We start from the raw sequence: 70,838 nt of genomic DNA, 5'->3' as shown, positions 1-70,838 counted from the left end.
ATAATTGCCCGCCCTCCCTTGATTGTTCCGAGAGGGCAGGGAAAGGGTGATTGTGGCAGCGGTGGGAACAAAGCTGGAATGGGATTCATCCTCTCCGGGAAAAGGGGCTCAGCCGCGCTGGGCTGGGTGATCTCCTGAAAGGATTCTTTTTTTCTTTTCTTTTTTATTTTTTTCCTTTTTTTTTTTTTTTTTTTTTTTTTTTTTTTTTTTTTTTTTTAATAGAAATGCCAGTTAATTTGATTTATAATCCGGAGTGTTAATGGAAGAGAATCATAAAGCAGGCAGCTCGGGGAGCTCGCCGAGCGCCGTGCGGCTCCTCTTTAATTAGCCCCGAGCTGCCGGACAATTGCGAGCCCTAAAGCCCCGAAAATCCAACCCCGCTCTGCCCAGCACCCAAACCAAAGTTTTCCTCCCCGACGATCAGAACAGAAGCCTCTGTTGCGGCGGGTTTGGTTTGGTTCGGGGTGGGTTTTTTTTCAGCGGTGATTTTATTTTCTCTCCAGCACGGCGGCTGCCAGAAGCCAGCAGTGAGCAATGTTTGAAGGGGCAAAAGCGCTGGCTGTAAATGTGCACAATATTCCACATTATATACATGTCATTCCTGAGCGCTCCTGGAACGAGGCAGTGTCAAATCTGGATGACAGATTGAGGTGAAAGCTGGGAAGGGAGAGCCTGGGAAGGAGCAGCCCTGACTGAGGCAGGCACCCCATGGAATTTATCCTGCGGGCTCTGGGGAGCCGCTCCCACCGCACGAGGGACAATCCGCACCAGTTTGGGGCTGGGCAGCCGCCGGTCTCACAATGCCACCTAGTGCTGCTGCCCGGCTCCCCAGAGCCCGAGCCCAAAATGGGACCTGGTCTGGGGTCCCAAAAACCCGACCCCAAAACAGGACCTGGTCCAGGGTCCCCAAAACCCGACCCCAAAATGGGACCTGGTCTGGGGTCCCAAAAACCCGAGCCCAAAATGGGACCTGGTCTGGGGTCCCCAAAACCCGACCCCAAAATGGGATCTGGTCTGGGGTCCCCAAAACCCGACCCCAAAATGGGACCTGCCCCGGGTCCCCAAAACCCGACCCCAAAATGGGACCTGCCCCGGGTCCCCAAAACCCGACCCCAAAATGGGACCTGCCCCGGGTCCCCAAAACCCGACACCAAAATTGGATCAGGCCCCGGGTCCCCAAAGCCCGACCCCAAAACGGGACCTGGTCCAGGGTCCCCAAAACCCGACCCCAAAATGGGACCTGGTCCAGGGTCCCCAAAGCCCCACCCCAAAATTGGATCAGACCCCGGGTCCCCAAAGCCCGACCCCAAAACAGGACCTGGTCCAGGGTCCCCAGAGCTCAGCCCCGGCCCCAAAACCGGGACCTGGTCCCGGCTGCGCTTCCTGGGCTGGAACCCAGAAGTGCCCCCCAGGAAGTTGCTCCAAAGGCGCTTTTGGGGAGGCTCCCGGAGGGGAAGATGCGGCTCCCATGGGAATGTGGAGCCTTCCCGGGGTTGGGGGCTCCTCGGGGGGGACACCCTGGCTCAGGTGAGGCTGCGGTGGCCGCTCCCCTCGGCTGCACAGAGTCCTTTGGAAGGAAGGAATTGCCTCAGGAGCAGGGAAAAGCAGTCCCAGACCCAACTTCCTTTTATATTTCTAATTATTTTTTAAAATTAGCTTAAATTATGTTATTTCACCTTATTTTTTTTAACTAATTTTTTTTATTCGCTCCAATTTTCTGATAATTTTTTTTCTGATAACATTTTTCTGCTAAAACATCCAGGCTCCACAGAGCTGGAAAGCAGGAATGAGCCCCCGTGGGAGATGGAGAAGCTGCTGTGCCTCCGAGGAGGAGCATTAACACCCATCCCCGGGGCAGTAAATTCCAGAGGAATATTCCCAAAATGAACCTGCTGTGGGTGGGAGCCGGGATCTCCCACATCCCGGATTTCCAGGGCCATCCATCTCCTTCCTCCGGGCTGGATTTTGGGAGCAGAGCTCCCAGTCCAGCATTGAAACTCCGAGCTTTTGGAATTTCGGTTTTTAGCAGAAGTTGTGATACTCAAATACCATGAAAATCTGGGAAATAACAGTGGATTTGTTTGGATTTTTAGTGGGGTTTTTTTTTGTTTGTTGGTTTTTTGGGTTTTTTCCCTAAATTTGTAGCGTCTGAAGCAAATATTCCATCAGAAATAATTCCCTCGGGAAGGGTTTTACATCCCAACACTTTTCCATATGGAGGAAACAGCCAGAGTTATTTGGGATTTTTTTGGTGTTGTTTCCCTCTCCCTGCACATTTGGGGCCTGGGACACAAATCCATGGATGCTCCAGGATTTTGGGAGCAGAGCTGGATGGTTTTCCTGGGGAAATCTGCCTGGCTTTTGTCAGAAAGAGCAACAAAAAACCCGGCAGGTCCTTACGGAGCGTTTCCATCGCACTCAGCTGGCGTTTTCTCTTGGAAAAAAAAAAAAAAAATTAAAAAAAAAATAAAAAATGATCCATTTAAAAAATAATAATTAAAACCCCAATGAATCCTGGAAACAGCACCCGTTCCCGAGCTCCCGCGGAATTCCTGCTGCCGTGTGCTGCTGCCGAGCTCCGGCAGTGGAAACTCTGGGAATCCTCCCAGAAGGGAAGCGGCTGCTCCAGCCCCGCTCCCGGAGCTCTCCCGCAGGGCAGCTCCAGCCGAGGAGCCACTGAGGTTTAAAAGGATATTCCCGGCAGGAATAAATCCTGGGCTCTCCCAGCCCATGCCAGAGTGTCTGAGGGGAGGTTTGTGAGCTTGGGGGAGCTGGGAACAGCCGGGGTTTGTGTTGTTTTTATTCATTCATGGAGAATTCCAGGGGTGCTGCTTCCTTGGAGAGGGGGAGCCGGGATGGAGGGAGGATGGTGGAATCCTGGGATGGTTTGGGGTGGAAGGGACGTGGAGGATCATCCCAGCCCTGTCACCTCCCGCTGGCCCAGGCTGCTCCAGCACGGCCAGGGATCCGGGGCAGCCCCAGCTGCTCTGGGAATTCTGTGCCAGGGCCTGCCCACCCTGCCAGGGAACAATTCCTGCCCCGAATCCCATCTCTGCCTCTGGATCTGTGAACTCACTGATTCCTGGGGATCCATGAATTCTCTGATTCCTGGGGATTTGTGAATTCACTGATTCCTGGGGATTTGTGAATTCACGATTCCTGGGAATCCATAAATTCACTGATTCCTGGGGATTTGTGAATTCACACATTCCTGCAGGTTCATGAACTCACTGATTCCTGGGGATCCATGAATTCACTGATTCCTGGGGATTTGTGAATTCACTGATTCCTGGGGATCCATGAATTCTCTGATTCCTGGGGATTTGTGAATTCACTGATTCCTGGGGATTTGTGAGCTCTCTGATTCCTGGGGATCCATAAATTCACTGATTCCTGGCGATCCGTGAATTCACTGATTCCTGGGGATTTGTGAATTCACTGATTCCTGGGGATTCATAAATTCACTGATTCCTGGGGATTCATAAATTCACTGATTCCTGGGGATCTGTGAATTCTCTGATTCCTGGGGATTTGTGAATTCACTGATTCCTGGGGATTTGTGAACTCTCTGATTCCTGGGGATTTGTGAATTCACTGATTCCTGGGGATTTGTGAACTCTCTGATTCCTGGGGATTTGTGAATTCACTGATTCCTGGGGATTTGTGAATTCACTGACTCCTGGGGATCCCTGCTTTTAATGATTCCTGGGGATCCGTGAATTTGCCGATTCCTGGGATCCCTAGAGCCGCGTGTTCCCCCCTCACGCCCTCTCTGTGTTGAACACCCGCTCTCCATTTCCCGTCTGCAGTCCCAGGGCAGCAGATCCAGGGAATTCCACGATCCCAGAGCTCGGAGAGCCGGAGCTGGAGAATTCCTTCCTTTGGGATCCCAGGCACAGGGTCAGGGAGCGCTGTGGGACAGGGGAGGGCACTTCCCATGGGATGCTGCTCCTGTCCGGGGATATCCGCCCTTATCCCAGGATATCCGCCCTTATCCCGGGATATCCGCCCTTATCCCAGGATATCCGCCCTTATCCCAGGATATCCACCCTTATCCCGGGATATCCACACTTATCCTGGGATATCCACCCTTATCCCGGGATATCCGCCCTTATCCCGGGATATCCGCCCTTATCCCGGGATATCCGTCCTTATCCCAGGATATCCGCCCTTATCCCGGGATATCCGCCCTTATCCCGGGATATCCGCCCTTATCCCGGGATATCCACCCTTATCCCAGGATATCCGCCCTTATCCCGGGATATCCACCCTTATCCTGGGATATCCACCCTTATCCCAGGATATTCTCCCTTATCCCAGGATATCCACCCTTATCCCAGGATATCCGCCCTTATCCCGGGATATCCGCCCTTATCCTGGGATATCCGCCCTTATCCCAGGATATCCACACTTATCCTGGGATATCTGCCCTTATCCCGGGATATCCGCCCTTATCCCGGGATATCCGCCGCTCTCCCGGGTTCCCTTCCCGCTGTCCCTGTCCGTCCCTCTGTCCTGCCACATCCACCACACACTTCTGTGTCCCCTCTCCGTCCCCCTCCGGGAATTGTGCTTTTCCCAGGATTTTTTCCAGGCTCAGTAGGAGACCTCACGGACAATTCCCCTTGGATATTCCTCAGGTGCTGGCTGCTTTTCCCACCACAATTCCCGGCCGCATCCAAGGGCTCCTGGCCAGCTCCCAGGTTCCCATCCTCCCTCTGCCCTCCGAGCTCCAGAGCGGGATCCCGCTGGGATTTGGGGAGTTTCCAGGACAGGGAATCTCCTCACGCACGGGAATGGAGGGAAAAGCGTTCTTGGACTTTTGGGAGCAGCCCCGCTTTTCCCTCTGAGGGCATCTCTTCCCTGCCTCCATGGATTCCCAGGAAAGCCATCCTGGAGGAGCGGGGCCCTGCCTGCAGCGCATTCCTGGAGCTGCAGCTCCACCTGCCAGCGGCCCCGGGAGCGGGACTGGGATATGGGATCGGGACTGGGATATGGGATGGGGACTGGGATATGGGATCGGGACTGGGATATGGGATCGGGACTGGGATATGGGATCGGGACTGGGATATGGGATGGGGACTGGGATATGGGATCAGGACTGGGATATGGGATGGGGACTGGGATATGGGATGGGGACTGGGATATGGGATCGGGACTGGGATATGGGATCGGGACTGGGATATGGGATCGGGACTGGGATATGGGATGGGGACTGGGATATGGGATCAGGACTGGGATATGGGATGGGGACTGGGATATGGGATGGGGACTGGGATATGGGATCGGGACTGGGATATGGGATGGGGACTGGGATATGGGATGGGGACTGGGATATGGGATCGGGACTGGGATATGGGATGGGGACTGGGATATGGGATCGGGACTGGGATATGGGATCGGGACTGGGATATGGGATCAGGACTGGGATATGGGATCGGGACTGGGATATGGGATGGGGACTGGGATATGGGATCAGGACTGGGATATGGGATCAGGACTGGGATACAGGATCAGGACTGGGATATGGGATGGGGACTGGGATATGGGATCGGGACTGGGATATGGGATGGGGACTGGGATACAGGATCAGGACTGGGATATGGGATGGGGACTGGGATATGGGATGTGGGATATGTGATGTGGGGTGTGGGGTGTGGGGTGTGGGATAGAGGGTGTGGGATATGGGGTGTGGGATATGGAATGCGGGATTATGGGATCCAGGATACGGAATGTGGGATATGAGATTGGGATGTGAGCTGTGTAATATGGGATATGGGGTGTGGGATATGGAATATGGGATGTGGGATGTGGGATATGGGATATAGGATAAAGGATATGGGATATGGAATGAAGGATATGGGATGCGGGATATAGAATACGGGATATGGGACGTGGGATCCGGGATGTGGGATATGGAATATGGGGATGTGGGATCCGGGATGTGGGATATGGAATATGGGGATGTGGGATATGGAATATGGGGATGTGGGATCCGGGATGTGGGATATGGAACATGGGGATGTGGGATTCGGGATGTGGGATATGGAACACGGGGATGTGGGATCTGGGATGTGGGATATGGAATAGGGGGATGTGGGATATGGAATATGGGGATGTGGGATCCGGGATGTGGGATATGGAATATGGGGATGTGGGATCTGGGATGTGGGATATGGAATATGGGGATGTGGGATCCGGGATGTGGGATATGGAATATGGGGATGTGGGATCCGGGATGTGGGATCCAGCCAGGGCATCCCCGCTCCCTCCCCATCCCTGCGGAGCTCAGCTCTCGTTCCCCGTGCCTGCGAACACCTCTGGATTGTGCGGATCTGCTCTCCCTGCTTCTTTTCCCAGCCTTTCCCTGGATCCTGGAGCAGCAGCTGTGCTGTGCCGCCACCGAGCCCCGGGAATTTTCGGCTCCCGGCTCTGGAGAAGTTCGGAAGGATTTTCTCCTGTGGGAAAAGGCGTTAAAATCCCTTTTCCTCCCATCAGAAGCGGCAAAAAGCGCCCAAACCCTTTTCAAACCGGGCTACCTCGGAGCGGCGCAATTAACGCGCGTAATTAATTAACGCGGCTAGATACAAAACCCCTATTATTTACTTTAACAATAAAACGAATTATTTACCTAAAACCTGAAACTCGTGTATCGGGTGCTGCACTCGGGGAGCCGGGGAGGGAGATTTTGATCCAGGAGCGCTGGATCCGCCTGGAATTCCCGTTTTTCCCCCTGGGAGCAGCCCTGGGAGCCCAGGCGGGAGGCTCTGCCCTGGCTGTACACGGAATTTCACCGAAATTCCCTCTCGGAGCTGCAGCTCCCGGTGATAACAGAGCTCGGGACCGCCGGGTGTGCGGCTTTCCAGCGGCTCTGAATCCCAGGAATAGCTGGGAATATGTGGGGAAATGCCTCCCTCTAGTGCTGCCGGCCGGCTTGGTTTTCTGCCTAGAAATAGGATTGAAGAGGAATTAAATATTCCGCCTCTGCCGGAGTTTGGCTGAGGCGGATTTGGAGGGTGCCGGGGGTGGGTTTGGGGATTCCCGGGAAGGGCTGAGCCAAACCCCGGCTCCCGAGGGATGCGCCAGGGAGATTCCCGGAGATGAAGGCTCGGGATGGGGCAGATCGGGGAGGAAAGCGCTGCTCTTCCCCGGCTGAGCTGAGCTCCAGCTGCGAGGTTTTCCAAACAATCCCCGGGAATCTCAGGGATCCGGCTGGGAGGGGAGGCAGCGCTGGCCCGGAGCAGCCCGGGGGGCTCCTGCTTTTCCTGGGAGAAGATTCCAGCCAGGGGCTCCTCAGCCTCCCTCTGCTGGGACACCGGGCTCTCCCAAATTTCCACCCGATCCTGGATGGAACCAACCCCTAAAATCCCAACCTCACCCCCCTGGGCTGGGTTTAACCCGCCTGGGACTGCCCCCAAATCAGAGAAATCCTGAAATGAGTGTGGGAGTTGGGAAAACTGGGAAGGAGATGCTCATGGAAGGCTGCAGAGTGAAGCTTCCCTGCCATTAATTCCCAAAGTTATTCCTCATCCAGCATGAAAAGCTCTGCTCTGGCAGCACTCTACTGAAGTGTCTCAAATGTGCATTTAATTTGGATTTAATAACACCATTTTTCCCTCGGAAAACTCCGTCAATTATTGAAAGCATTTCTTGAGGTTTAGCAATTATTTAAGAGGTACATTTACAGCAAAGTAATTAACTCAAATGGCATCGTCGTGGAAATGGTGTATTTCAAACAAATTTCAATATTTGTTCGCCAGAGAAAATATTTTCTCCTGCTCTAATTTGATCATCTCATGGGCATTGTCTGGAAAAGTTTTTCCTCTCATCCAGCAACTTTCTGGGGAGCTTGGAGAGTCCTGGGAATGTGGGAACAGGGAATTGTTTTGAAGGTGGGAATGGCTCCAGCTGCATCCAGCCACTCATGGATTCTTCCTGAGATGCTTAGAGAAAAAAATCGATTACGGGAGGAAATCATGGATTGTCAGATTGGTTTGGGTTGGAAGGACCTTAAAGCACATCCCAGGGTTCCCATCCCATCCCATCCCATCCCATCCCATCCCATCCCATCCCAGCCATGGGCAGGGACATTCCCACCGTCCTGGGCTGCTCCAGCCCGGCCTTGGGCACTGCCAGGGATCCAGGGACAGCCACAGCTGCTCTGGGAATTCCCAATTCCCAATATCCCATCCATCCCTGCCCTCTGGCACTGGGAGCCATTCCCTGGCTCCTGTCCCTCCATCCCTTGTCCCCAGTCCCTCTCCAGCTCTCCTGGAGCCCCTTCAGGCCCTGCAAGGGGCTCTGAGCTCTCCCTGGATCCTTCCCTTCTCCAGGGGAACATTCCCAGCTCTCCCTGGATCCTTCCCTTCTCCAGGGGAACATTCCCAGCTCTCCCTGCATCCTTCCCTTCTCCAGGGGAACATTCCCAGCTCTCCCTGGATCCTTCCCTTCTCCAGGGGAACATTCCCAGCTCTCCCTGGATCCTTCCCTTCTCCAGGGGAACATTCCCAGCTCTCCCTGGATCCTTCCCTTCTCCAGGAGAACATTCCCAGCTCTCCCAGCCTGGCTCCAGCCCTGGAGCAGCTCCGTGGCTCCTCTGGGCTCTGTCCATGTCCTGCTGTTGGGTTCCCGGGTCCGGGTCCAGCTCAGTCCCTGGTGTCTCACAGATCCCCGCCCTCCATCCCATCCCATCCCATCCCATCCCATCCCATCCCATCCCATCCCATCCCATCTGTGCCGGGGCTTTGTTCTCCCGGCCCGGCTCCTCCTTTCCTTCCCTCCCTGCCCGTTCCATCATCCCGATTTCCCCGGCGCTCTCGTTCCCTCTCCCGGGGCAGCAGCGGCACGGCCCGGGGGCTCTGCTGCCAAACGAAACCTCGGATTTGTTTAATCCCAGCGGGAATCCCTTGGAGGCCCCAGGCAGGGGAGAGGGCCCTGGGTTAGCAGCCATGAGGTGACCTCTGAGGGACACTAAAATGATCCCACTCCAGCATCCCCACCTTTGGGATCAGCCCGGATATTCCTCGTTACTGCCCTGAACAAACTCTTCATTTCTCCTCCCGCTCCTGGCACCTTCTGCTGGTTGAGAAGAAACCTTTTGGCCAGAACCACAGAGGGTGTCCAAGAAATTGTCCCCAGAAGTGCCCCGAAGTGCCCCAGACTGCACGGATGGCGATGCCGAGCTCCCAGCTGGAATTTTAAGGCAAGCCCCAAGCTCCAGCTGGAATGACCGAGATCCAGAGCTCAGCGTGGGACAAGCAGGTGAGGAAACTCGGCATTCCCTCTGGAATGAGGGCTGGGATGTTCCAGGTGGCAGGAGGTGCCTGTAAAGCCCGAGGAATGTGTGCCCAGGGATCCCCAGGAGCTGTAGGATAACACAAACCAGAGGCCACAAAGAATTCCTGATCCATGGGAAGGGTGATGGATGCAGGGAAGGGGAACCAGAGGTGAGCCCACCCGGCACTTCCAGCCTGGGAATCTCCTGCCCTGGGCCAAAAAGGTGGAAAAGCTCTGGGATTGGCTTTGTCTGTGCTGGCAGCAATTCCAGAAATGTTCCTGAGGGGAATGTGGCCGGGACAGGGCACCAGGAGACACAGGCTGCTGGCTCTGGGTTCGGTTCTGCTCTTGTGCATCTGTCTGCGCCTGGTTTACAGAAAAACTCCTGTGTGGGGACATCCAGAAAGCCAGAAATCCAGAAATCCAGAGGCTGGGGAGGGGCTGGAGCACATCCAGAGGCTGGGGAGGAGCTGGAACACGAGCCCTGTGAGGAGCTGCTGAGGGAGCTGGGGTTGCTCAGCCTGGAGAAAAGGAGGTTCGGGGGTGACCTTGTCACTCCCTGCAGCTCCCTGAAGGAGCTGTGGCCAGCTGGGGTCGGGTTCTTTCCCCAGCAGCTCTGACAGAAGGAGAGGACACAGCCCCGAGCTGTGCCAGGGGAAATAGAGGCTGGATATGAGGAAGAAGCTTTTTATGGAAAGGGTGATAAAGTACTGGAATTGTCTGCCCGGGGAGGTGCTGGAGTCACCACCCCTGGGTGGGTTAAAAAAGGCTGGAGGTGGCACTCGGTGCCAGGGGCTGGTTGAGGTGTCAGGGCTGGACTCGGTGGCCTTGGAGCCTCTTCCAGCCCGGTGATTCTGCTGGATTCCATTGCTGAGTTCTGTATTCCCGCCTGGGAAGGGATGGATTTGCTCAGAGGAAACACCAGATTCCTTGTTTGAGGCTTCCTTGGAAAATGCTGCATTATAAAATCAGGGAATTGTTCAGGCTGGAAAAGACCTCCAAGGCCATCAAGTCCAGGCACCAACCACAGTGTTCACCACTGGCCCCTGTCCGCACATCTACACATTTCCCGGGTATTCCCAGGGATGGGGGCTCTCCCACTGCCTTCCAATGCTTTCCAGCCCTTTCCAGGGAAAAGCCTTTCCTCATCTCCCCCCTGAAGCCCCCAGGCACGGCTTGGGGCCGGTATTCACCCAGAGCTGAACAACTGCACCGGAGCACCCAGATTCCCAAAGGCTTTTCCCTGATTTCCTTGAACAGTGCATTGTGTGGATCTGAGCTGATTCTGCACGGATCCCAGGCTCCATTCCTGGGCTTCCAGCCCTGCTCCTGGCCTTGCTGCTGCCTCCCAGAGAGAATTCCTTCGGTGCTTCTTTACGGTATTTTTTATTATTATTATTTTATAAATAAAATAAAAATTAAATTAAATTTAAAAAAATAAAATAAAATTTTAAAAAATAAAATTAAATTTTAAAAATAAAATTAAATTAAAATTAAAAAAAATTAAATAAAATTTAAAAAATAAAATAAAATAAAAATTTAAAAAATAAAATAAAATAAAAATTAAAAAAATAAAATGAAATTAAATTTTAAAAAATAAAATGAAATTAAATTTTAAAAAATTAAATAAAATTTAAAAAATAAAATTAAAAATTAAAAAATTAATTTTTTTTTTTTACAAAAATTAACATTTTATTTTACCTTTTTTTTCCTCCCCTGAATCTTGTGTCTCCCAGCAGGAATTGGCATGGGCTTGCTCGGGATGAATTCCACAGGAGATTCCCAAGAGGAATTTCCATGGAGCAGGCACGGGAGGAAGCTGCGGCTGTGCCATCCCCGGCGGGGACTGCGGGATCCCCTCGCCACATCCCACTGAGGGGAGCTCTAATCCCAGCAATCGGCCCGAGCCGGCCGAGGGAGCCCTTCCTCCTCATCCTCCAGCAGCAGGACCAGGCTGGTGGGCTGGAGCAGAGCACAGCTCACCTGGGACTGTCACCTGGGACTGTCACCTGGGACTGTCACCTGGGACTGTCACCTCTCCTTGGGCTTGGGCTGAAGGGGACAGGCACTGAGAAAATGTCCTGTTCCTTGTGGGAATGGATTTCCCCAGCCCTTCCAGAGGCTCCGTGCAGGTGGGATGTGGGGCTGGGATCCTCTGGGGCTGGGCCAGGCAGCCACAGCTCCCAAGGAGAAACAGAGCTGGGAGTTCCAAACCTTGGAAACCTGGCCCTGCTGGGGAACCCCCTGGGACAATAAAAAGTTACAGTGGCTGTAGCTGAAAGTTAAATTTGTTCTGGTGGAACAACTTTAGAAAGGCACGTTCCTCCCTCTGGGTCTTCACTTATCCGAAAAATGGGATATTTCTTCTCCAGGGTCTCTCCAGGGAGAGCTCAGAACTCTTTGCAGGGCCTGAAGGGGCTCCAGGAGAGCTGGAGAGGGACTGGGGACAAGGGATGGAGGGACAGGAGCCAGGGAATGGCTCCCAGTGCCAGAGGGCAGGGATGGATGGGATATTGGGAACTGGGAATTCCCAGATTTGCTGTGGCTGTCCCTGGATCCCTGGCAGTGCCCCAGGCCAGGCTGGAGCAGCCCAGGACAGTGGGAGCTGTCCCTGTCACGGCAGGGCTGGATTGGGATGGGTCTGAAGGTCACTTTGAACAAAACCAATCCGTGATTCCAGGTTTTCCAAAAAGCAAGAACAGATTTTTGTTCTCTGAAAAGCACTTTTGCCTTTTATCTTCTGCTGGCTGCCAGTGGATTTGGCCCCCCCAGGTCCCTCTGTCCTCCCCAGGCCCTGTCGAGGGCTGGAGCCACCTTCAGCCCCAGGTAACACCTTCCTTCCAGGGCAGCCTTCCAGCTCCACATTCCCAGCTGTTCCTTGAAATCTGACAGAGCGTGAAAACCAACCCAGGGAACGTCTCCCCATTCCCAGAGCCGCCCGCTGACAGCCCAAGGGGGCCAAAATCATCATCCAGAGCGAATCTTCCCCAGGAAGCTCCTTGTTCCTAAGGCAGGATTCGCTCCTGGAATATTTGGCTCACCCCACGGTAAAGGGGAATTTTCCCTTCATTTTTGGGCGGGATTGCGGCAAGCTCCGTGTCTCCTGTCTGCTGGCAGCTCCCTTATCTGGGGTGCTGGAGAGCAGCTCTGGGGTGATTTGTGGCCATCACATGCCCTGTGCCGGGCTATTTCGGGATCCTTATCCGTGCACAGCCGTCCCCGCGCCGGGGGCACCGGAGCCGAGGTGGCAGCGGAGGAGCGACAGGGACGGGCACAGCAGAGGTGCCAATGGTGTCAGGATCATCCCAAAGGCCTGGCAGGGGCTCCAGCAGCGGGTTTTATGTCTTTGGGGCTGTTTCTTCCATGGGGGATCTGTTCCTGGTGTGGGAATGTCCATGGGATGGACCTCAGCCGCCGGCTGAGGAGCCTCAAACCCAGCTCCGCTTTTCCAGGTCCTTCAGGACCTTGCAGTGACTCTCCAAAGGAATTTTATGGGAAATGGAACCTCTTCCTCCGCTGTCCTCAACCCCAGCCTCCATGGGAGGCTGCTCCAGATTCCAGACCCCTTCCCTGGACATTCCAGACCCTTCCCTGAACATTCCAGACCCTTCCCTGGGCATTCCAGACCCTTCCCTGGGCAATCCAGACCCTTCCCTGGGCAATCCAGACCCTTCCCTGGTCAATCCAGAGCTGCTGGGGGCAGCACAGTCCCCTCCCCTCTCCAAGGGGCTCTCCAGCCCCTTCTCCCAAAAGCAGGAGCTTTCCCTCGGAAGCTGCTCTGGTCCCAGAGGGCATTTTGAGGTGGATCCTTTGCTGGAAGCCACTTCCATGTGTTGGTTTCCAACAGGAAAACAGGAATCTTGGGGAGCAGTGCCCAGTTCATGGCACAATCCCATCCCAAATTCCTTATCCCAGGACATCTCACTGGAATTCAGAGCAATCCATGGTTTGATGGCAGGAGCTGACAGCCAGCCCCTGGCAGGGCTGTGGGAGCTGGGAGGGAAGCAGAGCCAGCAGCTCAACCCTAAAAAAACCCCAAAACGCTGGGATCTGAGTCTGCAGTCTTGTAGCTGGCCAAATTTAGTTTTCCTACAGTGAGGAATACCGATGGATTTCATCTGACTGTGCCTGAAATAACCTCTCCAATGTGCTGAACGAGGAGTTTCTCCGTCGGTAACCGGAGCAGGGATTTCACTGAGCCCCACTTTGCGCCTGGGGAACTCAAAGCTCACCCCAACTCCACGGGCAGGGCGGCCTCCCGCCATCCCAGCCGGCTCCAAACCATCCAGCCCCGCCTGGAGCAGCCCCACGCCCCTGGGGCTGCTCCAGAAATCCCTTTGAATCCCAAGTTCTGTGGGAAGGACAAAAGGGGCGGCAGCTCCGGCTCTATTTCTGTGCCACGAGGGTGGCAGATGGTGCTGCTTTTGTGCCTCCCACTCTCCCAACGTTTAATTACAGCCCAGAAATAGCTGCCTCCATGACTTATGGTCAGCTGCTCCTCCTGCACGCTGGGACAACAAAAGAGAACAAAATCAGCTTTTATTTCCCCCTTCCCTTCAGGAAAAATCCCCAGGAATGGTGCCAGGGGCCTTCCAGAGAGGGGATTCTGTCAGGTTTGTGTTTAATCTGTTTTTTTGCCAGCCACCTGAAGGATTTGGTGATGGTGGAAGGGCTGTTCCCCAGCAGGAGCGTTAATTACACTGAAAATTCCAGATTTTCTGCCCCATCCCTGTGCCCAAGGCCAGGTTGGACGTGGTTTGGAGCAGCCTGGGATGGTGGAAGGTGTCCCTGCCCGTGGGATGGGGTTTAAGGTCCCTTCCATCCAAACCATTCCGGAATTCCAGTTTGATGAGACAATGGCTGGGCCAGTGCATCCCTGGGCCTTCCCTGAAAATCATTCCTGTGGAAAGGGAGAACAGCTGGATGTAAATGCAGCCATTCAACCTTCACTCCAGAAAAAAACAGGATCTCTCCCTCCTTCCCAGACCCTGCCAAGCCTCATTCCAATGAATCCAGCACCACCAGCTTGGCTTTGGGAGTGAAAGCTGGAACCCGAGTTTGGAGGGGCATCCTGAGAGCTCCCACATGCCCCCAGCCACGGGGAAATATGGATTTCCTCAGGGAAAAATCAGTTCCAACCCTCGGGACAGGGAAGAGCAGGGGGTGGGAGCAGATCCCAGGCAGCCCTGGAACATCCCGGGCTTGGATTCGGCTCCTCCAGCCGTGGGAAGGGAAAATCTCTGCAGCTGGGGGAATAACAGCCAGGGCTGGGCAGAGAGACCCCAGCTCCAGCGGGAATCATTCCTGGCCCTCCTGGGGAGGCTCCTTTTCCAGCAGGGAGCTGCTGGGAGTGCCGCTGGAATGGGAGCTGCCAGAGGGCTGCAGGTACAGCAGGCGCTTCCTGCCCAAAATCAGCTGCCAGGGGAAAAACAATTTTATTTGAAAAGGTGGGGAGGAAAACCTTAAATCTGAGTTCAACACAAAACCAAATATCCAGCGGGTTTAAACATGAGATTTCAGTTTTCAGGCTGTGCCAGCTGTTTATTTCTCCAGGTGATTTGGGAAGGTGGGGAGAAAGAATCCGGAATTGGAGTTAAACACGGAGCCAAATATCAAACAGGTTTAAAGCCAATGTGTTCCCAGAGGAGAGAGCAGACCCAGCCACACCTCCAGAGGAAAGCTGTCCCTCTGTGCAGGATCCCTGCTCCGACAGAACCCGTCTGGCACTGCAGGAGCGCTGCAGCCACCGCTGCCACCGCCCTGCCCTGACTCTGACGGTGCCTTTTGTACTCCTGCATTTTTATTTTCATTTTCCTGGTCCTGTTCCCATATCTTTGCCTAGGAGCCCCTTGGTTTCACGACTGCAATAATTTGGGGGGTGGGGCGTGGTTTATTTTTTCTTTTTTCCGGTTTCAAGGGAGGTTTCTGCCTTCGTTAGCAGACACCTCTCTTTCCAAACCAAGGCAGGATCCAATTCAGCACCATGAATTCACCCCAGGACAGCCAGCAAAATCCAAACAAAACAAAACAAAACAGCAAAAAAACCCAGCAGGGCTCGGTGCCACCAAAGTCTGCCCAAACCTGGCCAGGGACGTCCCAGAGGGACACTCTGGTCCCCAGCCCCGGCTCTTGATGAGACCAGAGCCCAGCCCTCATGTTCCAGGGCAAGGAGACACTGCCGAGAGCAGGGACTGCAGGGAGGGACCTTGGCAGTTTCCTGGGAATGTTCCTGAACCGGGAATCCTGACAGGTAATTGTTGGGTTTGTGTGAAATTTCGTTAAAGGACCGAAACCTGAAATGAGGATGATTTAATTACGGTGTCTGGGCAGGTTTGGATTGGTGTTCTGTGTTCAGCTGCAGGCAGGGAGTGGATGTTCACTTGTGGGAGAGGAGCAGGAGCCAGGACAGGGCTGAGAGCCCGGCGGGCGCTTCCACGGGCTGTGCAAAACCAGGGAATCCCAAAATTCCAGCATGGGCTGGGTTGGAAGGGATCCTAAATCCCACCCAGTGCCACCCAGCCGTGGCAGGGACAGCTCCCACTGTCCCAGGCTGCTCCAAACCTCATCCAGCCTGGCCTTGGGCACTGACAGGGATCCAGGGACAGCCACAGCAAATCTGGGAATTCCAGCTCAGCCCCTCCCCACCCTCCCAGACAGGAATTCCTGCCCAAAATCCCACCCAAATCTCCCCTTTTCTAGGGGGAGCCATTCCCTGGCTCCTGTCCCTCCATCCCTTGTCCCCAGTCCCTCTCCAGCTCTCCTGGAGCCCCTTCAGGCCCTGCAAGGGGCTCGGAGCTCTCCCTGGATCCTTCCCTTCTCCAGGGGAACATTCCCAGCTCTCCCTGGATCCTTCCCTTCTCCAGGGGAACATTCCCAGCTCTCCCTGGATCCTTCCCTTCTCCAGGGGAACATTCCCAGCTCTCCCTGGATCCTTCCCTTCTCCAGGGGAACATTCCCAGCTCTCCCTGGATCCTTCCCTTCTCCAGGGGAACATTCCCAGCTCTCCCTGGATCCTTCCCTTCTCCAGGGGAACATTCCCAGCTCTCCCTGGATCCTTCCCTTCTCCAGGGGAACATTCCCAGCTCTCCCTGGATCCTTCCCTTCTCCAGGGGAACATTCCCAGCTCTCCCTGCATCCTTCCCTTCTCCAGGGGAACATTCCCAGCTCTCCCAGACAGGCTCCCTTCCTGGAGTGGTTCAAATCCCCTCAGCAAAGGCACAAAGTTTTTCCATCTGGATCCGAAACTTTGCTGTTATTCAGCAGAACAGTCTCTCTTTGATTGGGATTTGATTGATTATTGCTTTTCCTTGGAGAAATCCCATTAATTGCCTCATTAGCATAAATTGGAATGCTAATTGGTGTTGTCTCCAGATTGGAAGGCACAGCCCCAACCTGTGCCTGGCTGTCAGTGCTGGCAGCGGATCCCTGTGCCTGGCAGCATTCCAGGGGTGTTCTGGTTAAAGGAACACAGCCTGGATCTGGTTTTTCCTTGGAGAGGCTTCCACTTGCTGTCCCCAGCCGTTTCTGAGCTGGGTTTAACACCAGGCCCGTTGGTGTTTGAGGTCTGGCCTTGGCTCTCTGGGATCACCAGGGATGGTCCTGCCCCTTAAACAGATCCCTCTGGCTGCAGGGAATGCAGGGAAAACATGGATTTTCCCAGCCAAGGAAAATGTGGATTCTGTGCTTTCCATGACGCCGCCGCTCCTCAAAGGGAGTCAAGGCCAGAGCTGCTGAGTGTTACTGACACAGCCACAGTGGGGCTGAAGAGGACACCTGAATGTTTAAATTACGAATAATCACTTCTGGTAGGATTTGGGAGAGCTTTGGGAAGGTTCCCCATTCCCTGGGAGTGTCCCAGGCCAGGCTGGACGGGGCTTGGAGCAGCCTGGGACAGCGGGAGGTGCCATGGCAGGGGTAGAGGGATGGATGGATGGATGATGGATGGATGATGGATGGATGGATGATGGATGAGGGATGGATGGATGGATGATGGATGGATGATGGATGATGGATGGATGATGGATGGATGATGGATGGATGGATGGATGATGGATGATGGATGGATGATGGATGGATGGATGGATGGATGGATGGATGGATGGATGATGGATGGATGGATGATGGATGGATGGATGGATGGATGATGGATGGATGGATGATGGATGGATGGATGGATGGACGGATGGATGATGGATGGATGGATGGATGGATGATGGATGGATGGATGGATGGATGGATGGATGGATGATGGATGGATGATGGATGGATGGATGATGGATGGATGGATGATGGATGGATGATGGATGGATGGATGGATGGATGGATGGATGGATGGATGGATGATGGATGGATGGATGGATGATGGATGGATGGATGATGGATGAGGGATGGATGGATGGATGGATGATGGATGATGGATGATGGATGGATGATGGATGGATGGATGATGGATGGATGGATGATGGATAGATGATGGATGGATGATGGATGGATGATGGATGGATGGATGGATGGATGGATGGATGATGGATGGATGGATGGATGGATGGATGGATGGATGATGGATGATGGATGGATGGATGATGGATGGATGGATGGATGGATGGATGGATGGATGGATGGATGATGGATGATGGATGATGGATGGATGATGGATGGATGGATGATGGATGGATGGATGGATGATGGATGGATGGATGATGGATGGATGGATGGATGGATGGATGATGGATGGATGATGGATGGATGATGGATGGATGATGGATGGATGGATGATGGATGGATGGATGGATGGATGATGGATGGATGATGGATGGATGATGGATGGATGATGGATGATGGATGGATAATGGATGGATGATGGATGGATGATGGATGGATGGATGGATGGATGGATGGATGGATGATGGATGGATGGATGGATGATGGATGATGGATGGATGGATGGACGGACGGATGATGGATGGATGATGGATGGATGGATGGATGGATGATGGATGGATGGATGGATGGATGGATGGATGGATGGATGGATGGATGGATGGGGTTTAGGTTCATTTCCCAAACCATCCCGAGGTTTCAGGATTCTATGGAATGTTCATGGCTAAATTTTCCACTGCTGTTTAAGATTCTGGTGGGACTGACCTCTAAACCCAGCTGGGAACTGGGAACAACACCTGGAACAATCTTACTTCCGTTTTCAGTCATGTTGTCTCCTAAATTTCTTGGAATCTCAGGAAACATTTCAAGAGGAGGAGGAGGAGCAGACCAGCAGCAGTTGGTTTTCTTCCTCTGGGAAAGGATGGTGAGGCTGGAGAAAAAGGAGGGAAGGCAATCCCAGGGACCTGGTGCACTGGGGATCCATTCCCTTTGGAAACCTCTTCCCTCAGCCTCTGAAATTCGGGAATCGTTTCCATGGCGAGGTCGGGAGGGATCACCTTACACGGCTCCTGGGGAAGCTGGAATTTGCAGTTCCCAGTTTTTGGAAGGAAGGGTGCTGGAGTATTACAAAGCCACACCCAGCACATCCTGGCAGGGGATGTTCCTCTTCCACAGCCCTTGGAATCAGGAATTCCAGAGAAGCCTTGGAGAGGTCCAAGGCTAACACAGAAGTGAAATATGGGATGTGTCAGGAGTTTAATTAAAGAGAGAACGATCCCAGTCCCTCAGCTCATTTAAACCACAGCTCAGGAGGGTCTTCTCTTCTCCCAGGTAATTATCCAAGCGTTCCCTGCAGTATTCCCCAGGAAAAGCCGAGTGTGCTCATCCATCACCTGCTTAATGCCAGGGCTGGCGATAAACAGGAACGAGGAGTTATCGGGGTGAAATGGGATTGGGATCTTCTCAGCTCCCTCAGCACGAGAGGAGCCTTTCCCAAACCAACCCCAGGAGGCGTTTCAAAGCAGAAATATTTTAAAATATCAAATAATTAATAATAAAATTTAATTAATTCGATAATTGATTTAATTTCATTTCCATAATTAAATGATTAAATAATCTCTTCCCAGCGCAGAGAGGAAGAACAAACCCTTCCATGGCATGGATGAAAATCCATCATTTCCCTGTGTCCATCCTCTCCAGGGGCGGGAGCTGGAGCCTCAGCCAGGCTGATCCTCCCTGGGGGTGCTGAATCCTCAGCATCCGTGCTGTGAATCCTCGGGAAAGGAGAGGGAAAGCTGGGCAGAGCACGGCTGCTGCTCCTGGCAAAGAGCACCTGGAAGCTGCGCCAGAACCTTTGGGTTCGGCCCGGAGCAGAGCCCCGAGCGCTCCAGGAGGGCACAGCTCCTGTGCTGGCAGCTTTGGTCAGACACGGCTTGCTTTGTGCCCTCTGCCTCCCGTTCTGGGGCAGAAAAACACAATTTAAGGGGCACAGAAAGCCCAAATTAAGGGGGGAGAAGCCGAATTTAAGGGGCACAGAAAGCCCAATTAAAGGGGCACAAAAAGGCCAAATTTAAGGGGAGAGAAAGCCCAATTAAAGAGGCACAAAAAGCCCAATTTAAGGGGCACAGAAAGCCCAATTTAAGGGGCACAAAAAGCCCAACTTAAGGAGCACTAAAAGCCCAAATTAAGGGGAGAGAAGGCCGAATTTAAGGGGCACAGAAAGCCCAATTTAAGGAGCACAAAAAGCCCTATTAAAGGAGCAAAAAAAGCCAAATTTAAGGTGTCTCCAAGCAGGGCTGGAAGGTTCCCTTCCCTGCCCATGGAGGGGGTGGAACCAGATGGTTCTACTGTCCCTTCCAGCGCAATCCAGTCTGGACACGATGGCCAAAAGTCTCCTCAGACCCCGCAGCTGCACCCCCGGGATGGGCTGGGAATGCAGCAGCAGGGCTGGAATGGGCTGGGACCCCCGGGCTGTCCCTCGGTCCTTCCCACGGGTGACGGGTGTCCTGCGGGAGCCCCAATGGCCCGGTCCCTGCAGGGCTGCTCTGGGGGGCTGCAGCTCCACATCCCAACCCCAGCACCCCCATCCCATCCCGGGGGGGCTGCAGCTCCACATCCCAACCCCAGCACCCCCATCCCATCCCGGGGGCTGCAGCTCCACATCCCAACCCCAGCATCCCCAGCCCATCCCGGGGGGCTGCAGCTCCACATCCCAACCCCAGCACCCCCATCCCATCCCGGGGGCTGCAGCTCCACATCCCAACCCCAGAACACCCAACCCAGCCCAGGGGGGGCTGCAGCTCCACATCCCAAACCCAGAACACCCATCCCGGGGGGCTGCAGCTCCACATCCCAACCCCAGCACCCCCATCCCATCCCGGGGGGCTGCAGCTCCACATCCCAACCCCAGCACCCCCAGCCCATCCCTGGGGGGCTGCAGCTCCACATCCCAACCCCAGCATCCCCATCCCATCCCAGGGGTGCTGCAGCTCCACATCCCAAACCCAGAACCCCCATCCCGGGGGGCTGCAGCTCCACATCCCAACCCCAGCACCCCCAGCCCATCCCGGGGGCTGCAGAGATCCCACCCTGGGGCTCTCTGATCCCAATCCCGCAGGAAGCCCCGGATGTGGCGGCTCCTGCTCGGATCCCGCTGCAGGGCTGAGCTCCTGCTCCTCGGCAGCTCCAGAGGAGCAGGGATATATTTGGAGTGGGAATCATCTGCATTATGGATGAAGGAAGGCGGCACGCCAGCCCTACACGGAAAGGCACTCGCAGCTCTCCGGCGGGCACTGGCTCTCCTGAGGGAACAGGACTTTATTCCTTTCTCCAAGGCTCATCCATATGCAAAGCCTCTCCCGGGAGGCAAAAACCTTTTATGCTCATCCATAGATAATGAGGGACAGAGTTATAAATACCCGATGGTGCTGAGATCTTTCACAATTCCTGCCTTCGCTCTTCTTCTGGCTGGAGTTTTCTCCTGCCAGCCACATCCCAGCCTGTTTTCCCTGGAGAAGGGGAGCGCACTTGGAGCCAGGAATGGATTTAATGAATAACTCTGGGCTCTCAAGGAGTGCTCAGAAGTTGTTCCAGTTGTGTATCCGCACTGAGGGGCCGGGAGGAGAGGGGTGAACAGCTGAGTCACGCAGGAATGTTCCATGGAGCAGGAAAAGGATGTCAGGAAAACTGCAAACCCCAGGAATTCAAAGGTGTAACTCATAAATATTCCCACGACAGGAGGCAGAGAGGAAAAAAGCAGGAATGGCATGGTTAAGGTTGTTCCCAGCCCAGAGCATCCCGTGATTCCCAGCCTGAGCAGCAGCGATGATTCCAGCGGGGATGATTTGTTCCAGAACATTTGGAGTGCAAAGATGTGCCCAGGCCCTCCACGTTCCCAAATGCCACAGGGGCACGGTTTGGGGACAGTCCCCTGCCACCAGGGAGGTCACACGGGCCTGGCCCTGCCCAAACCCCCCACCTTTCCCCCAGGCTGGATGGGACTCTGGGGACAGAGGGAGAACAGGGCAAAGGAAAATCACTTGGGAAAGCGCAAAACCTGCCTGGGGGGAGAGGTGTCAGTGCTGCAGTGACAGCACAACCCCAAGCTGCTCCTGCGAGGCCAGGAAAGGGTTACAGCTCGTGTGCTAATTAGCTGAAGCGCTAATTAGGAGCACCGTACTCTGTCCCGGGTCAGGCCCAGGTGGGAGCTGCCCTGGAAGGGGCAGTCTGGGATGCAGGAATTCCCTCCAGGAATTGTCCTTGCTGCTGGCCTGGGATGCAGGTGGGTGTGGGGTGTGTGGGGTCCCTGTGGGGTGTGTGGGGTCCCTGTGGGATGTGTGGGGTGCCCGTGGGATGTGTGGGGTCCCTGTGGGGTGTCTGTGGTCCCCGGGAGATCTGTGGGGTGCCGGTGGGATGTGTGGGATGTGTGGGATGCCCGTGGGATGTGTGGGATGCCCGTGGGATGTGTGGGGTCCCTGTGGGATGTGTGGGGTCCCTGTGGGATGTGTGGGGTGCCCGTGGGATGTGTGGGGTGCCCGTGGGATGTGTGGGGTGCCCGTGGGATGTGTGGGGTCCCTGTGGGATGTGTGGGGTGCCCGTGGGATGTGTGGGATGCAGGGATGTGTGGGATGCAGGGATGTGTGGGGTGCCCGTGGGATGTGTGGGGTCCCTGTGGGATGTGTGGGGTGCCCGTGGGATGTGTGGGGTCCCTGTGGGATGTGTGGGGTCCGTGTGGGATGCAGGGATGTGTGGGATGCAGGGATGTGTGGGATGCAGGGATGTGTGGGGTCCCTGTGGGATGTGTGGGGTCCCTGTGGGATGTGTGGGGTCCCTGTGGGATGTGTGGGGTGCCCGTGGGATGTGTGGGGTGCCCGTGGGATGTGTGGGGTGCCCGTGGGATGTGTGGGGTCCCTGTGGGATGTGTGGGATGCAGGGATGTGTGGGGTGCCCGTGGGACACAGGGATGTGTCAGTGGGGTTTTGGGAAGGGCTTTGGGTGCCTGGGGTGGGTTGGGGCTGGGCTCAGGGTGGTCCCTGCCCTTCCCGCAGCTCCAGGAGTGCCTGGGGAGGGTTTGTGCTCCTGTTTGTGCTCCCGCTTTTCCCGCTGCCCCTCTCTCCCGGGGGCCGCGGGATGCGGTTCGGTGGTGTCGGCTCCTGCCTGGAGTGGTGCAGCCACAGAAATCCCCTGGAAGCTCCACGGATCTTCCCCTCTTGCCTGGCTGGATTCCAGCAGCTCTGCCCATTTCCCACCCCTTTGGACGGAGGGTGCCGCTGCCAGGCTCCCGGATCCCTGGCCTGGGATGGGGCTCCCAGCGGCTCTGGACAGACGGGGAGAGCCAGGGGTGTGAAGATCGGGATCATTCCAAAGCCCTGAGCATTTCCGACATCTGGGACCAGATCCATGTGCCTGTCCCTGTCCATTCCCCAGCCCGTGCTGGTGACTGGCTCAACCTGCGCCCGCAAGCTCCTAAACCCGGCACAGCCTCGTTATTCTGCAGCACACGGATCCGTCCCGAGCCAGCACAGCTCCTAAACCCGGCACAGCCTCGTTATTCTGCAGCACACGGATCCGTCCCGAGCCAGCACAGCTCCTAAACCCGGCACAGCCTCGTTATTCTGCAGCACACGGATCCGTCCCGAGCCAGCACAGCTCCTAAACCCGGCACAGCCTCGTTATTCTGCAGCACACGGATCCGTCCCGAGCCAGCACAGCTCCTAAACCCGGCACAGCCTCGTTATTCTGCAGCACACGGGTCCGTCCCGAGCCAGCACAGCTCCTCTGGGATGCTCGCTGCCATTCCCAGCTGGAAGAGGCAGCCAGGGCTGTGAGAGAGCTCCTCGGGCTGGAGGAGCCCCGAGCTGCCCCAGGAGGCTCCGGTCCCATGGGGCGCTCCCGGCTCCTGCAGCCGCAGCTGGATTTGCATCCCGAGCTGGCCGCTGGCTGCTCGGCCTCTGGGATGGCCTCTGGATGCTCCTGGATGCCGTGATCCCACCCCGGCCCGCAGCACCCCAGAGCTCCCCGGGGCTCTGGTGGCTCCCCAGCTCCGTCCTGCTCCCATCCCAAACCCGCGGCCAGGGCAGCGGGGAGCGGGAGCTGGCGCTGCCTGGAGCTCATTTCCATGGAGCTGAGGTGCCCTGGGAGTGGGGATAAAAGTCCTCAGGACGGGCTGCAGGCTTGGAAAACAAAGAGCAGAGCACTCCTCCTCCATCTCCATGGAAATCCGAAGCTTTCCAGGCTGTGCTTCACCGTTTGGGATTTCTAAGAGTCCCCGCTGTATTTGGGCTCTGATTGCTTTAACCCTGAAGGATTTAACCCTTTGCTGCTCCTGAGAGATCACTACACGCCGGGAATGGTTTTCCTGAAGATAAAATGGGAATTAGGGAGAGATTTTTCTTTTTCTGGAGGGGGATTTACTCCCTGGATCTTCAAGTGCCCTTCCAGGGACAGTCTTTGTGTTTGGATAAGGAAGAAACTGGGCAGGAATTGTTCCCTGGGAGGGAGGTGAGGCCCTGGAACAGATCCCAGAGCAGCTGTGGCTGTCCCTGGATCCTGGCAGTGCCCCAGGCCAGGCTGGACACTGAGGCTGGGAGCAGCCTGGGACAGTGGGATGTGGAATGGGATGGGATTTCAGGTCCCTTCCACCCAAACCATTTTCTATTTCTTTTCTCTTCACCTCCAGACCCCCTGGACGCAGTGCCTGGAATGAGAATTTCCCCCCAGTGATTAAACCTGGGCAGGGAATGTCGGTTCTGAGCTCCTGGAGCAGCAGGCTGGCTCCTGGATGTTTTCCTGGATCTGGACGGATCCCAGACTTCCGAGGAAGGACGTGGCACGTGGGCACCCAGCTCAGGCTGGCCATGCAGGCAGAGCTTCGTTAGCAGCTCCCTAATCAAAGGGCTCTCGTGAGAGCAGCCCCTTGATCCCCTCCTGGTGAGAGGCTCAGCACAACCGGGAGCCAACAGGATCCTTCCTGAAGGGGATCATTCCCAACGGGATCCTTCCTGAAGGGGATCATTCCCAACGGGATCCTTCCTGAAGGGGATCATTCCCAATGGGATCCTTCCTGAAGGGGATCATTCCCAACGGGATCCTTCCTGAAGGGGATCATTCCCAACGGGATCCTTCCTGAAGGGGATCATTCCCAACGGGATCCTTCCTGAAGGGGATCATTCCCAACGGGATCCTTCCCAAAGGCGATCCTTCCTAAAGGGAATCCTTCCCAATGGGATCCCTCCCAACAGGGATCCTTCCCAATGGGATCCCTCCCAAAAGGGATAATTCCCAATGGGATCCCTCCCAACAGGGATAATTCCCAATGGGATCCCTCCCAAAAGGGAATCCATCCAAAGAGATCCCTCCTGATGGGATCACTCGGTTTGGAAGGGATTAGCGCAAGGGCCGGGGTTAATTGCGGGGCCGGGGTTAATTGTGGGGCTGCAGTTAATTGTGGTGTGAATCCCGTGTGGAGGGAGCTCCAGCACCAGCGAGAGGATCTCCAGGAGCTCCTGAAGAGATCTGGTGAGAGCTGCCTCTGGAACCCAGCGCTGGAATCAGCCGTGCCCGTAGATGTCCCTCTCCATTCCTGGGACGATCCATGGGTTGGATCCAGGCACGGGAACAAGTGTGGAACGCCTTTTCCAGCTGCACTGGCTGTCCTGTCACCTCTGCCCCGCCGCAGCTGTTCCTCTGGGATGAGTGACTGGATGAGCTCTAAGGCCCCTTCCCACCCAGACCCTCCTGGGATTTCGGGAGTGCTCGGGGCCCGGAGCTGGGGCTGTGCCAGCAGAACCTCGGAGCCCCAAACCCTAACCCTAACCTGTGCCAAACCCCGCTGCAAAAACCAAATCCCTGCTCCCATCCCCTGCTCCCTCCTGCCCCCCTCGCTCCCAGCTTCCCGCTGGACAAACCCCAAATCCTGGAGAGGCTGCACGGGCAGCTCAAACCCTCAGCTCGTGTTTACCCCGGGCACAGCCGCTCTGCTGGGGAAATGCAGCTCAAGGGTGCTGGAGAGGAAATTGGGGTTTTTTTCTGGGTGTACAGGGCTGTTATCCTTTAAATTCAGACCAGCTAATGAGCTCCAGCCCACCCCTGTGCAAGATGAACTCTCGCTAGACAGAGAGCTGTGCTTAATCTTGTAATTAGCAAATGAATAAAATGATTCCTAACAGCCTGTAATTTCGTGGTCAAGCAGATAATTGCCACCCCTGCCTAAGGAAGGGAAAATCTGCCTCGGTGGAAATGTCTGGAGGTGACCCCCAGGGCTGAGCTGTGCAGAGCCCCTGAGCTCCTTTGCTCCAGCCTCAGCCCCTTCCCAGCTCCCTCAGGAATTCTCCAGACCCTTCCCAGCTCCCTCAGGAATTCTCCAGACCCTTCCCAGCTCCCTCAGGAATTCTCCAGACCCTTCCCAGCTCCCTCAGGAATTCTCCAGACCCTTCCCAGCTCCCTCAGCAGATCCAGGTATTTCTGTTTCCAGAGGAGGAAAAAATTCCTTCGATTTGGTCACTGCTAAAACCACATTTCCCTCCAAATTTTGACAGCTGGAAATAGAAAACCAACAAAAATCTGTTTGAGGGAGGAGTCACCTGGTGCTCCGGGCTGGGGAGGGGGCACAGGATGGATTTGATACCCTGGAAGGGGCACAGGATGGATTTGATACCCTGGAAGGGGCACAGGATGGATTTGATGACCCTGGAAGGGGCACAGGATGGATTTGATGACCCTGGAAGGGGCACAGGATGGATTTGATACCCTGGAAGGGGCACAGGATGGATTTGGTGACCCTGGATGGGGAACAGGATGGATTTGATACCCTGGAAGGGGCACAGGATGGATTTGATGATCCTGGAAGGGGCACAGGATGGATTTGATGACCCTGGAAGGGGCACAGGATGGATTTGATGACCCTGGAAGGGGCACAGGATGGATTTGGTGACCCTGGAAGTGGCACAGGATGGATTTGATGACCCTGGAAGGGGCACAGGATGGATTTGATACCCTGGAAGTGGCACAGGATGGATTTGATGACCCTGGAAGGGGCACAGGATGGATTTGATGACCCTGGAAGGGGCACAGGATGGATTTGATACCCTGGAAGTGGCACAGGATGGATTTGATGATCCTGGAGGGCTTTTCCAGCCTCAGGGATCCTGGAATTTTGCGGTGTCAGAGCTGCTGGGTGTGAGCTCAGCCGAGGCTCCAGCCTGGCTCTCCCAGCCGATCCCAGCCCCTCCTGGGGTGGACATCTCACCTTTCCAAGCTTTTCCTCCTCCTTCTCTTCATTCCCAGCCAAATTTGAAATCCCTGCTGCTCAGGAGCTGCTGGAGTTTCATTTTTCCTTGCTCTCTGTGCTTTGACCCGACTGCTTTGGCTTTCATTAAACAACTGCTGACTTTCCCCTTATTAACATTTGCTGCTGCTTATAAATAAGAAATGAGGTTCTAATAATAACAATCGCTTTCTTTGCTTAATTAAGGCGCTTTCATTTGAGGACTGCTGAGTGTTTTTCTGCTTCCCACTTTGTTTCTTAGCACCGTGCCTCGATGGTCCCGGAGCTGCAGGGATGGCCCTCAGCAGGGGGAACTTTCCTGGACAAATTAGGGGCTCTCTGGGGACCCAGCCAGGAGTGGTGACACTCAGGTGTGAGCCAGGGCTCCTCCATTAATGACTTCCAGATGGCTCCAGTGAGGATTTCAGGGAATATCCCGGGAGAGGCAGGTGATGACAGCAAATACCAAACCCAAGGGCAGCTCCTTGTTCCTCACCGCCATCCTGGGAAAGGACGGAGCAGGAATAAATGGATCCATCCAAGGGGAGCTGAGGAATGTGAGCAGTGAAACGCTGGAGCTTCCCCAGCCCTCCCCACGTTATTTAACGTCGTTCCCTCTAAAAGCTGCTTTTAAAAACCCGGCGGCCTCGGAAGCAGAGGGAACCTGGAGGTGACGTTTTTATAAACACCCAGGGAATGACGGCACGAGTCCATATCCCGGATAAATCGGGATGTTGGGGATAAAACCTGCGAGGGAAGGGTTGTTCCCCGTGGCTGGAAGAGGAGCAGGTGCAAGGTGGAGATTCCTTTAGGGAATGCCAGCCCAGACTTTCGGGCTGTGATGGTCTCCCTGCAGGAGCCAAGAAGCTGGAAAAGGGGGACAGCAGCAGGGATTTAAACTGGGTTTAAGGGAGATTTTCACAATGAGGGTGGGGAGGCCCTGGAAGAGCTTCCCAGAGCAGCTGTGGCTGTCCCTGGCAGTGCCCAAGGCCAGGCTGGAGCAGCCCGGGGCAGTGGAAGGTGTTGGGGTTGGAATGGGATGGGGTTTAAGGTCCCTCCCAACCCAAAGCAGCTTCACGCCCCAGAACGGCCCCGAATTCCCCTCAGGGTGGGAAGAGCCGATCCCATCTCCCAGCGATTGTCCTGAGGCAGACGCTGGGGTTTGCCTGGTGATTGGGAATTGTTTGGGATCGCTGTTCTTGGAGAGCTCTGATTGCACCATGGGAATGACCAAAATATCCCCCGGCAGTCTCCCTCCCAAGGGACTCGGCTCTGGAAAACAGTTTTCCTATGGTTTTCTATTTCCAGTTGTCCAAACTTGGAGGGAAATGTGGTTTTAGGAATGACCAAATCGAAGGAATTTTTTCCCCTCCAAAAAAAAGAAATACCTGGATCTGCTGAGGGAGCTGGGAAGGGGCTGGAGAATTCCTGAGGGAGCTGGGAAGGGGCTGGAGAATTCCTGAGGGAGCTGGGAAGGGGCTGAGGCTGAAGCAAAGGAGGATCCCGAGGGATCTTTTCCCTCTCTGGAATTCCCTGGCAGGAGGGGACAGGCGGGGGGGTCGGGCTCTGCTGGCAGGGAACAGGGACAGGAGGAGAGGGAACGGCCTCAGGCTGGGCCAGGGCAGCTCAGGGGGGATTTTGGGAACATATCTTGCCCATCCCAGCAATTTCCCACTTTGTTCCTGGTGGGATTTACGTGTGAAGCCCAAGGAGTGACATTTCCTGCCCTTTTCCAGAAGGTATCCATGGAATCCAGCGGGTCCTGCCAGAGCCCCGCAGGTTCCCACCCCTCCCCGGCCTTTCCGTGCCCACCTGCTCCAAGGTGTGTGCTCGGGCTAAAAAAAGCTCCTTAATGAAACATTCCCACCTGTGCCAGATGGAGCCGAGCTTCCCGGGGCTCGCAGGGACCTGGGATCCTGGGAAGGCACAGAGGAGCTGCCAGCCCCACTCTGGAGGGATTTGGGATCCTGGGAAGGCACAGAGGAGCTGCCAGCCCCACTCTGGAGGGATTTGGGATCCTGGGAAGGCACAGAGATGCTGCCAGCCCCACTCTGGAGGGATTTGGGATCCTGGGAAGGCACAGAGATGCTGCCAGCCCCACTCTGGAGGGATTTGGGATCCTGGGAAGGCACAGAGATGCTGCCAGCCCCACTCTGGAGGGATTTGGGATCCTGGGAAGGCACAGAGATGCTGCCAGCCCTGCTCTGGAGGGATTTGGGATCCTGGGAAGGCACAGAGATGCTGCCAGCCCCGCTCTGGAGGGATTTGGGATCCTGGGAAGGCAGAGATGCTGCCAGCCCCGCTCTGCTGGGCAGGGGTGCCCAGGCTGGGGTGACAGCAGAGCCACCCCCGTGCTTTAAAGGGACATTTTAGGGGAAGGAATTTGGAATGTTGCGCTCCCCGGCTGGGCTGGTGCTGGAAGAGCGGCTCTGCAATTCCTCCTGCAGCAGGGGAATGGTGAAATGTCCTCTCCAGGCAAGGTTGTTTCCATGGCAACCGGCCGGGATGGCTGGGACCGGGAATGGCTCGGCTGCCGGTGATGGGAATTGCGCTCTGCTCCTTTCCCCACCAGCGGGCAGAGAGGGGCAAGGGCTGGGAATAATCCCGCAGCTCCAGAACTTTCCTCTCACATGCCCTGGCTCGTGAGAGAACCGCAGGGAATTTGGATGGAAAACCTGCGGCCCCTCCTGGGCTGCTGGGCAGTCAGGGGCTGGGGGAGTCTGCTGCACCTTGCCCTGGGAATTCCTGTGGGACGAGCTGGGAATGTTCTCTTGGAGAAGGGAAGGATCCAGGGAGAGCTGGGAATGTTCCCCTGGAGAAGGGAAGGATGCAGGGAGAGCTGGGAATGTTCCCCTGGAGAAGGGAAGGATCCAGGGAGAGCTGGGAATGTTCCCCTGGAGAAGGGAAGGATCCAGGGAGAGCTGGGAATGTTCCCCTGGAGAAGGGAAGGATCCAGGGAGAGCTGGGAATGTTCCCCTGGAGAAGGGAAGGATCCAGGGAGAGCTGGGAATGTTCCCCTGGAGAAGGGAAGGATGCAGGGAGAGCTGGGAATGTTCCCCTGGAGAAGGGAAGGATGCAGGGAGAGCTGGGAATGTTCCCCTGGAGAAGGGAAGGATCCAGGGAGAGCTGGGAATGTTCCCCTGGAGAAGGGAAGGATCCAGGGAGAGCTGGGAATGTTCCCCTGGAGAAGGGAAGGATCCAGGGAGAGCTGGGAATGTTCCCCTGGAGAAGGGAAGGATCCAGGGAGAGCTCCGAGCCCCTTGCAGGGCCTGAAGGGGCTCCAGGAGAGCTGGAGAGGGACTGGGGACAAGGGATGGAGGGACAGGAGCCAGGGAATGGCTCCCAGTGCCAGAGGGCAGGGATGGATGGGATGTTGGGAATTGGGAATTCCTGGCTGGCACAGGTTATTCCATGTCTGCCCCTGGATCCTGGCAGTGCCCAGGGCCGGGCTGGAGCAGCCTGGGACAGTGGGAGGTGCTGGGCTTGGAAAGGGCTGAGGTTTCAGGATCTTTTTCACCCCAGCCAGCCTGGGGGTCCGTTTTTGGTGGTATTTTATGATATTTTGGGTAAATACATTTTCAGAGCTGTAATTCCAGGGCAGTCTCCTGTTCCAGCCGGATCCCACATTCCCTCCCCGAGGCTGTGCTGCAGAGCCACCACCGGGAATTCCTGTGTCCCTGATTTGGGATGCGGGACCCAGCCGGGGTTTGGGATCCTCCTGAGCCCAAAAAACAGCAACCCCTGCCCTGCGGGACTGAGGGAACAGCAGCAGGGAAATCCTGGGATGCGGGATAGAGGGAACAGCAGCAGGGAAATCCTGGGATGCGGGATAGAGGGAACAGCAGCAGGGAAATCCTGGGATGCGGGACAGGGAAGCAGGAGGAGGGAAAAGCTGGGACACGGTGCTGGGAGAAGTGGGATTCCAAACCCTTATTCCCTAATTAGAGCCGGCTCAGTCCCACATCGCCGCGGATTCCAATTATCCAGCGAATTTAAAGCTGGGATAATGAAGCCGTGGGCCGGAGGGGACCTGCGGGACCCCTGGGTGACGCTGCCATTGTCCCGCTCCCTGTTCTCCCAAGGCTTTCCGGGATGCAGGCAGCTCTGTCTCTATAGAAACGGCCCGGGCTCGGCTGCAGGAGCGCTCGGAGAGGGAGCGGCGGGAGGGGGAGGAAGGCAGGGATTGGGAATGAGCAGCTGGAAAGGTCTCACAGGAACAGAAGTGGGGTTGGTTCGGCCTCAGAGGGAGGGGAAATGTTCCGGGTTCTGTGGCTTGCGGTGATGTTTAACAGAAATCCCATAACGGGAGGATCTGGGCTCCTTTTGACCCCAAAATGGGTTGGAAAACCGGAGCTGGATGGGAAATAACCCCAAATTCCTTCCCTTGGGAGAGATCGAGCTCCCTGCTGTTCTCCCCTCTCTGGAGACAAACCCCAAACGTTCCTTTGGTGAAATCCCGATTTTGGATGGATTTGTTGGCATTTAAGGTTGATTATCCCGTCGGGGTTTGGAGACCCATCCGTGACAGAATTCCTGCCCCATTCCCAGCAAGGGCTGCCATGGGACGGGATTCCACAGGGAATTGGATCTCCCGGGGAAACTCCTGGCTGCTCCCTCATTGATTCCCCCTTTGGAAGCAGATTCCATAGGAATTTACATTCCTTTGCTTGAAATTCCAGGGATATTATTCCGAAGGGTGACTTGCCTACACTTTGGGCCGGGTTCATCTTTTTTTAGTGCGTGATTTAGCGAGCGCTGGAAATTTCACTCCGTGCTCGTGCGGTCTGTAATTCCAAAATATCCCGTTAAAAAAGCCTGGAATGCAGCATTCCAGCTCTGCCAGGAGCAGGGCTGTGTGGGAAGCGCTGTACAGAAACAGAAGCACTCCTGAATAGCAGCAGGGAAAGGAATCAAACCCGGGAGGTTTGTACTGCTGGAAATGACTAATTAAAAAATAAAACCCAAACCACCTTTCCGAAGCCTTGTCTCCTGCTGGAAGAGGGATTTTCCATCAGATTTTTAGGATTCGGCAAGAAATGCCTAAAATAAAGCAGGATGAGTATTTCAGGTGTTCAGCTGAAGTTCACTCCGGGAAGGAATTCCAACTCCAAGTCATTCCCTTTTTATTTGGAATGATGCTCTGCGTTCTTCAGGATGGGGCAGGTCCCTTCCCAAATATCCCACGGGAGCAGGAACACTTCAGAATTCCTGGGATAAAGCAGTTTGTCCTCAGCTTTGGCCATCCCAGATCCGTGAGGATCCGGTGCTGCCCTTTGAAGATTTTCAAAAGCAAACGGAGCCAAGAGGGAGCCTAGCTAATATATAAAATATAAAAATATATATAAAATATAAAATATATATAAAAATATAAATATAAAATATATATCTCTATAAAAGATATAAATATATATAAAATATATAAAAATATATATAATATATAAATATATTAAATATATAAAATATAAATTTATATATTTAATATAAAATAGTATATATAATATATAAAATATATAAATATATATAAAATATATAAATACATACAGAATATGTTTATATATATTTATATATTTATATTATATAGATATTTATATATTTATATATTTATATATTTCTTTCTTTTTATTTATTTATATATTTATTTATTTATATTCATTTATATATTTATAAATATATAATATAATATATTATATATAATATATATTTATAAATAAATATAATATGTTGTATATATTTATATATTTATTTTTATATATACATTTATATTTATATATAAAATATATAAAATAAACCCAAATTCTAAATATATATAAATATATAAATACATAAATACATATAAAATATATATATATATATATATTTCTCACCCCAGGGTGAGATCCCCTCATCCCTCACAATGCCCAGCCCCTGGAAGAGGCTGATCCCAAAATCCCAATGGGGAAAGAGGGATCCAAACAGGAATTTGGGATATTCAAGTTTTAGGAGAGGAGAGATGAGACCCCAGCTCAGCTGGGATGTGAATCACGGCAGGATAAGAGGATAATTGGGATTTTATTCCAGCAGAAGTTGTATTCCAGGATTTTGGATGCTGGGAACGACTCCAGCTCCCGGCAGCGTTTCCAGGTGGAAGGGGTTGATAATATTCCCGTTTTGTCATCTCCTGACTCCAGAGCTCTCCTGGGTGGTGCAGAGCTCCCACCAGGCCCTCCCATGGATGTGGGAACCAAAGCAGAACATTCCAGAGCTAAGGATAAAAGGGGAATAATTGGGAAAAACATACTTTTAAAAATAAAACTCCCTCCCAAATAATATTCCAGCTTTGAAGCCTCCTGGCCTCCTTTACTGGCTATGCAGGGATTTGCACAATCCCTCTGGATTTTCCAGCTCCCGGCTGCTCCGGGGCAATGGGATCATTCTGGCTCCACAGACATTGGAAAACACCTTGGATTTCCTTTTTCCCCCTTTTCCTGCCACCAGGATTGGGGAATTATTCTCTGTGCTGGCACAGCCCAGAAGTTCCTCATGATGTTTCATGGATACATCCCTTGGTTTCCTGCATGGATCCCACGGATGATCCCTGGGAACTGGATCCCGGATTTTTGGTGTGGATAAGGGAGAACTGCGGGAAAGCAGCTGCTGAAGGCACCGGCACCACAACAATTCCCGGGCTTCCATCGCCATGGAAATGGAGAATCCATGCGTGGGTCATGGATACAAACCGGATTCCAGCGGGAAGAGCAGTGGGATGGCTCTGGAACAGCTCTGGGTGAGCAGCAGAGAGGAAAATGTGGGAAAAGCTGTTCCCATCTCCAGATCATCCCAGTGTTCCTGGTGCGGGAGAGCTGCGGGATGGAGCAGGAGGATTCCATTGTCCATGTGAGGCCAAGGACAAGGAAAATCCCTGGGCTAATTCCACCGAGAGAATCCCAGAATGGTTTAGGCTGGAAAATCCATCTAAGATCATGGAGTCCAAGCATTCCCAGCACTGCCCCTGTCCCAAGTGTCACATCCACAGGGATTAAATCCCTCCAGGAATGGGGACTCCACCTTTTCCTGAAGGAATTGTCCCAAAATCCCCCCCGAGCTGCCCTGGCCCAGCCTGAGGCCGTTCCCTCTCCTCCTGTCCCTGTTCCCTGCCAGCAGAGCCCGACCCCCCAGCCTGTCCCCTCCTGCCAGGGAATTCCAGAGAGGGAAAAGATCCCTCGGGATCCTCCTTTGCTCCAGCCTCAGCCCCTTCCCAGCTCCCTCAGGAATTCTCCAGCCCCTTCCCAGCTCCCTCAGGAATTCTCCAGCCCCTTCCCAGCTCCCTCAGGAATTCTCCAGCCCCTTCCCAGTTCCCTCAGGAATTCTCCAGACCCTTCCCAGCTCCCTCAGGAATTCTCCAGCCCCTTCCCAGCTCCCTCAGGAATTCTCCAGCCCCTTCCCAGCTCCCTCAGGAATTCTCCAGCCCTTTCCCAGCTCCCTCAGGTATTCTCCAGCCCATCCAGCTGGTTATGAACCAGGATTTTCCCGCCTGGATTGGAGCAGCACCTGGGAACTCCAGAAGGTCCCTCCAGGGTTGTTCTTCAGCTCCATCCCAGCTGGAATTGCGGGATTGGGATCATTCGGAGGCTCCGCCCTTCCCTTGTGGATTCTTCAGCATCCAAAAAACCGGGAATGAAGCACAAGGAAAAATATCCCGGAAAAGTCACCAGGATGCAGGGGAGGGATCGGCGTGGGGGCCTCGTGGGGAGGGAAAAATGGAGTGTGGGAAGGATTGGGATGAGAGCTTGGAAAATGGGGAAGAAATGGAAAAGAAATAAAAATAATAATAAGAAAGATGTAAAATGTAAAATGAAAACTAGAAATGACAAAATATAAAATGAAAAATATAATGAATGAAATATTAAATACAGGGTATAACATAGAGAGTATAAAATAGAAATTGAAAATAGAAACTGAAAATAGAAATTGAAAATAGAAATTTAAAATATAAAAAGAAAATACCAAATATTAAATGCAAACTATAAAGAGTAAAATGCAAATTATAAAATAAAAACTGTAAAAATATAAAATTTTTTAAAAAGCCATATATAGAATAGAAAACTCAAAATCTAAAGTTTAAAATATAAAATATGAAAAAAAAAATTAAAAAATAATTTGCAGTGTACTGAGGAAAAGATAAAGAAAACACTTTGGCTTATTTAGTTAAAAAATGAATTTAATTACAAAATGAAATGAGTTACCAAGTGTGGATTTAGCAGTGTTGCTAATTAACAGAAATTCTGTAATTCCTCCTTGGAGAGGGAAATAAGATCTCTGATAAGATTTTATATTATTTATTTTGTTATTTATTCATTATTATTATTAATTAATAACATTATTTAGTAATTCATAACAACATCATTTATATTATTAAATATTAAAAATATTATTTATTTTGTTATTTATTAATGTTATTTATTAATTAATGTTATTTATATTGCTATATATTTATATTTGCATATATTTATTATTTTATATCAGTTTATATTATAATATTATATTTTATATTTAGTTAAATGTTATATTCTTGATTTATATATGATATATATTTATTTCAAGAATAGTTTTATATGTTTATACATAATTATAATTGTGTATAATTATAACAGAATGTACAAAAATTGCACAATAAATAATATACTGACATTAGAGTTAACAGCAATATAACATTTATATTTAGCTTATATTTAAATATATTTAATAAAAATATAATGTAAAATAAATAATATATATTTAGCTTACATTTAAATGTCATTAGATATATTTATTATCTATTATATCTTTATTTTCTATTCTTGAATATTTTTAATAAATAAAATTTAAATTATTATTATTAATTAAAATTAAATTAATAAAATAAAATTTATGAAATAATATTATTTAATTGAATATCAATATTTTATTATTTCTATTTCTGTTCCTCATCCTGAGCCTCATCCTGCCCCTGGATTTTATGCCAGCCTTGGGATAATTTGGGAATTTATCCCTGGTGCTGCGGGGGCCTCCTTTTCCTGCAGGGGAACAGAGCTCGAAGCATTCCCAGGGAGATGCCAAGGGAAAAGTGTCCATGGATTGTCCCATGTCCTTGGATTGTTCCGTGTTCATGGCCTGTTCCGTGTCCTTGGATTGTTCTGTGTCCATGGATTATTCCATGTCCATGGGTTATTCCATGTCCATGGGTTATTTTGTGTCCATGGATTGTTCCGTGTCTATGGATTGTTCTGTGTTCATGGCCTGTTCCGTGTCCATGGATTGTTCCGTGTTCATGGCCTGTCCCGTGTCCTTGGATTGTTCCGTGTCCAAGGATTATTCCATATCTATGGATTATTCCGTGTCCATGGATTATTCCATGTCCATGGGTTATTCCATGTCCATGGGTTATTCCATGTCCATGGATTGTTCTGTTTCCATGGATTGCTCCCTGTCCATGGGTTATTCCATATGCATGGACTGTTCCATATCCATGGTTTATTCCGTGTCCATGGATTATTCCGTGTCCATGGATTGTTCTGTGTCCATGAATTATTCCATATCTATGGATTATTCCGTGTCCATGGATTATTCCATGTCCATGGATTATTCCGTGTCCATGGATTATTCCATGTCCATGGATTGTTCTGTGTCCATGGATTATTCCATGTCCATGGGTTATTCCATGTCCATGGGTTATTCCGTGTCCATGGATTATTCCATGTCCATGGATTATTCCATGTCCATGGATTATTCCACGTCCATGGATTGTTCTGTTTCCATGGATTGCTCCCTGTCCATGGGTTATTCCATATGCATGGACTGTTCGATATCCATGGTTTATTCCGTGTCCATGGATTGTTCCAGGCCCATCCCTGCCTTGCATCCATCTTCTCCTGCCTTTAATTGGGGCCAGGGATGCAGATCCCAAATCCCCAAAGCATCGGGAATAAATGAGAGCTGGGAATAAATGCAGGAGTTTGGGAATGGGGAGCAAACCTCGATCAGTGGGGCTTTAATACATAACATCATTACTATTATTACCATTATTATTATTACTATTATTATTATTATTAATAATAATAACAATGTTGATCTTATTAATTTTTATTACTTTATTATTACTCTACTTAGATTGTGATGTATTATTTAATAATTATCAACAAATTATATTTATATTTTATGTTTATATTATTGTTACTATGTTTATATTAATTATAATTATTAATGTATTTTAATTTTTTAATTTTTTTTTTCCTCCCCAAGTGTTGGTGCCCAGCACTAAAATTTCTCCTCAAATCCTTAATCTAAGACTAAATTCACATTAAATCCCAGGGAGACAAAACCACTTTCATTTATTTTATTTCCTCTTTTATTTTAATGGAAATATTTACAATTTCCAGGAGAATTCAAGCGGGAATTCAGCAGGAGAGAACACAGACCGGCTGTGCAATCGATCAATCAATCAATCCTCATTAATTACAGTTCTTTTTAATGAGCAGAAGCAAGGGCCGGCTGCAGATGTTCATTAATTAATTAAAATAAAATGAGCACACCAGAAAAATGAAATATGAACACGAGGAAGTTCCTAAAATAAATGAATCCAGACAGGTGCCTGTGTTCGTACCTCAATCCCGGCCACAAACCTTGGGAATTCTGCATCCAGCAGGGATGGATTTAAAACCCAACAACCCTGGCCCCTCCAGCACCCAGACTGGTTTTTACCACAGCAATAATTCCCTTAATATTTGCTTTTTTTGGCACATTTTCATTTAAAAATCAGAATTTTCCAGGTAATCCCAACTTCGGATTTTTATGGCATTAATTGGATTAAGTGAGGCTCCTTTTCCAGTTTTTGTCCCACTTCCAGGGTGGTTTTAGAGGGGTTTTTTCCCAGCTCCAGCTCTTCTCCCTGGAATGTTTTCCATTGGATTTGTGGAGATACCCCTGGGGAACCCCAAATTGCACCTGGGCTGCTGTGCCAGAGGCAGGGAATACAGTGGAATAAAATGGGACAGGATAGGATATGGAAAAGAGAAAAAGGAGAGAAAAAAGAGAGAAAAAAGGAGTTAAAAAAAGAGAAAAAAGAAGAGAAAAAAAAGGAGAAAAAAGAAGAGAAAAAATAAGGGAAAAAAGAGAAAAAAAATTAAAAGAAGAAGATAAAAAGGAGAAAAAAGAGAAAAAAAGAAGAGAAAAAAAGAAGAGAAAAAAGGATAGAAAAGATAAAAAAGAGAAAAGAGAGAAAAAATGATAGAAAAAAGAGAAAAAAGAGAAAAAAGAATAGAAAATAGAAAGGAGAGAATAGAATAGAATAGAATAGAATAGAATAGAATAGAATAGAATAGAATAGAATAGAATAATAAATTAAAATCAGAATAGAATTAAAGTTCGAATAGAATGAATATAGACTACAACAAGACAAGCTCAAGAATAAGAATAGGAAATAGAATATATTAAGAGGAGAATAAGAATAAAAATAGATCAAGACTAAGAATAGAAAATAGAGTAAGAGGTTAGAATAAAATAAAGTAGGAGAGAAAATAGAATAGAACAGAATGAGAATGGAATAGGAATAAAAAATAGACTGAAGAATAAAATAAGGGATAGAGAAGTAATGGGTTAAGAAGAATAATAGAAGAAAAATCATTAGAATAAACAAGAATAAGGAAAAGCTATAAAACAAAATAGAATAAGGAAAATAATAGAATTAGAATAGAAGAAAAGAATAAGAGTAAGATCAGGATAAACCACGGAAAGGAACTCTGGGAATTGTCCAAAGCCCTTGGGAATACGGTGACAGTCACACATTGAAACTCCCAGGGAAATGCCAGCTCCAGCAGGGCTGGATTCCCAAGCCCTTCTTCCATGTCCTCATCTATAAAATCCCAATTTTCCCTGAGAACCCGCTCCGTTATTAATTATCCAGCAATCCACGGCTGCAGGGAGGGCTGGGAGCCAGAGCCCAGCCATGGATGCTCCAGCGCTGGGAGCGGCTGGATGTGATCCCAAGGGTTTCAGGCACTCGGAGCCAGAGGTGCCCAGCCATGGATGTTCCAGCGCCGGGAGTGGCTGGATGTGATCCCAAGGGTTTCAGGCACTCGGAGCCCCGCTCTCAGCTGCTGCCGGGTGCTTTCCCTGCCCAAGCTGTGACAGTGCCACCCGTCTATCCCAAACCTCCTCCAGGAGCCTCTGGAAGGCCCCAAACACAGCCCAGGGGTTCCACGGGCACCTCAGCCCTGTGGATTTCGGGGAGGTGTTCCACCACCTGCAGGCCCTGGCACAAATCCCAATCCAGGCGGGCAAAGGGGGCCCAAACACCACCACAGAGGAATCAGCCCCAGCATTCCAACCCTCATCCAACCTCCCGCAGCACCCAGGGTGACCTTCGGCTCAAAACAAGGTCCAGCAGGGCTCCCACCACCGAAGAGCCCGGCTTGGGACCACCCTGGAGGGGAAAGGCAGGCCCAGAGGGATCGGGGGGATCGGGGCTCTGCTTTTGGGGTGCAGTTCCTCCAAGGGGACAGCCAGCTTGGCACCAGGGGCACACACAGCTTCCTTCATGGTTGGATGTTTCAGCAACAGGAGAAAGTCAGCACGTTCTGCTGATTTCCTTCCACACATGAAGACTTTATAAAAATGTTACCAATTGTACCTAAAGTGTGAACTTGAGTCATTTATTTATCACTTTGCCCAGGCTTAAGAACACAAGTTTCTTCTCTAAACAAAGCCTAATGAAATACAGATTTATTTATTTTTTTACCCCCAGTGTTTTTCCCGGTGGCTTCGACACAGGGAACAAAACCCTCCCCCCAAAAAAAAAGAAATCCCTGAAAGCAAACTAGAACCCAGCAGTGGATTTAAGGCGAGCAGCTTCAGTGTGAGGGGTGAACCAAAACACCTCCTTAGAGGGAAAAAAAAAACAAACCACATGCAGCAAACAACTCGGGTGAGCAAATCACGACCCACAGCAGGAAAAACAAAAATCCCAAACGCTTTCAACTCAAGTTCAACTTACCCTGCGAGTTCCCCGCTCCGTGTCGGCCCCATTCCCTGGGGAATACAGGGGAAGGAAGGCCCCTCTGCGTGTTTTTCGGGATACAGAGTATAAATACAGGAGGAGTCATGCCACGGACTAGATGCAGAGGTTGCACACTATTATTGCATGCGCTGGGATCGTACACGCCGAGGACGCGGCCCTGGCTCAGAATCCCGTGGGATGCTCCCGTCTCCCGGAGCACCGAGTCCATCCTGACTCCCTCGAGTCCCTCCCGGCTCCCTCGAGTCCCTCCCGGCTCCTCGGCGGCCCCGAGCCCCCGGCAGCCCCCGCTGGCCCCGCGGTCCCGGCCGCGTGGGATCCCCCGGGCCCGGCGCGTTATGTGAAGCGGTCGGAATTCATTTTGCGCAGTTTGGGCGGGAGGTTCCCCTCCATCCTCCCCCCGCCCCCCGAGAGCTTCTGCAGCTTGGGGGGCAGCTCGGCCACCGACTGGCTCATGGGATCCGACATCATCTTCGTGGTCTTAGAGCCCAGTTTCTCCTCGGAGTTGCCGGGCACCGAGCTGATGCGCTGGAGTTTCATGGGCAGATCGCCCATGCTGTAGGCCTTCTCCGAGGTGGTGGAGCTCATCCTGAGCAGTTTTTTCGGGAAGTCGTCCCTCCCGGTGATTTTCTGCAGTTTTGAGGGCAGCTTTGTGCCCACCTCGTCGAGCCCATCCAGGCACTCCACCGAGTTGTTCCTCTCCTTGCTGTTGCTGACGGCGGGCGGGATCAGGGGCGAGGACATGAGGAGCATCTCCTCCTGCTCCTTCACGCTGTAGGGCGGGGTGGGCACCTCGAAGGTGGCGTGGAACTGGGAATAATCCACTTTGAAGAAGCCTTCCTCCAAGGAGATCACCGGGAAGAAGCGATGGCCCCAGAGCACCTCGTCCTCCGTGTAGGATGTCCTGGCTTGGCACGTCATCCCTGCAAGGAGAAGGGAGGAAAAGCTTCCACCAGTTCCAGGAAATTTGGGATGCACAGAAATCCTGGAGCAATTCCATGGAATTAATTCCACGGGTTTAAATATATATTAAAAATAAAAAGCACTGGCCTGCCCTTGTTTGGAGGAAATGATGCACCAGGGCAGGTTTAGTTTGCTATGAGGGAAAGTTCCTTCATGGAAAGGGTTGTCCAGGGCTGTGGTGGAGTCCCCAGCCCTGCAGGGACTTTGAAGCCCTGTGGATGTGGCACTTGGGGATGTGGGGCAGTAGCGCTGCCCGATGGTTGGACTTGGTGGCCTCAAAGGTCTTTTCCAACCGTAAGGATTCCGTGGTTTTAGGATCCTACAGTTGTTAAATCGTCATTCCCGAGGGGAAAGGAGCCAGCATCCATGGAAGAGGTGGAACTGAGGAATTCCCACCTACATTTGCAGGCCCTTTGTGAAGGTGCTGCTGCCAAAGGGACACCGGGGCTGTCTGAGGGCCCTGGGACCGAAGCAGGAGCTGCAGGGGTGAACGGGACTTGTCAGCTCCTAAAGCATTCCTGAGTTATCCCATGTGTCCCTCACAAAACCAGCCCCTCACCAGCACATCCCAACCCAGCAGCCAGTCCTACAAATTCATTTATTCCTCCTCAAAGGCCTCCCCAGCAATCTGCTCCCACATCCATCGCTGCCGGGCCGGGATCCAGCTCCGAAACATTAACAGGGAATAAAATCCATGACTAAGGTACAACACTGCCCTTCCTCTTCCTCCCACCGTAAAGTCCCCTCAAGCACCAGACCTAGCCACCCTGGTGACCCCTGGGAATCAGAGGGAGATGATGCTCTGGAAGTTTCCAGAAGAAATCCTGCTCTTTTTTTATCCTCGTTATTATTATTACCATTATTTTTAACCACTCTCTGCAGAAATCTGTAAATAGAATTACGCTGCCACTCGCTCCTCCGAGTGGAAATGTGACATTTGGATTTCAGGAAGCTCCATCCACCTCTGCAAACACATCCCCTGCCTGGCTCACCAGGAGCCAGGAGCAAAGGGAAGGAACTTGGGAAGGCACAGGAAAAACAACAGCGGGGCTGCAGCGAGAGGGAGTGGGATGGAACGTGACACACAGCCAGGAAAATTCCAGTTTATCCCACCTCATGCTACTGCTGATGGAATTGGTGTTGGTTTTCTGCTGGTCACAAGACAGAACTCTGTTTCCCACTTTATCTCTCGGGAGGAAAATGTGAATCCAGGGATTTTAGCACTGGATGCTGCTCCCGCTGCCAGGGAGGCCTCACATCTGCAGGAGCACACCTGGAGCCATCCCACAGCCTCACCCAGGACGTGTTCTGTAGTTCCCAGGGGATTTCCACCCAGAGCCAGGTGCTCCTGTTCATGGAGTGCAGTGGAAGCAATCCCATTCTTGAAGGCTTTAGGGAAAAGCTGCGATTCTGAGGGAAAGGGCAGTTTGGGAGAGCTCCTCTTCCAGCTGTGCCCTCGCTCTGCAGCTGCTCCAGGGCTCCTCTTCCAGCTGTGCCCTCACTCTGCAGCTGCTCCAGGGCTCCTCTTCCAGCTGTGCCCTCACTCTGCAGCTGCTCAGGAGCTCCTCTTCCAGCTGTGCCCTCACTCTGCAGCTGCTCCAGGGCTCCTCTTCCAGCTGTGCCCTCACTCTGCAGCTGCTCAGGAGCTCCTCTTCCAGCTGTGCCCTCGCTCTGCAGCTGCTCCAGGGCTCCTCTTCCAGCTGTGCCCTCACTCTGCAGCTGCTCAGGAGCTCCTCTTCCAGCTGTGCCCTCACTCTGCAGCTGCTCAGGAGCTCCTCTTCCAGCTGTGCCACTCACTCTGCAGCTGCTCCAGGGCTCCTCTTCCAGCTATGCCCTCACTCTGCAGCTGCTCCAGGGCTCCTCTTCCAGCTGTGCCCTCACTCTGCAGCTGCTCCAGGGCTCCTCTTCCAGCTGTGCCCTCACTCTGCAGCTGCTCCAGGGCTCCTCTTCCAGCTGTGCCCTCACTCTGCAGCTGCTCCAGGGCTCCTCTTCCAGCTGTGCCCTCACTCTGCAGCTGCTCAGGAGCTCCTCTTCCAGCTGTGCCCTCGCTCTGCAGCTGCTCAGGAGCTCCTCTTCCAGCTGTGCCCTCACTCTGCAGCTGCTCAGGAGCTCCTCTTCCAGCTGTGCCCTCACTCTGCAGCTGCTCCAGGGCTCCTCTTCCAGCTGTGCCCTCACTCTGCAGCTGCTCAGGAGCTCCTCTTCCAGCTGTGCCCTCACTCTGCAGCTGCTCAGGAGTGGCTTCAGCAGCAGCTCCCAGAGCTTCCCCTCCTGGGCCTCAGCCCCGACTCCGACTGGCACCTCCTCAGGGACTGAATGTGGGATTCCACATCTGAATCCTCATTCACATCTGCATCCGTACCACATCTGTATACTCATCCACATCTGCATCTGCATCCCTATCCATATCTGTATCCCCATCCACATCCCCATCCACATCTGCATCCACATTGGCATCTGCATCCCCACCCACATCCCCTTCTGCATCCACATCTCCAGACCCAGATCCATCTGCATTCCCATTCCCATCCAAACTCCCATTCAAATCCCTGTCCCAATCTGCATCCACATCCACATTCCCATCCCAGCAAATCCCATGGCAATGTCCCAAGGGCTATTTCCACCTCCTGCCCCATGGTCCTGCCTCTCCCACAGGCTTTTCCAAGGAGGAATTTTGTGCCCACTATTACCATGGAAAAACGTATCAGCAGAATCTCAGGAAAATCAGCCGCAGATTCTGTTTTGTTCCCACACCAGCTCACTGGAGGGAAAAATACTTGCAGGAATATCATTTGTCCTTCAAATCCATTTCTCTCCCTCCCCAGCAAACCCAAGGGCACAAAAAGAGCCGATATTCCCAACATTTTTGGGAATATGTGTCAGCCGACGGACACTGCTGAGAGGTGCTGCCATGGCCAGGACAAGAAATCAATTCCCAGCTTTTCTTCCAGCTCTGCTGTGTTTTCCAGCTTTTCCTTTGTGTTCTGTTCTCTCAGCAACGCCTCAGCCCTGGCTCTGAGCTCCTGGTGTTGTTCTGCTGTTCCACACTTGTATTCCAGCAACACCAGGATTCCAGAATGGTTGGGATGGGAATGGATCTTAAATCCCATCCCAGCCCTGCCATGGGCAGGGACACCTCCCACTGTTCCAGGCTGCTCCAAATCCCATCCAGCCTGGCCTGGGGCATTCCAGGGATCCAGGGGCAGCCACAGCTGCTCTGGGAATTCCAGCCCAGCCCCTCCCCACCCTCCCAGCCAGGAATTCCCAATTCTCAATTTCCCATCCATCCCTGCCCTCTGGCACTGGGAGCCATTCCCTGGCTCCTGTCCCTCCATCCCTTGTCCCCAGTCCCTCTCCAGCTCTCCTGGAGCCCCTTCAGGCCCTGCAAGGGGCTCGGAGCTCTCCCTGGATCCTTCCCTTCTCCAGGGGAACATTCCCAGCTCTCCCTGCATCCTTCCCTTCTCCAGGGGAACATTCCCAGCTCTCCCTGGATCCTTCCCTTCTCCAGGGGAACATTCCCAGCTCTCCCTGGATCCTTCCCTTCTCCAGGGGAACATTCCCAGCTCTCCCTGCATCCTTCCCTTCTCCAGGGGAACATTCCCAGCTCTCCCTGGATCCTTCCCTTCTCCAGGGGAACATTCCCAGCTCTCCCTGCATCCTTCCCTTCTCCAGGGGAACATTCCCAGCTCTCCCTGGATCCTTCCCTTCTCCAGGGGAACATTCCCAGCTCTCCCTGCATCCTTCCCTTCTCCAGGGGAACATTCCCAGCTCTCCCAGCTGGGCTCCAGAGCAGAGGGGCTCCATCCCACACCAGGACCTGTGTCCCCACCACCCCTCCTGGAAAGCACCAAACCCCAAATTCCCGAGTATTTCCATGTTATCCCACAGAAACAGCGGGATCAGTTGCCCGCTCCCCACCTCTGCCAGCCCTCCTGCCAACCACCCCAGGACTATATTCCATTCATTTTGCTCATGGATATCCCTCCTGGCTCCCAATTTTCAGTTCCTACTGTCGGTATGGGTGGGTTCTCATTTTCTGAGCTTTTTTCCCCTCAGGGTTCCCCCTGAGCAGGACCCGACACCCCCACCCCCATCAGGGGCCTGCTCCCGCCTTCCCGAGTTCCCCACACGGTTTATATTCATTTCCAGGATAAATTCCCAGCTCTGGCTTAGAAGCAAACAGGCTGCCTGGAGCAGAATTATTTATTATGGAATTAAGGAGCCGTTTGTCAAAGGAAAAAGCTTTGGAGCGTTTTGTTCCCTGCTCCCAGCTCAGCCCCCCTCGCCGAGCCAGCAGAGCTCTGCCCGCACACAAACCCCACCTGAACAGGTACAGCAGCACACAGATTCCGGGAGAAATATCCCAAAATATCCAACAAAACCCCTCTCCATCGCTTCCAAACCAGGGAATGCTTGTTGTGCCTACAGGGAATCCAGAGGGGCTGTGGCTGCCCCATCCCTAAAAGTGTCCAAGGCCACTTGGATGGGGCTTGGAGCAGCCTGGGATAGTGGAAGGTGTCCCAACCATCCAATTAAGGATGATCCTTAATTTCCTTTCCATTCCAAGGCATTCCATGATCCTGTGACTCGCTGTCAGCCCAGCTCGGAGCTGCATCCCCGGATTAATGAGGGGGCAGATGGAGGCCAAAAAAAAAAAAAAGCCGTAAATAAATGCTTTGACTAATTCCAGCCTCTAATAATCCTCCAATTACTTCCAAATTTCCAAAGGACCCAGATGGAGCCGGCTGTTTCCTAGAGCTCATCATAAATTGCCTTGAAAAGAATCCCAGCCCTGTTATTTATCCCATTTGATTATTCCCGAGGTTGGCCGCTGCCTGAGGAATCACGGATCATTAATCAGATTTTTACAAACCCCCTCCCTGCTCTGGGAGAGGCCTCAGAAGCAATTTTGGCACCCAAAATTTCCCCTCTCCAAAGGAATGTTGGGAATTTCACCTTCAGAGCTGTTGGAGCGCAGTTTGCTGGACACAGGGACACCGAGTGTCCTTCCCAACAGGGAAAAGCTCATCCTCACCCGTGGGGAAAGAGGGAATTTATTGGGAATTACAGAGACTCAGCAGCACCTGCTCCCAGCAGCCACAAAAAGGGCATCTCTGTGTCCTAGGATGGGGAGGAAGAGGAATCTCCAGCAGGAATTCCTGGCCAAAATGCACAAATATCCTTCTTTTTGCCAGGTTTTTAACTTTTTCCTTCGGAAGAGCTCCTGCCCTGCAGGTTAAGACCCTGGGGCTGAGGCAGGGGCTCTTCCCTGTGCATTTTTGGGCATTGATCCACCTCAAACCTGCAGTTTATCTGTAAAAGCTCCAAAACACCAGCTAAAAATGCATCACAAGGCAAAATCCGATGGATTTCTGCTAACGGAGCTAATTGGGAATTGTGGTTTAAGGCCCAAGAAGGGAAGAGCAAAGCCCGATTAGGACTGGACACAAAACCCCACAGCGCTCACCCTCTGCTCCTGTAGGACTGAGCCAGGATCTGCTGCTGCAGGGAAAAGGATTCCCACACTCTCCTCCTCTTCCAGAGGGATTGATGGAACGCTTTGGGTCACAGGGGAAATCATGGCAGGGACACCTCCCACTGTGTCCAACCTGGCCTGGGATGCTCACAGGGATCCAGGGCCAGCGTCACTCCAAACACAGGGATAGCAGCTGGCTCATCCCACTTTTCTCAGGAAAACCGGGATATCCTGATGTGACAGAAGGCTGAGAGCTGCAACCAGCCTGGGAAAACCGGGACACAGCCAGGGGTCAGCCCCTGATCCAGGGGGGTTCCAGCTCTCAGGCTCCTCCTCTCCCCCTGCACTTCCATGTTTTCCATGGAAGTTCAGCTCCAGGCTGGCCCTGATTGAAGCCAGGATGGCTGGAATGCTCCAGAATGTCCAGTCCATGGCTGGGGAGCTGGGAATGTTCCCCTGGAGAAGGGAAGGATTCAGGGAGAGCTGGGAATGTTCCCCTGGAGAAGGGAAGGATCCAGGGAGAGCTGGGAATGTTCCCCTGGAGAAGGGAAGGATGCAGGGAGAGCTGGGAATGTTCCCCTGGAGAAGGGAAGGATGCAGGGAGAGCTCCGAGCCCCTTGCAGGGCCTGAAGGGGCTCCAGGAGAGCTGGAGAGGGACTGGGGACAAGGGATGGAGGGCCAGGAGCCAGGGAATAGCTCCCAGTGCCAGAGGGCAGGGATGGGTGGGATATTGGGAATTGGGAATTGTTCCCTGGGAGGATGCTGAGGCAATTTTTTCCATAAAAACCCATTTTGCTTAAGGAGAATAAAAATACAGCATTTCCTGACATGGAAGACACCAAATGTGTCCTAAGGGTACCAAGCATGAAAAGCCCTTTATGAATCCATGGAAACACCACAGAATCCCAGGATTGTTTGGGCTGGAAGATGATTAAAGACCCTCTAATTCCAAGCCATGGGCAGGGACACCTCCCACTATCCCAGGGTCCTCCAAGCCCCATCCAGCCCTGGCCACTTCCAGGGATCCAGGGGCAGCCACAGCTGCTCTAGGAATTTTAATGCCAGGGAATTCCAACCCACAGAGATTTAACACGTGAACTCTGTGCAAAATGATCTCCAAGATCCCTTCCAACCATCCCACGCTCCCCTGGCTCGAGATCCTGTCAGTCAGACATGGTTTTATCCCAAAAAATCCCTTTATTTCTCCTCAGCCCGAGGAGCAATCCCAGGCTCCTGCCCTGCTCCTCAATCCAGACTCGTGCTTTATTTCCATTCCAGAAATACCTCTGTGCTATTCCCGCTGTTCTCCCAGAGCATTCCTGACATTTAAACAGAGCCATGACACCAAAGGCATTTTCCTTATCAGCCAGGCCTCTTCCAGGGACACTTTTTAATCCCTCACACCCCCAGTTTCCCTGGCACCCTCAGCAGCTCATCCTGCTGTTTGCCAGGACCATCCTTAGCCCAAATCACGGCAGGTTTCCAAAATCCCATGGAAGCAGCAGCAGGAACATCCTGCTCCTGCTCCCACATCCAGGGATGCAGCTGGCAGGTGAGAAACCTCCTTTTGCTGTATCAAAAAAAAGAGGGGAAAATGAAAGTTTGGAGCCTGCAGGGCTGCCCTTCTGGGCCTGGAGCAGGGTTTTCCATCCTCTTGGAAAAGCTGAGGCAGGAGCAGTTATCTGGATCAGACATTCCATGCAACAGCACACATTCCACGCAGTAATTAATCCTGGCTCTGCTATTTTTATCCTCTCCTGATTTGTTTTTTCCCTTAATCCCAACCCCAGGCTCCGCTCCGTTCCTCTTCCCTACGGCCGGAATGCGTCAGGGCCGTCAGGATCCCAGCCCCTCCAGCTCCCTCCTCGGAGCAGGTTCCTTTCCCAGAGCCATCTGCCGCCTTCCCAGGTTTGCATCATTCCCTCCCACCCGGCTGGGGTTGACTCAGCAGCAGCAACAGAAGGGCAGGATTGCATTCCCTGCTCCAGGCAGCTCCTGCTGGGAAGCACCGGGAAGGGCAGGGGGGAAAGGGATGAGGGATGGGAATGGGAGAGGCGATGGATCCCCTCTCCTTGGATGGGGATATTCCCAGGCAGCTGGGGACATGGATGAAATAGGGTTTGGATAAAAGCTGGAATTGCCCACCCATGCCCTGGAAAATGCTGTGGGTGCTCTCCAGAGCTCCCACCGGCCTCAAGTATTCCCAGATTTTTCCTGACAGCACAGCCCTATGGAAACATTCCTTATGCTGAACAGAGAACCCCAGGCTGCCTCGGGTTGGAAAAGAAATTAAATCCCATCCCACCATCCCAGGCTGCTCCAAGACCTGTCCAGCCTGGCCTGGGTCATTTCCAGGGATCCAGGGGCACCCACAGCTTCTCTGGGAATCTGTGCCAGGGAAAAAACTCCTTCAGGGAAAGGGCTGAGCAGCCCTGGCACTTCCCATCCCTGAGGAATTCCAAAGCCCTGTGGATGTGGGGACATGGGGCAGAGGTGGCCTGGGCAGTCTGGGAATGGTTGGGAATGGTCTCAGAGGGATTTTCCTAAAAGGAAAAAGAGCTGGTTCTGCTTTTCATGGAGTTAGGGCTCCAAAGTGCAGCTGGAAATGAGGGGATTCACTTGTAGCTGGATGTTGGGAATGCTGGGGAAGAGCCAGGGGGGAAAGGAACGCTCTGTTCAATCCCAGGAGAGCAGTGGAGGTCAGAGCAACACCTGAGGGGAGTCTGGGGAGCAGGGAGGAAAGAGGAGAAAGCCCCAGAGCTATTTACAATATTTTCTGCTCTCCAAACGGGAACATTTCCATCGTGAGCCCTCCCCTCCCCTCTCCAAACACCCACCCGGCCATATGGGCTCAGCACCGAAATAGAGCTTCCCTCTGCAGCCCCACAAACACCCCGAGCCACCCAGAGCTGCCTTCCCGGCTGGAAAACCCAGCTCTCCTCACATGGAAAGGGACAATTTCCTGGGAAGGAAATTCCAGCAGGGCCACACAGGCAGAGAGAGCATTCCTGGGATCTGGGAATGCTCCCTGAGCGCTGCCAGAGGGAGAACTGCTCCTGCCTGCATCCCTGCCTGCAGGCACCGATGGAAAATGGGAGACTGATGGGAATAGAACAGTCAGCAGCCACTTTCTGAGCTGAGAATATCCTGCACCCACAGCAGGGATCATCCACTTCAGATTGGCCAGAAGAGCTCTGGAATTCCCTTCCCTGGAAGTGGCCAAGGCTGGATGGGGCTCGGAGCAACCTGGGATAGGGGAAGGTGGAGCTGGATGAGCTTCAGGGTCCCTTTCCAGCCAAACCGGGCTGGGATTCCATGATTTTACAGCAGGGAGCAGGGTTTGGGAATAACCTCTCAGGATTTAGGGATCCATTTGTTGAGTGTCTTTAAAACACCCAATGTTTGGAGTCCATCGATTCATCCCCGGAGCTGCTTCCAACAAAGCTGCTCTGCGACTCCTGCTCCTCACCTGCTGCCTCTGCCTGGCCAAGGAATTCCAGGAGAAACCCCTCCAAATGGATCCTGGCAGAGGGAAAACAGCTGGAGCTGTGCCAGAAGGGGTTGGGATGGAGATCAGGCAAGGTTCTTCCCTCCGAGGGTGCTGGCACTGCTCAGGCTCCCCAGGGAACGGGCACATTCCCGAGGCTGCCGCAGCTCCAGCAGTGTTTGGATCCAGGGATGCCCAGGCTGGGGTTTTGGGGTGTCTGTGCAGGGCCAGGGGCTGGATCCACGATCCTGTCAGTTCCTCCCAGCTCTGCTATTCCACACTTCTCTGCAAACCTCATTCAGTGTCCCCTCGTGGGATCCCATATTTCAAATTCCTGGAGAACACAGACTGCCGTGATCCCGGGAGCGTCCCGGGGCTGGATCCAGGGGGTGCCCCAGAGCCTGCAGAAGGGGATCAGCAGCCCCTGGCAATCCCAACCCTCCTGTTCTGAGGGATCCTTCTGCTCCTCTGTGCCCCACGCAGCTGCTGAGGCTGCGGTGGAGCAGCTTTTCCAGCCCCTCACCTGCATCCCTCTGGCACTGGGAACATCCCGCTTCCCATTCCCAGCATCCGGAACAGCTCCTGCTGTGGATTTCAGATCCGTGCACAGCTCTAACACCGCAGCCCTTGAGCTAAACATAGACTGTGGCACGCAGCCGGCGGGAGGAGCTGACAAACATTCCCTGCCTGGCATCAGGAGAACAGATTCCCAGGAAAGAGAGGATCAGGGCTGGCAGCTCTGTGGGAACGGCTGTCAGGCTGGATTTGCGGCTGGAAAAGGCTCTTTGGGAATCCACACACGCCTTGCTGGGCCACAGACACACAAATCCATACAAATCCCATGGAATGGCAGACTGCCGGAGTGGTTTGGGTTGGGAAGGACATGGAATCCCATCCCATTCCACCCCTGTCTCCCCCTACCCCAGGCTGCTCCAGCCTGGCCTGGAACACTCCCAGGGATGGGGCAGTTTCCCCTTCCCATGCAGCGAGCAGAGATCCCACTGGGACCTCCCCAACATGGAAAACCTAGGAAAGAATTCCCAAAGAGCATCTCCACGCCCTCAGCAATTCCATGCTGGATTTCCTCCCTTGCTGACACTCTCCCGATGCCCCCAGGTGCTCAACACCTCCGAGCTGCTCCTCCACACGCAGCACCCTCAAACCTCTCCCGGGGGAGAGCAGAACTCCTGGGATGACCATTCCCAAACCCCACAGGCCCCACATTTCCTGCAGCAGAGGCTCCTGGATGCTGCTCCCTGCCCGTGGCTCCGATCCGAGGGAGGCACAGGGAAATCATTTCCTGCAGCGTGGGAAGGGAGGGAGGCGATCCCGATCCCGCAGCCAGGGAAGGTTAATTAGGGCCTCCATCCCTGGGGATGTGCTGGAATCCAGCGGGCTCGTTATTCCCAGGAGGATCAATGGCCACATCCAGCCCGAGCTGCCCCAATCCCACATGCCTGCCAGGGGTTTCTAATTTTACACGCCAGCCCTGCCTGCCGTGCCCGCGCTGATGATTTAGCTCTCCCCAGGCCGCCTCAAAAGCCTCCCCGGCTGCAGCATTTTTGCCATTTTAGGGAAAGCGATGCCTTTTTTTTCCCTCTGAAGGTTTCAGAAGCTGCTCGGTGTTTATGACATTGGGAATTCTGGTTCTTTGCCTTTTCCCATCCCAAATGTCAGAGCACTGCTTTGCTTCCAGGAAAAATCCTGGTGGGCTGCAGAGGCGCTGCCACACCTTCCCAGGATCCCAGCCTGGTTTGGGTGGGGACCTGAAATCCCATCCCACCATCCCAGGCTGCTCCAGCCCGGCCTTGGCACTTCCAGGGATCCAGGGACATCCATGGAATAACCTGTGCCAGCCAGGAATTCCCAATTCCCAATATCCCATCCATCCCTGCCCTCTGGCACTGGGAGCCATTCCCTGGGTCCTGTCACTTCTTGTCCCAGGTCCCTCTCCAGCAATCCTGGAAGTGTCTCCTTCTCATCTCTGGAAGTGTCCAAGGCCAGGCTGGAGGGGACTTGGAGCACCCTGGGATAATGGGAATGGTCAGGGGTGGACTGGGATGGGCTCTGAGATCCCTTCCCAGCCAACCCATCCTGAAATCCTGGGATTTACATTCCCAAAGCTTTCTGGGTAGGAGCCGCTGCCTTTTCCCATCTTTTCCCACGCCGCTCTCATTCCCAGGTTCCCAGTTTGGGATGAACAGGGAGGAGCCCCAGAGCAGGAAGCCACAGGCACCCACCCATCATCCCGGCCCTTCCACACCCCAAAGGGCATTCCCGAGGGAATTCCCTTGGCAGAGCCCCCCAGACCCCGCTGCTGCCCAGCGGCACCCCGGTGCTGCCAGGGCCAGCAGCAGCCGCTGGAATGCTGGATCCCACTCCCAGAAAATCATTAATGCTTTGTTTGTGGTGCCGGGGCTCTCAGGCTGATCCGCTCAGCGCTAATGAGCCATTAACTCCCAATTAGGAGCCTCTCCCGGAGCAGAGCGCTAATTCCAGGCAGTTCTGCTGATGAATTCATTACCAGGTGAGCTCAGCCTCGGCAGCCAGGGCCTGGCATTCCCTAAACACCCTGGAGACATTCCCGTGGGAATACAGACACCAAGGTGGGATCCCGGGATGGGCCGGGTGGGAAGGGATCTTCAATTCCATCCCAACCCAGCCCTGCCATGGGCAGGGACACCTCCAGCTATCCCAGTGATCCAACCCTGCCTCGGACACTTCCAGAGATCCCGGGGCAGCCACAGCTCCTCTGGGAATTCCATTCCAGGCCTTCAGCATCCTCATAGCCAGGAATTCCTTCCCAATATCCCATCTACAGCAGAAATCTGGGATGCTTGCACAGGCATCGTGATCAAGCCACAACTCCAGGCATGTTTTCCACGCGGTTTTTAAATTCTTAACCTCTTCCAGGTGGGAAAAAAAAAGAAAAAAAGGGAAAATCCCCTTTTTTTTCCTGGCTGAGGTCCTTGGCACAAAGCACTCCAGGAATTTTTCCGAGCTTTCCAGCCCTGCCCAGGTCTGGCTGCCGAGCAGGGAAATCGTGGGGAATATTAAATATAAATCCCAGGAGCCAGCAATATTCCAGTGGGGGAAATTCCATCCCCAGCTCCGTGCCCCGGGAATTCAAAGTGTCTGCAGCATAACGTGGAGCAGGAAATGCTCCAGAGGAACACTGGGAATGTGCTCAGCACCACGGGGAAAAAGATGGGAAGAGTAACTCTATGGAATAAAAAGGGAGAGGGATGGATCATTGACAGGGATCAGAGTTTGGGGAGCTCTGGGATGTGTTTTCATCTGGGACTCGGAACATGGCTCAACCAAGCACAGTACCCAGGAACCCCCACACATCCAGAATCCCAGCATCCCGAGGCTGGAAAAGCTTTCCAAGGTCACCGAGCCCCGCCTGCACCTGATCCCCACCTTGTCACCCAGCCCAGAGTCGGATGGGATATCGGGAAGGAATTCCTGGCTGGGAGGGTGGGGAGGGGCTGGGATGGAATTCCAGCTGGGGCTGCCCCTGGATCCCTGGCTGTGTCCAAGGCCAGGTTGGGATTGGGATCTGGAGGAGACTGGGATGTGGGAGGTGTCCCTGCCACGACAGGGGTGGCCCTGGAGGGGCTTTAAGGCCCCTTCCCACCCAAACCATTCCATGATTCTGCAATTCCATGATCTTTCCTGCACTGACAACACACTTTAAATTTAAACATGTTCCATTTCTCGGTTACACCGATCCCAAAAATATCCCAGAAGCCACAAGCAGCCCCACGCCCACCTCCAGCCCACGCGAAATCCCTGGAGAAGCCAAAGCCGGGACACAGCCGGGAGCAGGGAGAGCAGGAAGATGGAGAGAGCTCTCCCTGTGGGACACGAGCCGTGCCAGGTCCTTAATCCCAATCAGTGCCGGGTTATTGATCCCGGAGCCGTGTCCCGGCGGATCCGGCTGCGGCCGCAGATCGATACCTTAACGAGGAGAGGAAATCTCGGCAGGAAAATCGCTGCTCCAAGGGGCTGCCTCGCTGCTCCGCTCCTCTCGGCACCCCCACGCGTTCCCTGGGGCTGTCCCCATGGAGCAGGAGGTGATTCCTGAGGGATTGGGGCACCTGACTCACCCCAGAGCAGCTGTAGGACCTCTCACCATCCCAAAGCCATCCCTGACACAAATCCCATGGAATGGTTTGGGTGGGAAGTGACCTTATATCCCATTCCACCCATTCCATGGGCAGGGACAGCTCCCACTGCCCCAGGCTGCTCCAGCCCTGCCTTGGACACTCCAGGGATCCAGGGGCAGCCATGGAATAACCTGTGCCAGCCAGGAATTCCCAATTCCCAATATCCCACCCATCCCTGCCCTCTGGCACTGGGAGCCATTCCCTGGCTCCTGTCCCTCCATCCCTTGTCCCCAGTCCCTCTCCAGCTCTCCTGGAGCCCCTCCAGGCCCTGCAAGGGGCTCGGAGCTCTCCCTGGATCCTTCCCTTCTCCAGGGGAACATTCCCAGCTCTCCCTGGATCCTTCCCTTCTCCAGGGGAACATTCCCAGCTCTCCCTGGATCCTTCCCTTCTCCAGGGGAACATTCCCAGCTCTCCCTGGATCCTTCCCTTCTCCAGGGGAACATTCCCAGCTCTCCCTGGATCCTTCCCTTCTCCAGGGGAACATTCCCAGCTCTCCCTGGATCCTTCCCTTCTCCAGGGGAACATTCCCAGCTCTCCCTGGATCCTTCCCTTCTCCAGGGGAACATTCCCAGCTCTCCCTGGATCCTTCCCTTCTCCAGGGGAACATTCCCAGCATTCCCAGCCTGGCTCCAGAGGGGCTTCAGCCCAGGAGCAGCCCCAGGACTCTCCAGCACCTCCATGTCCATCTGTGCTGGCCCCACGGCTGGGGCAGAATTCCCCTTTCCCGCTGGTTCCAGACTCCATAGGCACCGGGATACCCTGACACAGCGCCCTGCTCCGGGCAGCCCCATCCCCATTCCCATCCCTGCCTGGATGTGCAGTGGAATCCTGGGGGTTTATCCCAGGCACTGAGTTTGCTCTGGAATTTGTTCATCTCCTGCACCATGTGCCCAGGAGCTCCAAGAGCCACTAAGGCTGGAAAAGAAGGACAAGGAACTTGTAATAAATATTGCAATTAGAGGAGGGAGCTGTTCCCAGCCTCCCCAGAGCTGGAGCGGCACACACAGCTCCCAAACCTTTGGAATCCCGTCACGGGCACTGGTGGGCTCCATGTGGGCTCCCGGATTCATTCCCAACCTGGCAGGATGATCCCTTCCCTGGAGGCCTCCCAGGGCAGCTCAGGGGTCAGTGAAAAGGGGCAGATTTTATCTCCATCCCCAGGAAGGGTCCTGGGGTCCTCCAGGAGTGGGGAGCACCACATCCCAGGAGTGCCATTCCCACAGGGATGCAGCCCCAAATCCCAGAGAACCGCAGGGAGGGGCGGCAGGAGCAGCCCCCAGCCCTCCAGGCTGTTTCCAGCCCCAGCACAGCTTTCCCCAGGGGAAATTCCCAACTCCTCCTGACATTTGGGATGACTGTCCGGAACGTCCCAGCGTTTTACCCACGCCAGGCCTCTCCCCGTGGTGCTGCCACTCGCTTTTATCGTCACCCGGCTGCAGCGGCCCCGCCGTGACCTCGGCGCTTGTGTAACTCACAGCCAGCTAAAACCCAGCTCTGCCCTAAACCTCGGCCTAAAACCACCCGGGAACGAGGCACAAAGCAAGGCCTAAACTCCAACCGCTCCATGGAAACCAGGAGCGCCCAGCTGGGACAAATCCGGCAAAACAACGGGGCCTGGCTCGGGTTCTTCCCACAGGATAAATCCCCAGGAGGTGTGGGAGTCTGGGAAGGGATGGGATGGAAGAGAGGGGCTGGAGAGTGTCCAGGGAGGGAAATGGGGTTGGGAAGGGGCTGGAGAATTCCTGAGGGAGCTGGGAAGGGCTGGAGAATTCCTGAGGGAGCTGGGAAGGGGCTGGAGAATTCCTGAGGGAGCTGGGAAGGGTCTGGAGAATTCCTGAGGGAGCTGGGAAGGGGCTGGAGAATTCCTGAGGGAGCTGGGAAGGGGCTGAGGCTGGAGCAAAGGAGGATCCCGAGGGATCTTTTCCCTCTCTGGAATTCCCTGGCAGGAGGGGACAGGCGGGGGGGTCGGGCTGTGCTGGCAGGGAACAGGGACAGGAGGAGAGCTCAGGCCTCAGGCTGGGCCAGGGCAGCTCAGGGCGGATTTGGGGACAATTCCTTCAGGAAAAGGCTCTCAGGTGGAGCAATCCCCATCCCTGGAGGAATTCCAGTGTCCACAGACATCCCCTCTCCCCTCAGCACATCCTGCTCCCCACACGCTTCCCAGAGAATTCCAGGGGTTCAGAGCCCTGAAAAGGCAGAGGAACCCCAGAGTTCAGGAGGGGAGCTTGGGGTTTGTGCCTTTCCAGGAGACATCGATTGCAACAGCCGGCTAGGAAGGCCGGCTCAGCTGGAATCATGGAATTCCAGAATGGTTTAGGCTGGAAAAGCCTCTCAGAGCATCGAGTCCAAGTATTCCCATCACTGCCCCACATCCACGGTGCTTTAAATCCCTCCAGGAATGGGGACTCTGTTCCAGGCCTGGACAGCCCCGCCCGTGAAGAAATTTTCCCAAATATCCAACCTAAACCTCCCCCGGTGCAATTCAAGGCCTTTCCTAAGCCCCGATCCCTCAGGAGAGCGAGTCCATGAGGAAGCAGCTGGAATATTGAACACCCCCACGTTGTGCAGAGCTGTAAATAAAGAATAACGAGCACAAAAGTATCCAGGCCAAGGAACAGGTATCCATGGAAAAGCCAGCTGGGCGTTCCTGGCGGGTTGGGAGCAGCACATCTGCCTGAGGCAGGGCCCTGCTGCCGATTATTGAAACAATAAATAAATAATACTGAGGAGGCTGCTGACAAAATCCTCCAACAGCAGCGTCCATAATTCACTGAGGGCAAATATCCAGGGAAAGCTGCACTGCCAGCTGATCCAGGAGGGAAATAAGGAGTGGGAAGAAGTTGGTAAAGAGAAAAAATGGCTTGGATTTCAATAAAATAAAGGATTCGAGGAGCCATTGTGTGACAAGGACAGGAGGGAATGGCTTTGAACTGAAGGTTTGGGTTTGATTTAGTTGGGATATTGGGAAGGAATTCCTGGCTGGGAGGGTGGGCAGGCCCTGGCACAGATTCCCAGAGAAGCTGTGGCTGCCCCTGGATCCTGGGAGTGTCCAAGGCCGGGCTGGATAACCTGGGATTGTGGGAGCTGTCCCTGCCTGTGGAATGCGATGGGATTTAAAGTCCTTCCATCCCAAACCATTCCAGGATTCTGGGAATCAGCAGCACTCCAGCACTGCATGGTTTTATCTCTCCATGAATTTCTCCAGGAGGAGCAGTCTGGGTCTATATTTAGCCAGCAGCATCCCCACATCCCAGCACTCCAGGAAAAATTCCAGCCCTTTGCCTTCCCCTTTCCCACCATTCCCAAACCCTGCTCCGGCTGCAGCAGGACACAGCTCCCATGGAGAGCTGGATATTCCCTTTTCCCTCTTCCATCCCTCCCGTTCCTGGCAGCAGGTGTGGATCCATAGCAGAGATCAAGTTTAGGAGCTCCCGAGCCATCCAGCCGAGCGCACATGGCAAAGCTCGCTCCTGCTCAGCCTCCAACAGAAATCCATGGAAAAATGGGACTCCTCGGGGAGCCTGCTGATCCAGAGGCTGCAGAAGCACCGGATCAGCACAAGGAGGCTGCTCAAGCAGAAGGAATTCTGTTTGATTAAGCGTGAGCAGGGAATTTTGGCAGAGCCGCGGTTTCAGCTCCATCAGTGCTCGCTGGGATTATCCGTGGGGAAAGGGAAGCTCCTGCCCGGCTCCAGGGAAAAAGCATTCCCTGTTTTCTCTCCTGGGCCTCCAAAGAGATCTCAGGGAGAAAAGGAGGGAGCCTGATGCGGAGAAATGCGGGATTTGGGGGAATTGCTGCCTCAGGCAGGAGGAGGGAGCGGTATCCAAGATAAAGTTACGTAAGGGATGGATCCCAGAATCCCAGACGGCTCTGGGTTGGGAGAGACCTTCAATCCCATCCCATTCCAGCCCTGCCGCTGTCCCAGGGGTCCAGCCTGGCCTGGGACACTTCCAGGGATTTGCTGTTCCCAAGCTCTTCTCTCCCACCAGACACTTCCCCACATCTTCCCAGCACATTCCAGCTTTTCCTCAGCTTTCCAAATCCCTTTTTCCCCTTCTCCAGCCCAGCAGCTCCAGGGGCGCAGAGGGAAGCTGGAGCTGAAGGCCCCAATCCCAGGAAATCCTGGCTCTGCCGGGACCAAACGTGTTTGTCCACGTCACCAAAAAACATTGGATTTTCCACTGACAGATTTCCTATAACGGCAGCGCTGGGAAAAGATCTGCGGAATGGTCGGCCCTGAGAGCTTTAAAGGAATATTTTATCATGATCAGGCTGTGCTAAAATAAAATAAAATAAAATAAAATAAAATAACCAAATAAAACAAAATAAATAAAATAAAACAAAACAAAACTAAAATAAAATAAAAAAAATAAAATAAAATAAAATAAAATAAAATAAAATAAAATAAAATAAAATAAACAAAATAAAAAAACTAAAATAAAATAAAACAAAATAAAATAAAATAAATAAATAAAACAAAATCAAGTAAAATAAATTAAAACAAAATAAAATAAAATAAAACAAAATAAAACAAAACAAAACAAAATAAAATAAAAGTCATTTGAAAGCCATTTTTGATATGTGAGTCCGTTTTTCCTATTGTCCTCCCATCCAACACACAAAAAACTCCAAAAATTTGGATGGAAAGATAAAAACACAATAAATAAATTGACCTCTAAAGGTCCCTTCCAACACAAACTATTCCAGAATTCCCATCTTTTATGTTCCACCATCAAAGCTGCTGAATTTCTATTGAGGTTTCTCACTGACCCTGAGAACAGACATCCAAAAAAATCCCCATTTTCAATGGAATTATCGGAATCCTGTTAATTTCAGCCCTTGATCCCCTCAGATTGCTGCATTCCGAGCTCAGATCCCAAGGATCTGAGAGAAGCCTTCCTGTGCTTCCAGAATTCCAGGTTTTTCATGTTTTTAAAAGCAAAACCAGAGGAAAAGGCCTTTGATGCCATCCCTACTTCTTTAATTAAAAAGCCTGGCAGGCTCTGGAGTTCTTTCATCAGCAAATCACGGGATGAGGTTTCCAAAATAAATTTAATGAGTTTGGAAAACGGATGCACAAACCATTCCTGCAGGGTTTTGTCTCCCTCAGATTCCCATTAATGGCTCATTTTTCAGGAATTTTAGCATCTTATCAATCAACTGCAGGATAACACAAAATGATAAAGGATTACGTAATCCCAAACACATCCAGAGGCAAATCCCAGCAGGAAAATCCAGGATGAAAGTCAAATTCTCCCCAGGAACAGCACCAGGAAGCTTCCAATTCTCCATCCCAACAATGGGAAATGAGGACAAAAGATTTGGAAAACAAACCCTTGGAATGTTCTCCCCAGTTCCAGGTTATCCTAATAATGGAGGGGCGGAAGAGACACCCAAAATAACCGGGAATGATCAGCACTGACCCTCAGGAATCATCACCAGCTCCGGGTGCTGAAAAGCCATTGGAGCATCTCCACTGGGAAAGGCTCCAAAAAATGGGAACAATCCCAGTGCCAGAGTGGGGCTCCCGCAGCTCCCAGGAGTGGGAGGAACGCAGAGCCCTCCCCACGCAGGAATTTGAGGTCATGGAATCCTGGAATGGTTTGGATTGGGAGGGACCTTAAATCCCATCCCACCCCTGACACCTCCCACTATCCCAGTGCTCCTGGCCTTGGGCACTTCCTGGCATCCAGGGGCAGCCACAGCTCCTCTGGGAATTCCAGCCCAGTCCCCACCCCCCTAGCCAGGAATTCCTTCCCAGTATCCATCTGAACCTTCCCTCTTTTAGTTAAAACTAAAAATAAAATTAAAAATAATTCCCTTGGCCAATTCCAAGGAATCACCTCCATCACCCTTGGCTGGGACCCCTCCTGTGATTCCTAAAAAATCCCTCAGAGGGATTCCCTAAGGGAAAGGCCTGGCTGGAATCTGGGAAGGGCAGGAGAGCTCAGCTCAGCCCTGCTGCTCTCCCTAGGGAATTCCAGGAAGGATCAGAAGTCCTCAGGGAGTTCCAGGAAGGATCAGAAGCTCCCGGCTTCCCTCCTCCCTGCAGGAATTCGCTGAATCCGCTTCCCACGTCTCTTCCTCCCCACAGCCCAAAGCCTGTGATTGAGGAGGGTAAGGAAAGCAGGAAGGAATGTGGATATTTCCCAAAATTCAGATTGCACTGAGGGGCAGCACACGAGCTCCAGCCGGGCAGGAGGCATCCCAGAAAAACCGTTTGGATCCCGTTTCCCAAGGAAAGGCAGCGGAAAGGGGAATTTCCATCAGACTGGTCGGCAAGAAGATCCCACTCAACTCATCGGGAATCTCCCAAAAACCCTCCAGCGCCTCTGCAGCCGGGCACAGCCAAATTTCTGCGGGATATTCCCTCAAAGCCCTCGCTGCTGGAGCTGATCACAGGCAAGGATCAAAGCAGGGAAGGAAGTTCAAGGAAAAAAATTCCCCCCCAGCAGCTGCTGAAGCCAACCAGGAGGCTCCAAATCCACGGGAAAAGACAGAGGTGCCTCAAACCACGGATATTTCGATTCCTAAATCCCTGTTTATCATAAATATGAGAGGGGGAAACACCCAACACTCCGGATCCCGGCTGTAATCTGGGAGGGATTTGCAGCACAGGGAGAAAGCGGAGGAACGGAATGGGAATAACCCGGGAAATGGGAAGGAAAACAGGATCCTTCAATGATTAAAGGAAGGGAAACAATTCCTCACAAGCACCTGCTGGAGCCAACCTGGAGGCTCCAAATCCACAGCAAAGACAGCTCAAGCCATGGATATCTGGATTCCTAAATCCCTGATTATTGTAAATGTGAAAGAGGGGGAGAAATGCTTCCCTGAATGCTGATCCCGTCAGCCTTCCATTATTATCCCATCCCTGGAAGTCACCAAGGCCAGGCCATGATCATGGATCATGGGTCATGGATCATGGATCATCCTTTCCTGGCCAGAGCAGGGGCTGGACAAGGTGGTCCAGCTGAATTCCCTCCAAATTATTCCACAAAGAGGGAAAAAAAATGGGATTTGAAAAATTTTAGATTTTTTTATGGGTCCGGTCAAAGCTGATCACTCCAGGCCTTCATCCCAGTTCCAGGGTCACATTCCCAATTCTGCACTCAACCTCTCCAAAACCCCTGGATTAATCCCATTTTTCCCTTCACAGAGGCATCCAGGGATGTGATCCATAGGAAATGCATCCCACCATTCCCATTCTTGCCCTGCCCTCTCCTCCTCTTCCCTTTGCTCCCACTGGAAGATTTTTCCACCTTCCCAACCCTTTCATTCCCTCCCTTTTTATCCAGATCCAGCACATTTTGCTCTATTTTGCCCAATTTTCAGCTCAGCTCCCAAAAATAGGTCACAACATTTGGAACCTTATCCCAATTAAGCTTTAAAGACACAGAAATTCTTTTTTTTTTTGTTTGTTTTTTTCCTTTTTTGCCCATTCCCTGTATAATTTCCAGGTCAATAATAATTCCCAAAACAAAGCCGGGGCTTAAAATTCCAAGAATTCTTTACAAAAGGGTTTTTCTTCCCTCATTTTGTTTGGAATTAATTTTTTTGAGGAATAAAAACAAGAAACCTGCAAGATCTGGTCTGCAGGTCAGGCCTGCAAATTTTCCATGAGCTTTTCCAGGGAATTTTTATGGAAATATCACAAAATTTTAAGGGAAGTATCAGGAAGTCTTCAGGACAATATGAGGGAGTTTGTAGGCAAATATCAAAGAGATTTTTGGGAAGTACCAGGAGGTTTTTTAGGGAAGTATCAGGGAATTTTTAGGGAAATATCAGGGAGGTTTTAGGGAAGTATCAGGAATTTTTTAGGGAAATATCAGGGAGTCTTTAGGGAAATAAGAAGGGGTTTTTAGAGGAATATCAAGGAGATTTTAGGGAATTATCAGTAGGTGAAGATCGGGTTTTTTAGGGAATTATCTGGGGGTTTGATGGGAATATCAGGGAGCTTTTATAGGAATGTCAAGGAGATTTTTGGGAAGTATCAGAGGGGTTTTAAGGAAACGTCAGGGAGTTTTTAGGGAAGCCCATGGAGGATCCACCTTCTTCTCTCTGGGCTGTGCTCTCCTGCCCTGGGGAAGTGGGATGGGAATGCTGGGGCCCAGAGCCGGATCCGGGATATCCCACCCATTCCCTGGGACACTCAGGAACGCCACATCCATCCCAGCTGGGAGCTCCACATTCCCAACCCTACATCCCAGGAACACCAAAATCCACCCCTGGGACACAGCCCAGCGCCAAAACCGGAGAACGCCTCCAAAGGAGCCGGAAGGCACGCGGAGCGCAGAGTTTTCCCAGGAATTCCCACTCACCCGTGGTCTCGACGATTCCCTCGAGGATGACGACGATCTCGAACTGCTCGGTGTGCATGCTGCGCTGGGACAGGTCGTAGAAGGGGCTCTTGGAGTCGATGACGTGGCAGATGGTCAGCGGCGACACCAGGAACAGCTGGTCAGCGCCCGTGCTGAATCCCACGTCCAGCTCCAGCTGATCCAGGGGCAGGAATTCCCCCTCCGGAGTCTGGCGGGACTGCGAGGGACCAGGAGGGGGAAGAGAGATTGGAGCTCCTCATCCCTGGAAGCGCCCAAGGTGAGCTTGGAGCGAGCTGGGGTAGCGGAATCCCTGCCCATGGGATGGGATTGAGCCGCTTCCTGCCCAAACATTCCAGGATTCTGGGAATTCACCAGGCGGGATCGGGAATTAAGGACAATGCGGTGCCTGGGGACACAGCCAGTCCAGGGAAACAGGGTGAGCTTCAGGGAGAGGCAAGGAAATCAGGGAATCCCAGAAAGTTTGGGTTGGAAAAGCCCTCCAAGATCGATTCCCAACCATTCCCAGCACTGCCCAAGTGCCACATCCAAGGCTTAGAAATCCCTCTGGGAATGTGACCCCATCCCAGGCTTGGAAATCCCTCTGGGAATGTGACTCCATCCAAGGCTTGGAAATCCCTCTGGGAATGTGACTCCATCCCAGGCCTGGAAATCCCTCTGGGAATGTGACCCCATCCCAGGCTTGGAAATCCCTCTGGGAATGTGACCCCATCCCAGGCCTGGAAATCCCTCTGGGAATGTGACTCCATCCCAGGCTTGGAAATCCCTCTGGGAATGTGACTCCATCCCAGGCCTGGGCAGCTGTGCCAGTGCCTGACCTCCCTTGTCCTTCCCATGGAAAAATCCTTCCTAATATCCAATCTAACACCAGGTGGAATTCCCACAGCACCTCCCTCCCCCGGGATCCGTGGAATTCCCAGGGAATGCAGCACATCCCTCCCAGCGCTGCCGTGTGACAGCTGCACGGGGGATTCAGGTGTTCCTGGATCCAGCTGGGATGTCACACACTCCGGGCTGCTCACAGGGAATTTAGATGGAATTCCAGAGAAACCAAATTTAATTTTACATCTCCCCGATTCCCGGGAAGAATCCAACCCCAGGCAATTCCGAAGGGAACGTTTTGTAAAGGAATTAACCCTGAGTGACCCCTTGGCTCCACATGATGAGGGGGTATTCTGAGCGACATCCAAGCTCTTCCCAATCCCAAAATCCCATCCCAAAATTCCCATTACAGCAGAAGAGCCTTTGCACAGATTTCCCACTTTAAGGCTCTGGGATTGGTTTTGCTCCTGGCCTGAGCTCAGCAGGAAAAAGAAGGAATATTTCCCCATGGATTAGGGATTCCAGTTCTGCAGGAAAAGAACCTTTTCCATAACAAAAACCCTTCCCAAAGGAAATCTGAGCCCCCCTGGGGCTTCCCCTCTCCTGGAACAGGTGAGACACAGCCGGGAATTCCCCAATTCCTGCTCCACATCCCTGGGCTCCGGAAATCTGGGAATATCAGCCAGCCTTGGCAGTGTCCTGGGAACAGGGGTGGCTCTCCCCGCTGCAATCCCTGGCTTCCTCTTTTATCCTCTTTATTTTCCCATTTATTGCTTTCCTTCCCCTCCCCTCCTTTTCCCCTTCTTCCCCCCTTTTCCCTCTTTTTGGTTTTCCTTTCCCCCTCTTTTTTCCTTTTTATTTCCTTTTTATTTCTTCCTTTTGTTTTGCCTTTTTCCCATTTTCTTTTAGTTCTCCTCTTATTCTCCCCTCTGTGGGTCCCTTTTCTTTTCCCTTCCTCGTTTTTCTCTTTTTTCCTTCTTTCATTTTCCCTTTTCCTTTATTTCTTCCCTTTCTCCTCTTCTTCCTCTTTTTCTTCTATTCCTTTTTTTCCTCTTTTTTATCCTTTTTAACTTTTTTCCCCTTTCATTTTCCCTTTCCTTTTATTTTCCATTCTTCATTTTATTTTTTCCTCTTATTTTCCCTTTCATTTTCCTTTCCTCCACTTTTTCCATTTTACTTTTCCCTTTTATTTTCCCCTTTTATTTTGCTCTTCCCCCATTTTTCCTTCTAATTATCCTTTTTCTCCCCTTTTTTTCACCCCCTTCCCTTTTTTCCTCCTGGAAGACCTGGCCCTGCTTTTCATCCAAGCACAAACCTTTCCTTTCCCATATTTCAAATCCAGGGAATTCTTTTGGAGCCACGCTGTTCTGAAGCTCCAACTTTTAAAATTCCCCCTCTGGAACTTCCAGAGCCAAAAGAAAAAACACCAAAAACCCCAACAATTTTCAACTGCTGGACTGGAAACGACTCATTTCTGATCTTTTATAGCTTGAAAGAAATTAAATTATTTAAATATATTTATATTTATATTTATATTTATATTTATATTTATATTTATATTTATATTTATATTTATATTTATATTTATATTTATATTTTATGCAAATATAAATCTGCACATTATTAAACGTTTTAAAATAAAATGTATAAATTATATATTGCTAAATATAAATATTTATGATTGCATATGATATAAATAGATGGAAATTCGTTACAATGCAATTTTCCATATTTATCCATATAACTAATTATTTATAAATAATAATTCTAATATTACTAGAAATTAATTCATTTTTATTACATAATATTATTTTAATTAATTAATTATAATATTAATAGAAATAATATTATTTCTATATTAAAATAATTTTACAGCTATTAAAAGGTTATTCCAGGAGGTTTTGAGGAATTCTTTCCCTCAAGGTTTAGGGGACCCCAGCACTGGGCCAGTCCTGATCCTGAAATCCACGGGAAACAGGGATCTGGGAGAACAGGACAACCTCATCAGGAAATCAGGAACATTCCCAAGGGGGATTCTCCCAGGAATGGGGACCCTGCCCTGCCCAGCACCCCCGATCCCACCGGGACACTCCCATTCCTGCCAGGACACCCCTAATCCCACCAGGATACCCCTGATCCCATCGGGATACCCCAAATCCTGCCAGGACACCCTTCCCATGGAAAGAGCACCCACATTCCCTGCACAGAACCCATCCCAAGGGTAGGGCACCCCAATTCCCAGGAGAACATCCATGTTCCCTCCACAGCAGCCACATCCCGAGGGAAGGACACCCCATTCCCTGCCAGACACCCCATCCCAAGGACAGGACACCTATCCCAGGGACAGGACACCCATCCCAAGGACAGCTCACCCATCCCAAGGACAGCTCACCCATCCCAAGGACAGGACACCCATCCCAGGGACAGGACACCAATCCCAAGGACAGGACACCCCATTCCCTGCCCAGCACCAACCTGTGGGCACCCCAGCTCCCAGGAGATCCCTGGGGATGCAGCAAATGCCCCCCGAGCCAGCTCCTTCCTCCCACCCCTTCCTCCCACCCGCTCCATCCCGGTTCCCGATTCCCTCTCCCCTCTGGATCCACAGCTGCCAGGCGAGCCCCACACCACCAGTGGCTTTTCCCAGCCCTCCAGGGCAGGGATTTTCCAGGTCTAACCCTGGCACTCTGCTTTCCTTGGAGCTCACATCAATAAAGTTCAGCCTGGCTGGGCTCAGCGTTGCCCAAAAAGCTCTGGATTATGCCCAGAGCTTTCTCCTTCCCGGCTCACGGAAAGCTTGGAGCTACAAAGGATTTCCTTGTCAGTGAAATGGAGCATTTTATAGGAATCTATAAATATCCATTCCAGTCCTGCACTGAATGTAGGAATTATCTCCAAGGAGGTTGGGAATGTGGTGCTGAAGGCTGAGCCCACAGCCCGAGGCTCCTGGAGATGTTCCCTACGCCAGGAAAACAGGACAGGAATGCCGGGACAGCAGCAGGACCCAAAAAACGATCTGAGATCATCCAGTCCTAGCCCTGGCCATGGCCAGGGTCACCTTCCATGGACCGGGCTGCTCCGAGCCCCAGGGATGTGGGGACAGCCATGGGAGGAGCGAGGGATGTCCAAGGGACACGGGGAGGGCTGGTGGGATGTCCCCAGGGGAGCGGCACTGGGGCCACGGCTGTCACAGAACCACAGAATTGGAAAAGCCCCCCAAGACCATGGATTCCAACCATTCCCAGAACTGCCAAAGCCCCCCAAGACCATGGAGTCCAAGCATTCCCAGCACTGCCAAGGCCCTCATGGAATTACTGAGGTTGGAAAAGCCCCCCAAGACCACGGAGCCCACCCATCCCAACCATTCCCAGCACCACCAAGACCCCCACATCCCAAGCAGGACGGGGACTCCCCCACCGCCCCGGGGCAGCTTTCCAGGAAGGAATTTCCCCGCTCTCCCAGGCGGAGCACCCACCTTGAGCAGCTTGCAGCGGATCTGCGCCGAGACCATGTGGCTGTTGCGGAGGTTGCCCACGCGGAACATGAGCGTGAGCTTGCCGTCGCGCATGGAGATGGCGGCGTGCTCGCTGAACATCAGCGTCTCGGCCCTCTTCTTGGGCTGCGACATCTTGATGAACATGCAGCCGATCAGGAAGGCGTCCACGATGGAGCCCAGGATGGACTGGAAGAGGAAGAGGATGATGCCCTCGGGGCACTTGTCGGTGATGTAGCGGTAGCCGTAGCCGATGGTGGCCTCGGTCTCGATGAAGAAGAGGAAGGCGGAGGGGAAGTTGTAGACGTTGGCCACGCACGGGGTGTAGCTGTCGTCGTGCGCCTTGTTGAGGTCCCCGCGCATGTAGGCGATCACCCACCACATGGAGGCCATGAAGAGCCAGGCCACGGTGTAGGTGAGGATGAAGATGAACAGGTTCCAGCGCCACTTGAGGTCCACCAGCGTGGTGAAGAGGTCGGACAGGTAGCGGCTGGTCTCGCCGCCCAGGTTGCCGTGCTGGACGTTGCAGCGGCCGTTCTTGTCCACGAAGCGCTGGCGCTTCCCGCGGGGAGCGCTGCGCGGGGGCGGGAGGCCGCCGCCGCTGGCCGAGGTGCTCACCACCTGGTACTCATCGCCCAGCTTGCGCCGCAGCGCCGACATGCTCCGCGCAGCCCCGCGCAGCCCCGCGCAGCCCCCGACAGCCCGCGGAGCCACGAACACCCCGCGGAGCCACAAACACCCCGCGGAGCCACAAACACCCCGCGGAGCCCCGAACACCCCGCGGAGCCACGAACACCCCGCGCAGCCGGCACAGTCCGAGCAGCCGGGAACAGCCTGCGCAGCCCCGAACACCCCGCGGAGCCCCGCGCAGCCGGCACTGCCCCCGCAGCTCCGCGCAGCGCTCAGCCCCGAGCACAGAGCTCAGCCCCGCGCAGCCCCGCACACCGCGCACCGCTCAGCTCCGCGCATCCCGCAGCTCCGCGCAGCTCCGCGCTCACCCCGCAGCTCCGAGCACCGCTCAGCCCCGCGCAGCTCCGCGCTCACCCCGCAGCTCCGAGCACCGCTCAGCTCCGCGCAGCTCCGCGCTCACCCCGCAGCTCCGAGCACCGCTCAGCACCGCGCAGCTCCGCGCTCACCCCGCAGCTCCGCACACCGGGCACCGCTCAGCTCCGCGCACCGCTCAGCCCCGCGCATCCCACAGCTCCGCGCATCCCACAGCTCCGCACACCGGGCACCGCTCAGCCCCGCGCAGCTCCGCGCATCTCACAGCCCCGCTCAGCCCCGCTCAGCCCGCCCGGCCCCGCCGCGCCGCGGCCGCGGAGCCTCCGCCCGGCGCCGCCGCCTCCCACGCGGAGCCGCCGGCACCGGCCCCGGGCAGGGCGGCACCGCCCCGCGCAGCGCCACTCCTCCCGCACCGCCCCTGGAGCCGCCCCTGGAGCCGCGCACCGCACCTGGGCCCGCCCCGCCACCCGCAGCCTCTGACCCTGCGCGGCTCCGCGCGCATCCAGCCCGCGCACAGCCCGCCCTCCGCATCCCCGCATCCTCCTCCTCCCCGCATCCTCCTCCTCCCCGCATCCTCCTCCTCCCCGCATCCTCCTCCTCCTCGTCATCCTCCTTCCCTTCATCCTCTCCCCAGCATCCTTCACTCATCCTCCTCCTCCTCCCATCCTCCTTCTCTTCATCCTCTCCCCAGCATCCCTCGCTCATCTTCCTCCTCCTCCCATCCTCCTCCCCTCATCGTCTTCCTCCTCATCTTCCTCTCCCCAGCATCCTCCCCCGGGGCTCCATCCCTCCTCCTCCTCCTCCTCCTCGCAGGGGCCCGAGCTCCCACAGACCCATGCAGGAGGGGCCGAGGGGAGGTCAGACACCCTCACCTTTCCCATATCCCATCCATTCCATCCCATCCCGGTTTTATCCTCATCGCATCCGGTTTTATTTGAAGTTTTCCAGGTGCTTTGATCCCCCCAGAGCCCCCCAGCACTGCCGGGACGCAGAGGGGCACAGCCCCTTCCACCCGGGAAGAAATTCCCCGGGAGAAGCCACAAAGCTCAGCCCTGATCCAGAACCGGCGGCGAGCAGGAACTGGGTCCCGGGATGCGGATAAATGACCGGGAATGATGGAAGGGTTTGGGTGGGAAGGGAGCTGCTGATGCTCCCGGGGGCCAGGCTGGATCCAGGGCTGATCCAGGGCTGCTGCCGTCAGCTCCACGGGAATCCTGGATTGTCACCTTTCAGCCATGTGATCGAGCCCAGCCACACCTCTTGTTTACCCAGTATCCCTTCACCTTCCTCGGAACTGATTCCCAAGGATTTTTCTTGCCCTTGCTTTTATATTCCAGCTTTTTTTGGTTTTCTTTCTGTCATTAAATTAATTTAGTTTCTCACTCTTCTGTTTTCTATTCCAAATCTCTCCTGTTCCCCACCCTTTTTTCCTGGGATTGGCAAAATGCCTGTTAATTTTCCTACCCAATTAAAGGAAATTTTGTATGGAATTCATCCCAAACTCTGGCCATGCTGGCAGAACCCTCCTGGCGCAGAGATCCACCAGCCTTGCCAGCTTCCCCTCTCCTATTCCTCCTTCCTCCATCCCTCCCGTGTTCCCAGAGGCCTCTCCATGGGCTGGAATTGGGCAGAGCTTCCCTGTGATCCATCAGGGTGTACCAGAGCCAATCCAAGGGGAGCCATTCCCGGGAATTGCTGCAATTTGTTTTCAGGGGGATGAGCAGATTCCCGGCACCCGCGTTCCGCCAGCCGCGGGGGGAGGAGGAAATGGTGGGAGTGGGAAGGGAATGATGGACATGGAGATGTCACCCAAAGGGTCCTGGAGACTGGAAGCTGCTCCAGGAGCACTGGAAAAGCTCTTCCCCCCTGGATTGATGGAATTCCCAGCTGATCCTGCTGTGTAGGGACACCTCCCACTGCCCCAGGCTGCTCCAAGTCCTGCCCAACCCGGCCTGGGACACTCCAGGGATCTGGAGACATCCATGGAATAACCTGTGCCAGCCAGGAATTCCCAATATCCCATCCATCCCTGCCCTCTGGCACTGGGAGCCATTCCCTGGCTCCTGTCCCTCCATCCCTTGTCCCCAGTCCCTCTCCAGCTCTCCTGGAGCCCCTTCAGGCCCTGCAAGGGGCTCGGAGCTCTCCCTGGATCCTTCCCTTCTCCAGGGGAACATTCCCAGCTCTCCCTGCATCCTTCCCTTCTCCAGGGGAACATTCCCAGCTCTGCCTGGATCCTTCCCTTCTCCAGGGGAACATTCCCAGCTCTCCCTGGATCCTTCCCTTCTCCAGGGGAACATTCCCAGCTCTCCCTGGATCCTTCCCTTCTCCAGGGGAACATTCCCAGCTCTCCCTGGATCCTTCCCTTCTCCAGGGGAACATTCCCAGCTCTCCCTGGATCCTTCCCTTCTCCAGGGGAACATTCCCAGCTCTACCAGCCTGGCTCCAGAGGGGCTCCAGCCCTGGAGCTGCTCCATGATCTCCTCTGGACCCTCCAGCAGCTCCACCTCCTCCTTGTGCCGATTATCCCACAAATCCAACCTTCCCATGGCTGCTGCGGTCCCGGCCCAATGCTCCAGGTGAAGTTTCCCATCCCAGGTTTGCCTTGATCCATTTAAACTCTCCTGGATCCTGAACCCAGGAGTTCCCTTTTCCTGGATCTGCTTTTCCTTCAATTCCATTCCTCACCTGCAATTCTCTGATCTCGGCACCTGGAGGCTTTTCCAGGCTTTAGCTGACGTGGGGATGATCATAAATAAAATGGGTGAAATTAATTATTTATTCCCAGAATTAACAGAGACATTCCCAAACCTCTCTCTTCCAATCCCACCGCCTGGATATGGATTTGAGGGCAGATCCTGCTGTTTTCCCTCAGAAAAATCATTTCCAGTTTGAAATGGGAGCTGGAGCAGGCAATCAGGATTTTCCTGAGCCCCAAAATATCCTAAATCCCTTAAATAAATCCCAAAAGAAAGTTTTCCAAGGAAATATGATGGAGGTTGGTTCCCTCTCTGTAATTTTCTATCAATCCTAAAAATTAACATTTCTGAGAAATTCCAAAGAAAAAGTGGGAAATACCTCCGTGCCTGCATTCATCCCTTCCAAAGGGATTCTTGGGTGATTCATTCCCAGGCTCCACAGCC

At 53.1% G+C, this 70,838-nt stretch overlaps 1 protein-coding gene across 1 annotated transcript; it reads right to left on the bottom strand.

Annotated features, from left to right (window-relative positions):
* Positions 1-39,564: 39,564 nt before the first annotated feature.
* On the bottom strand, positions 39,565-68,035 carry KCNJ3 (potassium inwardly rectifying channel subfamily J member 3). Its single transcript, XM_023931430.2, has 3 exons — positions 66,679-68,035; positions 62,364-62,580; positions 39,565-40,870 (listed from the first exon to the last, which is right to left on the bottom strand). Exons 1-3 carry the CDS (start codon positions 67,354-67,356, stop codon positions 40,284-40,286), a joined length of 1,482 nt encoding a protein of 493 aa, XP_023787198.2. The 5' UTR covers positions 67,357-68,035; the 3' UTR covers positions 39,565-40,283.
* Between the last annotated feature and the right edge of the window lie 2,803 nt (positions 68,036-70,838).

This window comes from Cyanistes caeruleus, chromosome 7 (assembly GCF_971803275.1).
Source record: "Cyanistes caeruleus chromosome 7, bCyaCae1.hap1.1, whole genome shotgun sequence".
In the NCBI taxonomy this organism is placed as follows: Eukaryota; Metazoa; Chordata; class Aves; order Passeriformes; family Paridae; genus Cyanistes; species Cyanistes caeruleus.
Note: the sequence above shows the minus strand (reverse complement) of the source record. Positions and strands in the feature narration are given on the sequence as shown.

What these genes read in the sequence shown, in the direction of transcription:
- KCNJ3 (XM_023931430.2), bottom strand. Translation starts at nt 67,356, where the DNA reads ATGTCGGCGCTGCGGCGCAAGCTGGGCGATGAGTACCAGGTGGTGAGC. An exon ending in TCCGCTGCAAGCTGCTCAAG is followed by an intron (nt 62,581 to 66,678) that starts GTGGGTGCTCCG and finishes GGTCCCTCGCAG; the next exon opens with TCCCGCCAGACTCCGGAGGG. An exon ending in GGGAATCGTCGAGACCACGG is followed by an intron (nt 40,871 to 62,363) that starts GTGAGTGGGAAT and finishes TTCTCCTTGCAG; the next exon opens with GGATGACGTGCCAAGCCAGG.